This window comes from Centruroides sculpturatus, unplaced genomic scaffold (genome assembly GCF_000671375.1).
Source record: "Centruroides sculpturatus isolate CEXI.00-Female unplaced genomic scaffold, Cexi_2.0 scaffold331, whole genome shotgun sequence".
Lineage (NCBI taxonomy): Eukaryota > Metazoa > Arthropoda > Arachnida > Scorpiones > Buthidae > Centruroides > Centruroides sculpturatus.
Genome location: NW_019384523.1, coordinates 38,137 through 105,696, shown reverse-complemented (window position 1 = coordinate 105,696; position 67,560 = coordinate 38,137). Strand labels below are relative to the sequence as shown.

General features: G+C 29.4%; 4 protein-coding genes and 1 long non-coding RNA gene across 5 annotated transcripts in view; 2 read left to right on the top strand and 3 right to left on the bottom strand.

The window, feature by feature from the left end:
- Positions 1-14,482: 14,482 nt before the first annotated feature.
- LOC111622789 (glycine-rich protein 23-like) lies at positions 14,483-14,975 on the bottom strand. The gene is made up of 2 exons (XM_023365208.1): positions 14,964-14,975; positions 14,483-14,893 (listed from the first exon to the last, which is right to left on the bottom strand). Exons 1-2 carry the CDS (start codon positions 14,973-14,975, stop codon positions 14,483-14,485), a joined length of 423 nt encoding a protein of 140 aa, XP_023220976.1.
- Positions 14,976-20,340: 5,365 nt separating this feature from the next.
- Positions 20,341-20,833, bottom strand: LOC111622788 (glycine-rich protein 23-like). The gene is made up of 2 exons (XM_023365207.1): positions 20,822-20,833; positions 20,341-20,751 (listed from the first exon to the last, which is right to left on the bottom strand). Exons 1-2 carry the CDS (start codon positions 20,831-20,833, stop codon positions 20,341-20,343), a joined length of 423 nt encoding a protein of 140 aa, XP_023220975.1.
- Positions 20,834-36,554: 15,721 nt separating this feature from the next.
- LOC111622787 lies at positions 36,555-37,240 on the bottom strand. Its single transcript, XR_002756336.1, has 5 exons — positions 37,183-37,240; positions 37,073-37,109; positions 36,950-37,003; positions 36,712-36,811; positions 36,555-36,628 (listed from the first exon to the last, which is right to left on the bottom strand). It is a non-coding gene; the product is annotated as an uncharacterized LOC111622787 (long non-coding RNA).
- A 16,758-nt stretch (positions 37,241-53,998) lies between these two features.
- Positions 53,999-60,229, top strand: LOC111622782 (hydroxyacyl-thioester dehydratase type 2, mitochondrial-like). Its single transcript, XM_023365204.1, has 4 exons — positions 53,999-54,255; positions 57,586-57,668; positions 58,178-58,275; positions 60,050-60,229. The coding sequence occupies exons 1-4, from the start codon at positions 54,002-54,004 to the stop codon at positions 60,086-60,088; spliced, it is 474 nt and encodes a 157-aa protein (XP_023220972.1). The 5' UTR covers positions 53,999-54,001; the 3' UTR covers positions 60,089-60,229.
- A 3,071-nt stretch (positions 60,230-63,300) lies between these two features.
- The window catches only part of LOC111622796 (pre-mRNA-splicing factor CWC22 homolog), a 38,795-nt gene continuing 34,535 nt past the window's right edge, over positions 63,301-67,560 (top strand). The window contains exon 1 of the mRNA XM_023365213.1: positions 63,301-63,404. Within this exon, the coding sequence (XP_023220981.1) occupies positions 63,370-63,404 (35 nt within the window). The 5' untranslated portion in view covers positions 63,301-63,369. The remainder of the gene's footprint in view (positions 63,405-67,560) is intronic.

Here is a 67,560-nt window from a genome sequence, read left to right as displayed (position 1 = left end):
CAATCTGTATATGATAAAACACGTGATTGCACGATTATGTTGGATAATTTGGTCAATATTGAAATATTAAGATTTTTTCATTTGTCCAAAATTGATTACGACCGATATTTGGCCCGCTAAGTCTTCCTAATGATATAAATATTCAAGAAATTAATTAAAATTATTAATTAAAAAAAGACCCAGTATACAAAAAAAATGATACAGATACGGGTTCATTTGAATAAAAGGATTTATTCGAATAATGGTTAAGCGAGTTACTTTAATTATTTAGCAAAACAGTCACAATCGCCACCTTCTCGTTACTGAAGTCAGCCATCTTGAAAAGCGACCTCTCAACGAAAGCGTTTCTTTTTTCTGCAAAACGTGACGTCAGATCGTTCAACGGAGGGACTCAACGGAAAATTCACTGTTGAGTCAACCGTTGAATATAGAAACGTATGGTTTGTATTAATGGAATTTGACTGCATATATTTTCGGTGATTTTCAGAAAAGTCTTGATAACAGATGAATGTGTAGGGAGCACATAAAGGAATTTTCATGTTTTTTAAAATGATGAACTCAGTAAGTTTAGACAAAGAAAAATCTATTAAATGAGTTCATAATTGCAATGTAAAAATGGCATATACCCATAGCATCGTATAACTTACATCTATTTTGAAACTGCTTTTTGAGCAAAGATAATCCACAAATGATTTGCAAGAAATTACAATAATTTGATTTCAGATAATTTAGTACAGTAGAGCATCGATTATCCGACTCAATTGGGGACTGGGGTTGGTTGGATAACTGAAAAAACAGATAATCGAAAAGTATGAAAAAATACATTATTAGCATAGTATATTAGTATATCCCATGTAATTAGTATATTGCTATTAACCTACTTTGCACTGAATTTTCATTGATGTTAAGCCTAACAAAAATTTTTTGAATAATAATAGTCACTATTGTATCATTAAAAATTAAGCCTTGTTTAAATAGTGGCCTCCCTTTCATGGTCGAGACAGTGTTGCCAGCTAAAACATGCAAAATTTAACAAAAATAATATTAAAGTAGCCAAGACATAGCCAAATATTGTAGCGCCACATCACTAGTGGACATTTGAATTTGCTGACTAGAATGTGGTTGGTTAACCGATGTGACGGTTGATCGGGGGTTGGATAATCGATGCTCTACTGTAATTTATTACAACATAATTCTAAACATACCTTGACTGCTAAGATTTGTCAATGCTTCTGCAAAATTTTCAATCATTGATATTCTTTCACTACATTGCACAGTTAATATGAGTAATTCAGTTGCATATCCAGTGCAAACAGATTTTGCTAATTTTGTATCAAATTCTTCATTTCCTATTACAATAGAAATTATTTTTAGTTAAATTATAAGAAATAAGCTTGTTAAAAAATAACACTTGATAAATATAGTAAATTCTTAGTAAGTCAAACTTACTTAACTCAAATTTTATTTTTATCCCAACTTAACTAATTCCCATAGACTCAATGCATTCTGTTTCTATAAGTCAAAGTTTTGAGATCACATTTCACCAACTCAAACAAAATTTAAATTCAAAGACTATTTCATTTGTTCTTTGGAATTAAGCACAAAGTTGCTGCCGAGAACTACATATAGGAACTCTTTTTGCAATGGAAAAATTAGATTTTATTTTCCAGTTTTTATATGTGCATTTTGGGCCATATGCTCTCATCAGTCCTTCTTATGCATAATATGATAAAATTACATAAGAAATTACAGAACAAAATTAATAGTTATTTATATTTATACACATAAAACTCACAAAAAATACAAAAAATTACCTGTAAGATAACAAATGGTGACCACTGGAATAACTAAGTGTTAAAAACATAGGGTAAAACCAGTAAAACTTTTATGTTAATTTTGTGTTTTCAAAGATATGGACAATATTATCAAAGAAGTTAAAGATTGGTATTGTATAAAATTATGCCTCTGATAGCACAATATAAAATTAAAAATTTTAATGATGTAACAAACATATCTGCAATTTGACAATTTACTGAGTTATTGGCCAATCATATTTATTTGTTTATTTATGTTCATCTCCTTACTCAAAACTAAACATTCATACCGTATAAATTTTATTGTAAAGTTTGAATCACATGTTGACATTTTCACCTAATGTAGATAAAAATGGCAAATAGGAGAAAAATAAATATTTTGCTGATAACAGAAAAGTTATATGCCATAAAGACTGTAAAAGAAAGCAAGAATAATAATCTGAATATGTGAAACAATTTGATGTTCCATTAAAAAGCTTCAATGAACAACAGAATCAGACAGAGTAGAAAAGAAAGCATAAATGTGAGTATCCAGATGTTAAAAAAAAAGGTATGCTGAAGTAGTTTATACAGAATAGAGACAAGAATAGTCCTAACAATGAAAAATAAAATAATTTCTTAGAGAGAAAACTGAACAATTCAAACTATAGTTGGGACATACCAGATTTAAAGCAAGCAGTGTATGGATGGATAACTTTAAGAGGGAGGAACAGTTTCCAATAAAATCTGTGATTCTTGCTCTCTTAGTGCTCAGAGGGCAGAAAAAAACACTTTGATGAAAGAACAGAAATACAAAAGAATTACACAAAATGGTTTAAAAGTTTACCAGAAATTGATCTGTACAGATCTATAGCCCAGATGACATTTTCAATGCTGATGAAATAGTCTTATTTTTTAATTTAAAGTTAATAAAATCATACGGAGTCAACGATCTTTTACCAGACAGTTATAATTAAACTTCCTTTACTACAGACGGAAACTCAATAGAATTTGAAAAGTTTATATCCTAGAAAATGCGGAAGAAAATTGTATGGGAAAAACATTGAGTTCAGGAGAAATGTGACTCCATTGTATAACAATATTTGCTGCGTAAGTACTGGTATGAACTTACATAAAATATATCATTGGTCATACTGTATATCACTTTTAAAATAGTAAATTTATTTGTAGGAGGAAAACAAAATTATATTAATTTTTTTTAAATTTCTATAATATATTTTATATATTATTTCTATAATTTTTCGTAAAGACTAGAGGTTAAACTTTAAAACGAAATGTATATAAAGTTAAGTGTATAAATATAGTGAAAACATGTATAAAATTTGTTTATTACCAGGAAATGCTAAAACCAGAGTACATTAAATTTTATTTGACATGACAGTCATGAATATGCTATTAAAGCATAAAATTTAAACTCATAAATTCTTGAAATCTGTGAAACAAGTTTGCTTCCCCTCTGTTTTAATTCATTGTTGTTATTTAATTTAAAATTTTTAATTAATCACACCTATATAAATAGACTTAAATAAAATATAAAATGTTAAATAGACCTATAATAATAACAACAAAACAATACAATATTATATAGACCTAGGCATATAAAATACACGTTAAATTTATTCGTATATTTATATACTTTTTATTAGTTTGCATGAAGATCTGATAATAATAAAGTAAAAAGAGTATTGACATCAGTGAAATTTCTGGATCGTAAGGTTCATAAAGACATTTCTTATGTTCAGGAATAAGGAAATTCATATGTTTGTGATTTAAGATAAATTTAAATTTCGTAATTATTCTAATTTTGGCAACATTATAAATTGTATTTGACATTATTTCAAGATCGAGAGATTATACGTTATTTTTTTATATTATTTTCTTGTACAAATCGTTTCAAATGAAAAAGTAGCCTATATGCTCGATTAATCAGCAATAAATCAGAAAAAGAATAAAAATATATATATATTGCATAAAATAATAATAATAGAATGAGCTTTAAATTTTCTTAACTTTCTTCCCGTGTTGTAAACTTTAAATTTAGTAGTAGTGTTCTTTGATAACTACTAAATGAATTTAAAATTTTTTAATTTCCACCCTGTGGATACTAAGAGGACCTTTATTTAGGGCTTAATGTCCATTATGAGTAATGCCCGTAATTGGAACAATCGGGCGATGAGGTACGATGCCCGACATGTCTAGGACAGAGGGCCCATAAAAAATTTCTGGAAGTTGCTCGATCGGATTTGATCCCGGTTTCATCAGAGCGATAGATAGGGCATCCGGCTGTCAATTATAACTTTTAATATAAAATATAATACAGTAAAATTAAAATTCTATAAATAAATGATTCTTAAAATACAACACTGTTATTTTTTGCTTAATTGCTTCTACAAAAAGAAAAAAATAATACATAAATAATAAAGTTTTAATTGTTTTTTATATGAAAAATATAATTATCAGATATTTACATGTTTTTAATTTAATATCTCATTGTTTTCAGTATGACGCGTTTTGTTTTAAAGTGCATAAAAAAAATTCGCTTCATTCAAAGAGCTAAACACTTTAATTTTACATTTTCCTGCCATGGCTGAGTAACGGAGAGAAATTTAAAAAATTGTTTATATAATCAAATCTTAAAAAGGAAAAAGTCAATAAAATATAAAAACTGTTTATTTACAATATCTTTTACAATATTTCTAAGATATTTATTGTTCTTCACTCTATTCTTTAGAAATCTTCTCTTCTGCAAGAAAAATACAAAATAAATAATCTTGTTACGTAAAAATTAAATTCTTGAAAAGTGATTTATATTTACCTATTGATTAGCTAATTAATTTATCCTAATTTATATGACTTCGTAATTTTAACTATCGGAACGTAATGATATTTAATCACTGGAAAACTTTTGATGATGAAGGCTTCTTTTAATTTTAAACCACCACCTCCTCCTCCAAATCCACCGCCAAATCCACCGCCAAATCCATGACCAAAACCTCCTCCAAATCCACCACTACCACCACCAAAACCGCCTCCTAATCCACCAAGGTCTTTCACAATTATTATTTTTTTACCACCTCCTCCGCCACCTCCTCCTCCTTCTAAACCGTGACCGAATCCACCAAAACCACCGAAACTTTCTAAACCGTGACCGAATCCACCAAAACCACCTCCTCCTCCTCCGAAACCACCAATAATTCCCGAAAATGCGACGTGGAAAAGTAATCCGAAAAGAATGAAACTTGCTAGCTAAAAATGAATTAAAAATATAAGCCAATGTATATTGAATTAGAAATAACATAGCTGTGAAATTACTTACTAGACTCTTCATGTCTGCAGATGGTTCTGTTCTCCGGTGCTAGCATCTTTCCAACACTTATATAGAGAAAGTGCTCTCACTTCTGTACCCCAAGGCCATTATAGAAAGCAAGTCACGTACTGTCTGGAGTAGAAACTGATGAAGGAAAGTAGAAAATAGCAACTGATGGGAGGGTCATGTCCTGTTTTACTTTTCCTCTGTTGTCAAATTCTGTTGTTACGAACATATTGTATCTAAAATATCAGTAAGAGTTTATCGATTTATTTATCGAGTTCAAAGCTATGTCATTTTTAAAATAATTTCTTATTATTTTTGTTAGGGCCTAATTTGCATANATTAATTATGAAAGTGTAATTAATGAATTTGCTGAAATGAAAGCCAGAAAAATTCAATTAAAATAAATCTTATTAAAAATCTATTGTAATGTATTTGTTTTATTATTTTCCCAAAACCAAATAAATTAAGGGGCCTAAATGCAAATTCTTGCACAGGGCAGAGGAATGGCTAGTTACGGCTCTGGCAGAAAGTCACCACGATTTCTTGGAATGATTAAAAAAAGAAAAAAAAAATCCTTTTGATGCACCACTAAAAAGTAATCATCTAGTGTTATTATTCAACAAACAGTTTAAATCAATGCGATACAAAGTCTCATACTTAATCATTTTGTTTAAAATACTGTATATTTTACAAAACGTACTTACTCAAAATAAAACTTCTGATCTCGCAATTCTTTCAGCAGCCTTACACTTTACAGCCATATTCCAGTCGGTTTTTGTAAATTTTCTCATACAAAATCTACGTTTTCTTTTCTCTTTTTCAATTTTAACAATCAACTTGCAAACGGTACGAACATCGAAGCCATGAAAGCGTCCTCCGTTTTGGAAAAATTAGTTTAAAAAAGTTCCTCAGTGAGTCGCAATTTTCAGGTAGTGTGGAATTTAGGTAAAGTGAAATATCTTTATCTCTTTATTTTTCATTTTTTTTAAATGATGATTCGTAGCAGTTACCATGACAACTGCAATTTTCACGGTTGTTTAATATCGAAGAAAGGAAAAGAAATAGAAAATAAACAAAAAAAATAAGGAAATGTGAAACCCTAAATTAAGTTTAAAAATTTCGTGATCGTTTATCGCTTTCGGTGCAGCATTTCTATTTCCTTTTTTTCTCTCTCTCTCTTTTTTTTTCCGCGAAGGAAAAAGTGTTGTGACGATTTTGAGCTAAGTATTTTATACGTAGATTATAGATACAATATTATTTTTCGGTGTTTCTCTTAATCGACAACAGAGAGCAACTTGAGTGTTGCTCTCTGTTGTCGATTAAAAATTGTATATGTTCTATGTGGGGTTTTATTCCTTATTCAGTGACATCTCTTCAAATTAATAATTCGTAGTTTCGAAAACAATTTTTATTTTGTTTTGTTTTGAACTTTATATTTCAAAATAGATACAACTACAAACAAATGTTTTATAAAAGATTATATAATGCGAGTAAAATATGTGCCGTTCTTAAGCCAAATCGATTAACTTCGTTATATAATCGTTATATTTACATTTTTCACAGAATTAATTTTATATGTCGTTAGATAAAAGCTATGCTTGTATTAATACATTTTGTAATAATTATTTAAATTTAAATTTTAAAATAAATTTTTTAAAATGAATGTATACATTTCATCGGTTTCTCCACATTTTTTATTTTGTGGATTTAATCGATTTGGCAAATTAACGGCTCTTATAAAAAATGAGTTTTCATGTTTAGTTGAACTGCATACTATTGATACAAAGCGTACGATTGGCTTTATTTAGGCTCATATGTAAAAAATGTGAAGAGAATAGACGCGAGGACTCCTACATATAGGTTAAATAAGCCTATCTTCTACCTGGTAACAGTGAAAACTAAACTTTCTTTTCGTTCGCAATGCCAAATTTCCTGTGTTGATGATTTGTGGAACTATTTTTTCCCCCATCGATATTGCTTCCTTATGTACCGAGGAGTGGGCTTATTTCTAAAAGTTGAGTTTACTGAATAAGAATACTTTATGATAATCCTATACAGTTTTATTTATACATAACAAATTTTTAAAATTACTTTTAAAAGATTGCCTTTTTCTTAAAATAAAGCAATTGAAAAATACTGTATATAAGATTAATTTTAAAAATTTATCTTAATTAACAATAAAATGAAATGTAGCTAACTCTAAAATTTAAATAATTTTAAAACAAAGTTTATTTTTTAAATATAAATTATCGTTAATTAAAATATTTTATTACAGACAAACTTCTGAGTAATGGCCTATGACCAAAAGATTAAAAAATGGCAGTTGTTTGGAAGTAGCCGATATTGGAGGTTCGGGTGTATTGTTTTAATAAAAAAAACTTTTAAGGTAGTAAATAATAAAGTTAAGCAATAAAGTAAAATAATTAAATCTCTTTAATTATAAAAAAAGGTTAATAAATTAAGTTATAATCTATTTTAAAGAAAATACACGCTTAAATTTTTATGTATAAAATCAGCGTTTGCTGTTTATCTGATTTCATAACTTCATCTGCTTCTAAAGAAGAAACAATAAAAATTTTATTTGGGAATTTCTGTGCTATAAGGACCAGAGAAAAGTCTAGAGAAAAGTAGACGTAGAGTACCTAAAAAGTATTTTAATTTTCCTAGTAAAGGACAACGTTGTTTGACAACTGAAATCAAGGTCAGGTTTGTCAGTTGAGAGGGAAAATATATAAACACCTTCATTTAACTATTGTATACACTTCTGTCAAGTCGAATTCACTATGAAGAGTGAGGTAAGGCTTATTTTTATTAATAATATAATTTTATTATTGGATATAGTTTTAAGTATTTAAAATTTCCTCATAGATCCTTATTTTCCTCGCTATATTTATCATCTCGACCACTAAATCAAATAAAGAAAGCAATCCTCAATTAGAAGAAACTAGAAAAAATCCCGACGCAACACAAACCAAAGGACACGAAAAAGTTTTGCTCTATGATCAAAATGGATCTAGTGACGAGAAGGACGAGGAAGAAAAACAAGAAAAGCAGAAAGAAGATGGAAGAAAACCTATTATACTTTATGATATAAGTTATTTTGGAAGTGGATTTGCGAATGGGTAATGTGGATAGTTGTTTCAGAAAATAAATCAGTTATTAATTAGTAAGCATGATTAATAATCGTTTTTGCTTATGAATCATAAAAATGTGTATGTTCAAATCATAAAAAGCATTTGATTATTATTAATTATTTGTATTTTTAACTGAATAAAATATTCGTTTTTTTCCAATATTTTGAATTATAAATGAATACAAATTCATAGAAATAAAAATAAATAAAATGGGGTTAGATTTTATACTCTATAGTTTAAAGCATATTTAGGAAATATTTTCTGCTTCGGTTTAGTTTTAGTGGCGCTGGATCGCTTATGCTGTCGATCAGCATGGAAAATAAATAGTATATGAAATCTGATCAAAATTTTACAGGGCGATTCAAAAACAGAAAAAAAAAATGTGCTTCAAAATACTAATCGTTTTGATGATATACGACAACGCAACAGATAGGCGATCTGCCCACGTAGTTTATACAATGTAAACATTTTATTATCACATAAAAGTAACTATTCTCACATTTTTATAAGATTTTTTTTATTTAAACAAGTCATATGAAGTCTTTCGGACGTTAAGGTTAGCAAGTTCGATCACATGCAGGGCTATCATAACCTGTCTGACACGGATCACTTTTCAAATATTAATAGTAGACCAGTATTAAGTACTAGTCGTTGACCATCCTGTCTTCCGGGAGGAGAACAACTAGTACTTTTGGTCGAATTTACTTCAACCCCCTTCCACAAGTTCCTTCTTTCTATCGGACCATCGATATAGTGGCATTCAATTAGGAAAATTGCATAATACAAGATAGCTGGCGAACAAAAAATATGATTTAAATGGTTTTCGAAGGTGCTGAGTTTAAATATCGTGTCCGTTTTTCGTGAAAATTCATTCGTGGCCAGATTACCATTTGATATTCGACAGTGGTACAGTGGTACAGTTTCTTAGAGTTAACATTCGGATTCTGAGTGATTCTTGAACTAGGATGAGCGTCGGATTCGAAGAACATAACATTTCGATTTATTCGTCCAAAAGATCCTTTTTAACTGGTTATAAAAGTTAAGATATCGTATTTTCAATTGGTGTCTACTTGACCAATAAAATTGTGCCATTTTGTACCATCCGAGTATTGAGATAAACGTGGCAATGATAGGCTGAAATAACCAAGCTCTTTATATAGTTTTCGTTTTAATGTTTGTTATATTATAGTACTGTATTTGATTTACATAACTACAAAGATTATCTTACCTAAGGGTTTATCACATCGAATGACCAATCTAACACATTTTAAAAATTCTTTATTCTTCTACTGTACACAATTTAAAGTAGTTTTAAAATGTGTTAGATTGGGCACTCGGTGCGATAAACTCTTACGTAAGATTACCTTTATATATAAATCAAATAATATAATATAATAGAAGGGTTAAAAGTACGAAATCATTTAATAATCTTAATCTTTGCTGTTGACATTTTTTCCCGAGCAACGCTAGTATAATTATAATTTACAATATACAGTGCTGAGAATATAACTTTTATTTCTCTGATCACTTGGCAAAATTCAATACCGAAAATGAAATAAACAATGAAATAATTTGAATGATAAGTCAGTATACGCTGACAATAGGCCTATATGTTGTTAATTAAATAAAAATAATGTTTTGAACTATTTATTTATTTTTAGCAATAATGAACAATTAAATATATAAGAAGTATGGAAAAATTACTGCAAGCATTTTTACAATAATTATAAGTAATGTACCATTTTAAAGAGAATATTGGAATTTAGAAATATAAAATTGAAATTATGATTTGTTTAATTAGAAATGGTTAAATTTCGTTTTGATTAATTGATTAAAAAATAATATTTAAATTTTAATTAATTAATTAATTTTATGGGAAAATCGTATCGCATTGCCACGTCTAATATTATGTTTACTATTTTATTGATATTTAATTAAAGAAATATAATTAAGCGCATAATATATATATTTACACTGGCAAAACTTTCATTTCTTATTAAATTTATTAATTTTTTTATATTTCTAAATAAAATATAGTTAAACCTCTGAATAATGACAACTGACCACAGTAAATGACTATTGTTTGCAGGTTATTTTGTGTGCATTTTTGTTCAGAAAGAAAAAACCCCGAGAAAAATGGCCTCTATTTAGAAGTGGGCGTTATTGGAGATTCGACTGTAGGCCTATATCATAATACTTCGTACAATATAGCATGTAAAATATTTATAAAATTAAATCTATACAGTATTATAGGAAAAAGTATATCTAAATAAGTAATTTGATTAAAAAAATAATAAAGACATAATTTATAACTCTAAGGAAAAAGAGATTTAATCTATTATAAAAATTTTAATTTGTTGTAAAGAAAAATAAAAGTTCAATTTTATTAGATTCGCTAAATACGTCTATTCGTAATTTAATTAAATTTATCCTTAATCAAAAATAAACTCTTATCAATAAAAATATTCAACAATTTTATATTTAAGATTCCAAATACAGATAACTAAATATAAATGAACCATTAATAGAGTGTGGGAAATAAAAGCTCACTTATCAGTGGTATAGAATTGACGTTTTACTTTCCCGGATGTTAAAATAACATTGAAAGTATTGACCGTCCGGTTTTTTTGCATTTTTTTGACGTTTTAAGCTCCCATAATTCCAAAAAACACATAAAAAAGGAGACGTTCTGTATGTTTGTATGTGTATGTATCTTATGTGTTGGCATGTATTTTACTTTCTGAAGCTTCATGGACCAAACATTTTAAAATTTTTGACTGAAATATATTTAAATATGAAACATTGATGCTATTGCTTTTTGAATATTATAAGTCAAGGGGAAGATAGAGGAGGTAGGAGTCATATTTCGAGGAGGATTAGACTTAATTAATTTTACTCGTACGAGTTTTTAGCTTATTAAAAATAATTATTGGCATTTACGATTTTTTAAACTCGGCCCTTCTTCTAAAAATAAGACTTTTGCTTTTTATATAACTTTTAAAAATTATAATTAAAAATTTTCTAACTTCCTTCCTGGACCCCTTAACCTCCTGTTTAAGTATCGGAAAAGTCGTTGCAGAGCCCTTGCCAGCTTTTTCATGTGTAAATTAAACAAATTTTTATATATTATTTTATATTGTTCCTGTCGTTTCAATTTTTTGTTAAGGTATTTACTAAGTTTTCAATTATCACTGTTGTCTGCTTCGATACGTTCCTTATCATGTCGGGAATTTTGTTCTTCTCAAGCAAAGAAACTGTCTTTTTTTCCCTCCCTGCCTCATTGTGTAATCTTGTTTGTAAGCGTTTTGTGTACCTGTCCTTTCTCTTGATGTGACCAGGTTACTGCTGGTGTTTCCTTCTTGCTTTAATGTTTTTTCCTATCTCTTTTCCTTCCCTTCTATTCTGGACTTCTGAGTAGGCTTTTTGTCTTTCTTCAGTATCAATAGCAATATTATTTTATACTTCAAAATATCCTATTGAAACAATTAAAAGATATTTTATAATTCACACTATAATAAAATATAAAGTTAAAACATTATATATTTTTTTTTATTATTATTAGATAACTAAATTGGCTTACATTAAATTATTTTAATTTCTTTAAAAAATAATAATAATCATTCGACACACTTAAAACGCTTAATTTATTCTTTTCAATTTATGAATCAGTGGATAAAACTACTGAACAACTGGTAGTTGGTCGCGGGTTCGCTTCTCTGGCCACGTGAAGTTTCTCGAGTTTTCTTTACGTGTCTAAACCTAAATAGGAGTCAGTTTCCATAGAATTTCTTCCCAGAAAACATTCCCCCTTGGTAGATAGCCCATGTGTTACGTTACTTTTTTCATCAATTCATAAATAGATTTAAATTAATAGATATTAAATTAACTGTTTTAATAAATTATATTAAATCTTTATTCAAACAATGAATAAATCTTTGCCAAATTTAATACAAATGCTCTTTCTTTTAGCAATCAATTAAAAAATAGTTAACAGAGAATACATTACGCTTAGTTTATTATAATATAATGTAAATATTATTTGATTTATAAAGTTTCATAAAGAGTTTATATAATTTAAAGCATACAAATGCTTGAAATTACACAATTAATATTAAATTAAACATTTTTCTAATAAGATTGTATGAAGTCTTAATACATAAGGCATCTACATGGAGAAATATAAATTATAATAATTTCTGTTTGTTTTAGATATATTATTTAAATATCCAGAAAGTTAATTAATTAAATTTAAAGAATCAAACTTGAAATAGTCTTATTTTTTAATTTAAAGTTAATAAAATCATACGGAGTCAACGATCTTTTACCAGACAGTTATAATTAAACTTCCTTTACTACAGACGGAAACTCAATAGAATTTGAAAAGTTTATATCCTAGAAAATGCGGAAGAAAATTGTATGGGAAAAACATTGAGTTCAGGAGAAATGTGACTCCATTGTATAACAATATTTGCTGCGTAAGTACTGGTATGAACTTACATAAAATATATCATTGGTCATACTGTATATCACTTTTAAAATAGTAAATTTATTTGTAGGAGGAAAACAAAATTATATTAATTTTTTTTAAATTTCTATAATATATTTTATATATTATTTCTATAATTTTTCGTAAAGACTAGAGGTTAAACTTTAAAACGAAATGTATATAAAGTTAAGTGTATAAATATAGTGAAAACATGTATAAAATTTGTTTATTACCAGGAAATGCTAAAACCAGAGTACATTAAATTTTATTTGACATGACAGTCATGAATATGCTATTAAAGCATAAAATTTAAACTCATAAATTCTTGAAATCTGTGAAACAAGTTTGCTTCCCCTCTGTTTTAATTCATTGTTGTTATTTAATTTAAAATTTTTAATTAATCACACCTATATAAATAGACTTAAATAAAATATAAAATGTTAAATAGACCTATAATAATAACAACAAAACAATACAATATTATATAGACCTAGGCATATAAAATACACGTTAAATTTATTCGTATATTTATATACTTTTTATTAGTTTGCATGAAGATCTGATAATAATAAAGTAAAAAGAGTATTGACATCAGTGAAATTTCTGGATCGTAAGGTTCATAAAGACATTTCTTATGTTCAGGAATAAGGAAATTCATATGTTTGTGATTTAAGATAAATTTAAATTTCGTAATTATTCTAATTTTGGCAACATTATAAATTGTATTTGACATTATTTCAAGATCGAGAGATTATACGTTATTTTTTTATATTATTTTCTTGTACAAATCGTTTCAAATGAAAAAGTAGCCTATATGCTCGATTAATCAGCAATAAATCAGAAAAAGAATAAAAATATATATATATTGCATAAAATAATAATAATAGAATGAGCTTTAAATTTTCTTAACTTTCTTCCCGTGTTGTAAACTTTAAATTTAGTAGTAGTGTTCTTTGATAACTACTAAATGAATTTAAAATTTTTTAATTTCCACCCTGTGGATACGAAGAGGACCTTTATTTAGGGCTTAATGTCCGTTATGAGTAATGCCCGTAATTGGAACAATCGGGCGATGAGGTACGATGCCCGACATGTCTAGGACAGAGGGCCCATAAAAAATTTCTGGAAGTTGCTCGATCGGATTTGATCCCGGTTTCATCAGAGCGATAGATAGGGCATCCGGCTGTCAATTATAACTTTTAATATAAAATATAATACAGTAAAATTAAAATTCTATAAATAAATGATTCTTAAAATACAACACTGTTATTTTTTGCTTAATTGCTTCTACAAAAAGAAAAAAATAATACATAAATAATAAAGTTTTAATTGTTTTTTATATGAAAAATATAATTATCAGATATTTACATGTTTTTAATTTAATATCTCATTGTTTTCAGTATGACGCGTTTTGTTTTAAAGTGCATAAAAAAAATTCGCTTCATTCAAAGAGCTAAACACTTTAATTTTACATTTTCCTGCCATGGCTGAGTAACGGAGAGAAATTTAAAAAATTGTTTATATAATCAAATCTTAAAAAGGAAAAAGTCAATAAAATATAAAAACTGTTTATTTACAATATCTTTTACAATATTTCTAAGATATTTATTGTTCTTCACTCTATTCTTTAGAAATCTTCTCTTCTGCAAGAAAAATACAAAATAAATAATCTTGTTACGTAAAAATTAAATTCTTGAAAAGTGATTTATATTTACCTTTTGATTAGCTAATTAATTTATCCTAATTTATATGACTTCGTAATTTTAACTATCGGAACGTAATGATATTTAATCACTGGAAAACTTTTGATGATGAAGGCTTCTTTTAATTTTAAACCACCACCTCCTCCTCCAAATCCACCGCCAAATCCACCGCCAAATCCATGACCAAAACCTCCTCCAAATCCACCACTACCACCACCAAAACCGCCTCCTAATCCACCAAGGTCTTTCACAATTATTATTTTTTTACCACCTCCTCCGCCACCTCCTCCTCCTTCTAAACCGTGACCGAATCCACCAAAACCACCGAAACTTTCTAAACCGTGACCGAATCCACCAAAACCACCTCCTCCTCCTCCGAAACCACCAATAATTCCCGAAAATGCGACGTGGAAAAGTAATCCGAAAAGAATGAAACTTGCTAGCTAAAAATGAATTAAAAATATAAGCCAATGTATATTGAATTAGAAATAACATAGCTGTGAAATTACTTACTAGACTCTTCATGTCTGCAGATGGTTCTGTTCTCCGGTGCTAGCATCTTTCCAACACTTATATAGAGAAAGTGCTCTCACTTCTGTACCCCAAGGCCATTATAGAAAGCAAGTCACGTACTGTCTGGAGTAGAAACTGATGAAGGAAAGTAGAAAATAGCAACTGATGGGAGGGTCATGTCCTGTTTTACTTTTCCTCTGTTGTCAAATTCTGTTGTTACGAACATATTGTATCTAAAATATCAGTAAGAGTTTATCGATTTATTTATCGAGTTCAAAGCTATGTCATTTTTAAAATAATTTCTTATTATTTTTGTTAGGGCCTAATTTGCATATAAACCAAACAAGCAGCAGCTGAAAGACTCGCTTTATATGTCTACAGCTTAGGGCCTCACATTTTTACACGCATATGAAGGAGAAGGGTCTGTTATAAGCTTAGGAGCCACAAGTCTAAATCCAACCTTAACTTTTGTTCTATTACATATCTTATCTAATAAATCATCAGATTTATTATCAACAAAATAGCAAATAAATTAATTTTAAAAATATTAAAATATATTTATATTATAAAATTATTTTATTACAATTTAAATATTTATTTTACTAGAAATTTTATCAAATATTTATTAACATTATCGACTTACATACTAAATGCTTATTTCAGTTTAGATTTTAAGTGAAGTTTCTATTAAAAACAGATTAAAACAAATTAAATTAAATTAATTCAAAGTTTAAGGATATAGAAAAAAGAAATAGAAAGTAAATCAACGTCACGAAAAGGTCTATTTCTTTGACATAATTATCATAAAAAAAATGAAAATTTTCCTAGGTTCAGTGCACTTGTAATCTTCCAGAAAGTTTGACTAGCTCTAAACACTGTTGACATGTGAATATCTCAGAAGAAATAAAACGAAAACATTTCTGTAGTAATTTATTTTTGGATCTTTTAACTTCCCCAAAAATTTAATTTTGTAAAATTCATTATGAGGAAATAACAATAAAAAATCTTAAATTTAACTATAAATCTTTCCTGAAATTATAATTTAATACTTAAATTAGGATTTATATTCTTTATATATTTTATTGAAAGTATATAATTAAGATATTATAGACTTTCATTTACAATGTATAATCTGCATAATTTTGAAAAATATTTTAAATTTTATTGCGTTGAGTATTTAGTAGACTATATAAAATTTTGTAACATTTAATAACTATAAAATTATGTTCAGAATATAGTTTAAAGCAAAATTTATGTAATTTTTCTAAGAAAAAGAATTTATCTATCTTATTTTTCAAGAAATATAAAGGTTGAGGGTAGATTAAGACAGCTTTGACCTATTTAAGTATCCCCCAACCCCAACCTGTGATGAGATTCTCAAGAGATGGTTATCAGATTTAGCACATTTAATAGTTGTTTAAAAATAAACTATTTAATTCAAGAAATCATATTTAAATATTATTTAACTATTTGAACAACTNGATTTAATCTATTATAAAAATTTTAATTTGTTGTAAAGAAAAATAAAAGTTCAATTTTATTAGATTCGCTAAATACGTCTATTCGTAATTTAATTAAATTTATCCTTAATCAAAAATAAACTCTTATCAATAAAAATATTCAACAATTTTATATTTAAGATTCCAAATACAGATAACTAAATATAAATGAACCATTAATAGAGTGTGGGAAATAAAAGCTCACTTATCAGTGGTATAGAATTGACGTTTTACTTTCCCGGATGTTAAAATAACATTGAAAGTATTGACCGTCCGGTTTTTTTGCATTTTTTTTTGACGTTTTAAGCTCCCATAATTCCAAAAAACACATAAAAAAGGAGACGTTCTGTATGTTTGTATGTGTATGTATCTTATGTGTTGGCATGTATTTTACTTTCTGAAGCTTCATGGACCAAACATTTTAAAATTTTTGACTGAAATATATTTAAATATGAAACATTGATGCTATTGCTTTTTGAATATTATAAGTCAAGGGGAAGATAGAGGAGGTAGGAGTCATATTTCGAGGAGGATTAGACTTAATTAATTTTACTCGTACGAGTTTTTAGCTTATTAAAAATAATTATTGGCATTTACGATTTTTTAAACTCGGCCCTTCTTCTAAAAATAAGACTTTTGCTTTTTATATAACTTTTAAAAATTATAATTAAAAATTTTCTAACTTCCTTCCTGGACCCCTTAACCTCCTGTTTAAGTATCGGAAAAGTCGTTGCAGAGCCCTTGCCAGCTTTTTCATGTGTAAATTAAACAAATTTTTATATATTATTTTATATTGTTCCTGTCGTTTCAATTTTTTGTTAAGGTATTTACTAAGTTTTCAATTATCACTGTTGTCTGCTTCGATACGTTCCTTATCATGTCGGGAATTTTGTTCTTCTCAAGCAAAGAAACTGTCTTTTTTTCCCTCCCTGCCTCATTGTGTAATCTTGTTTGTAAGCGTTTTGTGTACCTGTCCTTTCTCTTGATGTGACCAGGTTACTGCTGGTGTTTCCTTCTTGCTTTAATGTTTTTTCCTATCTCTTTTCCTTCCCTTCTATTCTGGACTTCTGAGTAGGCTTTTTGTCTTTCTTCAGTATCAATAGCAATATTATTTTATACTTCAAAATATCCTATTGAAACAATTAAAAGATATTTTATAATTCACACTATAATAAAATATAAAGTTAAAACATTATATATTTTTTTTTATTATTATTAGATAACTAAATTGGCTTACATTAAATTATTTTAATTTCTTTAAAAAATAATAATAATCATTCGACACACTTAAAACGCTTAATTTATTCTTTTCAATTTATGAATCAGTGGATAAAACTACTGAACAACTGGTAGTTGGTCGCGGGTTCGCTTCTCTGGCCACGTGAAGTTTCTCGAGTTTTCTTTACGTGTCTAAACCTAAATAGGAGTCAGTTTCCATAGAATTTCTTCCCAGAAAACATTCCCCCTTGGTAGATAGCCCATGTGTTACGTTACTTTTTTCATCAATTCATAAATAGATTTAAATTAATAGATATTAAATTAACTGTTTTAATAAATTATATTAAATCTTTATTCAAACAATGAATAAATCTTTGCCAAATTTAATACAAATGCTCTTTCTTTTAGCAATCAATTAAAAAATAGTTAACAGAGAATACATTACGCTTAGTTTATTATAATATAATGTAAATATTATTTGATTTATAAAGTTTCATAAAGAGTTTATATAATTTAAAGCATACAAATGCTTGAAATTACACAATTAATATTAAATTAAACATTTTTCTAATAAGATTGTATGAAGTCTTAATACATAAGGCATCTACATGGAGAAATATAAATTATAATAATTTCTGTTTGTTTTAGATATATTATTTAAATATCCAGAAAGTTAATTAATTAAATTTAAAGAATCAAACTTGAAATAGTCTTATTTTTTAATTTAAAGTTAATAAAATCATACGGAGTCAACGATCTTTTACCAGACAGTTATAATTAAACTTCCTTTACTACAGACGGAAACTCAATAGAATTTGAAAAGTTTATATCCTAGAAAATGCGGAAGAAAATTGTATGGGAAAAACATTGAGTTCAGGAGAAATGTGACTCCATTGTATAACAATATTTGCTGCGTAAGTACTGGTATGAACTTACATAAAATATATCATTGGTCATACTGTATATCACTTTTAAAATAGTAAATTTATTTGTAGGAGGAAAACAAAATTATATTAATTTTTTTTAAATTTCTATAATATATTTTATATATTATTTCTATAATTTTTCGTAAAGACTAGAGGTTAAACTTTAAAACGAAATGTATATAAAGTTAAGTGTATAAATATAGTGAAAACATGTATAAAATTTGTTTATTACCAGGAAATGCTAAAACCAGAGTACATTAAATTTTATTTGACATGACAGTCATGAATATGCTATTAAAGCATAAAATTTAAACTCATAAATTCTTGAAATCTGTGAAACAAGTTTGCTTCCCCTCTGTTTTAATTCATTGTTGTTATTTAATTTAAAATTTTTAATTAATCACACCTATATAAATAGACTTAAATAAAATATAAAATGTTAAATAGACCTATAATAATAACAACAAAACAATACAATATTATATAGACCTAGGCATATAAAATACACGTTAAATTTATTCGTATATTTATATACTTTTTATTAGTTTGCATGAAGATCTGATAATAATAAAGTAAAAAGAGTATTGACATCAGTGAAATTTCTGGATCGTAAGGTTCATAAAGACATTTCTTATGTTCAGGAATAAGGAAATTCATATGTTTGTGATTTAAGATAAATTTAAATTTCGTAATTATTCTAATTTTGGCAACATTATAAATTGTATTTGACATTATTTCAAGATCGAGAGATTATACGTTATTTTTTTATATTATTTTCTTGTACAAATCGTTTCAAATGAAAAAGTAGCCTATATGCTCGATTAATCAGCAATAAATCAGAAAAAGAATAAAAATATATATATATTGCATAAAATAATAATAATAGAATGAGCTTTAAATTTTCTTAACTTTCTTCCCGTGTTGTAAACTTTAAATTTAGTAGTAGTGTTCTTTGATAACTACTAAATGAATTTAAAATTTTTTAATTTCCACCCTGTGGATACGAAGAGGACCTTTATTTAGGGCTTAATGTCCGTTATGAGTAATGCCCGTAATTGGAACAATCGGGCGATGAGGTACGATGCCCGACATGTCTAGGACAGAGGGCCCATAAAAAATTTCTGGAAGTTGCTCGATCGGATTTGATCCCGGTTTCATCAGAGCGATAGATAGGGCATCCGGCTGTCAATTATAACTTTTAATATAAAATATAATACAGTAAAATTAAAATTCTATAAATAAATGATTCTTAAAATACAACACTGTTATTTTTTGCTTAATTGCTTCTACAAAAAGAAAAAAATAATACATAAATAATAAAGTTTTAATTGTTTTTTATATGAAAAATATAATTATCAGATATTTACATGTTTTTAATTTAATATCTCATTGTTTTCAGTATGACGCGTTTTGTTTTAAAGTGCATAAAAAAAATTCGCTTCATTCAAAGAGCTAAACACTTTAATTTTACATTTTCCTGCCATGGCTGAGTAACGGAGAGAAATTTAAAAAATTGTTTATATAATCAAATCTTAAAAAGGAAAAAGTCAATAAAATATAAAAACTGTTTATTTACAATATCTTTTACAATATTTCTAAGATATTTATTGTTCTTCACTCTATTCTTTAGAAATCTTCTCTTCTGCAAGAAAAATACAAAATAAATAATCTTGTTACGTAAAAATTAAATTCTTGAAAAGTGATTTATATTTACCTTTTGATTAGCTAATTAATTTATCCTAATTTATATGACTTCGTAATTTTAACTATCGGAACGTAATGATATTTAATCACTGGAAAACTTTTGATGATGAAGGCTTCTTTTAATTTTAAACCACCACCTCCTCCTCCAAATCCACCGCCAAATCCACCGCCAAATCCATGACCAAAACCTCCTCCAAATCCACCACTACCACCACCAAAACCGCCTCCTAATCCACCAAGGTCTTTCACAATTATTATTTTTTTACCACCTCCTCCGCCACCTCCTCCTCCTTCTAAACCGTGACCGAATCCACCAAAACCACCGAAACTTTCTAAACCGTGACCGAATCCACCAAAACCACCTCCTCCTCCTCCGAAACCACCAATAATTCCCGAAAATGCGACGTGGAAAAGTAATCCGAAAAGAATGAAACTTGCTAGCTAAAAATGAATTAAAAATATAAGCCAATGTATATTGAATTAGAAATAACATAGCTGTGAAATTACTTACTAGACTCTTCATGTCTGCAGATGGTTCTGTTCTCCGGTGCTAGCATCTTTCCAACACTTATATAGAGAAAGTGCTCTCACTTCTGTACCCCAAGGCCATTATAGAAAGCAAGTCACGTACTGTCTGGAGTAGAAACTGATGAAGGAAAGTAGAAAATAGCAACTGATGGGAGGGTCATGTCCTGTTTTACTTTTCCTCTGTTGTCAAATTCTGTTGTTACGAACATATTGTATCTAAAATATCAGTAAGAGTTTATCGATTTATTTATCGAGTTCAAAGCTATGTCATTTTTAAAATAATTTCTTATTATTTTTGTTAGGGCCTAATTTGCATATAAACCAAACAAGCAGCAGCTGAAAGACTCGCTTTATATGTCTACAGCTTAGGGCCTCACATTTTTACACGCATATGAAGGAGAAGGGTCTGTTATAAGCTTAGGAGCCACAAGTCTAAATCCAACCTTAACTTTTGTTCTATTACATATCTTATCTAATAAATCATCAGATTTATTATCAACAAAATAGCAAATAAATTAATTTTAAAAATATTAAAATATATTTATATTATAAAATTATTTTATTACAATTTAAATATTTATTTTACTAGAAATTTTATCAAATATTTATTAACATTATCGACTTACATACTAAATGCTTATTTCAGTTTAGATTTTAAGTGAAGTTTCTATTAAAAACAGATTAAAACAAATTAAATTAAATTAATTCAAAGTTTAAGGATATAGAAAAAAGAAATAGAAAGTAAATCAACGTCACGAAAAGGTCTATTTCTTTGACATAATTATCATAAAAAAAATGAAAATTTTCCTAGGTTCAGTGCACTTGTAATCTTCCAGAAAGTTTGACTAGCTCTAAACACTGTTGACATGTGAATATCTCAGAAGAAATAAAACGAAAACATTTCTGTAGTAATTTATTTTTGGATCTTTTAACTTCCCCAAAAATTTAATTTTGTAAAATTCATTATGAGGAAATAACAATAAAAAATCTTAAATTTAACTATAAATCTTTCCTGAAATTATAATTTAATACTTAAATTAGGATTTATATTCTTTATATATTTTATTGAAAGTATATAATTAAGATATTATAGACTTTCATTTACAATGTATAATCTGCATAATTTTGAAAAATATTTCAAATTTTATTGCGTTAAGTATTTAGTAGACTATATAAAATTTTGTAACATTTAATAACTATAAAATTATGTTCAGAATATAGTTTAAAGCAAAATTTATGTAATTTTTCTAAGAAAAAGAATTTATCTATCTTATTTTTCAAGAAATATAAAGGTTGAGGGTAGATTAAGACAGCTTTGACCTATTTAAGTATCCCCCAACCCCAACCTGTGATGAGATTCTCAAGAGATGGTTATCAGATTTAGCACATTTAATAGTTGTTTAAAAATAAACTATTTAATTCAAGAAATCATATTTAAATATTATTTAATTAATTTGAGATTTATTTTTTTTTAAATATCTAAAATACTGTAATAAGCATGTTCTAAATATAGTAATTTTCGAAAAGAAAGTTTAGTTTGACCATCCTATCGAAGAAACGGGTCAATTCTAAATGTGGCAAAATAAAGAGCTATCGACCTCATAACAAAAGGAGGAGAATCGCCGGATCTATTTTTAAAATTAACTTGTTCTGGATATTATTTATAAAAAGTTTAATCATAGACGGTATAACCTTTTTTAACAGGTGCTCTCTACAAAATACCTTACAAAAATAGAATAAATTAATAAAATTTAATTAAAAAATAAATAGGTTTTCTTCCTCCAACTAATCCTGACTTAAAACTTAAATTAATTATAGATAATAAGTTTAAAATTCCTTTGCAATTTTTATAGTTTCGGCCTATTGAAATTCCTTTGCACTTTCTGTATTATTGAAATTAATATATATTATTTTAATTATATTTAGGCAATACTTTAAAGTATTAATTACTATATTGAAAGGTTTTAAAATATTTTTTAAAAAAGAAGTGCTTATTTTAAATTTAATTTTTACAGTTTATTCGCTTCAATTACAAATAATTTATTGCCTGAAAATCAAAACAATAAACTCAGATTTTATAATAAAATAACAATAATAAATTTAGAGTGCAGGAAAAAATTGTAATATTTCGTAACCTTAAACATTACTCCTATTATTTTAAAATTAGAAATTAAAAAAAAATTGATATAAATAAATTTTAATAGAGGGTGAGAAAGAATATATATTTTTATAATAATGTCAAATATTTTAATTTTTTTTACATTATTCTGAGGGAAGAAAAATCTTAATTAAATCACAAACACGTGTTTTGCTTTAAAATCTATAAAAAGATCCAGGATAATTCTCATAACTGCATAATTTAAGGAACTTATCAAATTTCAAAATTTAATCCGAAATATAAAAATAGAAAGTGAATTATTTCTTTTTAGATTAACATATTCGAATAAATATGCTTACATATTCAAGGATGCTTCAGAAGGGGCAATCGCCTCCGATCATCTCCTTAAAATAAAGCAAAACGATTTCATTTTTAATACTTACTTTCTTGTTTTTATATTATTTTACAAACATCCAGACTGACAATATACAGTAAAACCTGTCTAAAGTAAATCCTATACAAAACGGATAATAAATGTCGGAACGGAATGACTTTCCGTATAAAATATTATTCCAAGTCGAAAACTTTAATACGGAAAAGGAGAATTTTTTTAGGTTCCAATTGCGTAACATAACCCGAGTATAGGATAATTTTTCGGCGAAACGGCAGCTAAATTCTAAATCATTATGATTTCAAGGGTATTGAGGTTTTATACAGATTTTTTTCCCCTCTCCATTCACTTCATGTATATGTCTTTGAAACAAAGCAGTTCTAAATATGAGTTGTAACAATTTTTCAGCACACATTTCTGCTTTAATAATAACATAACTTTCTATAAAACGGAAACCTGCAAAAACGAAAAATTCTGATCGATATCATAGCGATCTGTTTTAAACAGATTTTACTGTTCTTATTTATAAAATGGACTTAGAAGATTAAATTTAATTATCTAGGTTTTTTTGTTTCTTAGTTGCAATTATGATGATTGCTCCATTCATAAAATTTACATATTCATCCTTGTTTATCATTAATTAATATAATATAACGTTCACGTCTTTTTAAAGTGTAGTCGCTAAAAGTAAATCTTTAATTTGATATAGTTTAGGCTTATATATAGAAACTTATCTATTGATGAAAATAAATTATTTATCAATTGGCGAATCTCTGTTAACACAAAAGATTTTAAATACTGTACAGTATAAGTAAGAATTTAGTTATTTCTATCTTTCTCTTTAATTTTACATTGTCTCTGTTTATTATATTTCTATTAATCTTTAAATTAAGCCAATCGGTGGCCGAATTTATAAGACCACTAAACACTGATAGTTGGTCGCTAGTTCGCACCTGACCAACCGGCTGGCTACGTGAAGTTTTTCGAGTTTAGTTCACCTGTCTAAATAAGTGGGCAGTTTTCCATAGAAGGTCCCCTCTAGGGAGGCATACACCCTTGGCTAGATCGCCCAAGTGTTACGTTGTCTTATCAATCAGTCAATCGAATTTTATCTTTAAGTCAGAAAAAAATTTGATTTTGATTAGAAAAACGCTAAAATTTCGTTTTATTTGTTTCATTATATCGACGAAAACTTTAAGATAACAAGAACAATGTTAGCTTTGAAACACATAATTTTTAGTATAAAAAGTACTAAAACGAATCTTTGCAATGTATAGAATTTTTGTACCGGTATTTATTTTCATAAATAAATGTGAAATACGTGACGTAGAAGATTCACGATATCCCAAGCCATGCATATTTTTTATAACCTCGAGAGTACCGTTTCGTTTTAAAAGAGGGTTTGGTTTGATAGGATGCCGTGACCCAACATGTGGGCAATCTGCCGAGGAGAGATGTCTCCCGGGATGACTTTCTATGGGAAACGGGATCCTATTTGGGCGTTAGAAACGTGAAGCAAACCCAGAAAAATTCACTTGGCCAGCCCGTTGGCAAGGCGTGAACTCACGACCAACAACTAATGTTCAGTGGTTTTATCCGCTCGACCACACCTTCGGTCAGGTACAAACCCGCGACACGCGACCACGACAAGCTGGCCCTATTCATGCGTTGAACACTTGAAGAAAACTCAGAAAACTTCACCACGCCAGCTTATTAGCGACCAACCACCAGTTTTCAGTGGTTTTAATCCAGTCGGTCATTGGTGGGCCTTTTAAAATGAGAGAAAATACTCAAAAGTAAATAAATAAATAAATAAAATTATGAATAGCCTATTTTTGAGAATATTTTTGACAGATAATGCTTTTTAACTGGACAGCGAAACCCTTCTAAAACATCACCTCTCATAAAGACCATTTTAGCTCGAAACCTTTAGTGGTCTCAAAGTACAGCTTTTGCAATATTTTTCTATGATCAATGCAATAATTCTTGAAACGCATAATAATTGATATATTGGCAACTATAGATTATTATCTTACTAGTTATTTCAGTTATTTATATTTAAACGCATATTATATTAATATTTGAATTTGTTATGATGTTTGAAAATTAGCTGAATAACTGTAAAGGAAATGTTAAAATTATTTATAATATTGGCCTATTTTATGAAGAGAATCCGGTATTTTATTTATAGTAAGAAGTACATTAACTCAATCGTCACCCACTTTACTATTATAATTATACGTTATAAAACTAGTTTAAAATCTATTGCAGATCCTAATTTAGTTTTTATTGTTATTTTAATGATTAATTAGCAGAAAATTATGTGTTAAAATATATTTAGGTATAATTGCGATTCTTCATTCTTTTCTATAACAAAACGCCGTCATTAATAATAGGCGTTATAAAATAAAAATAAAGTTATAAATTATATTAATCAAAAATAATCTGAAACGAAATGCTTAAATATTTTATTAAGTATTTTAGATTTATCGTCGAATTATTTATATTTAAAAATTAAAATTTTTTTGACTATTGGCACACTAATTTTCATGATTAAAACTACAGAAATTTTAGTAAATGATATGTAGTAAAAATTATTTATAATAATAATTCTTTAGTCAATAATTGTTGCAGATAGTAAACAGGAATGATAAGAGTAATGAATAGGTGGCTTTCGGATGACACGCTTGTTAATTACTTTTCTATTGTGTTTTACAAGTTCATGTTACATGTCATGAAAGAATGGCGTGTTGAACAAATCTCTAGGAAGTTAAACATAAGTGGAATTTCAAAATATGTATACAGTGAAGGAGATGTACGACAAAAATAATAAGAAAAGTAAAAATGAATGAAAAGTTTCTTTTAAACTCTCGGAGAATTAATTATAAATATAATATTTAATTGTTATTTTTCACCGCTGAATTTTCGTTTTTCTATGTTGAGGGACAGGAACCTACTTTGTGCTATTAAAAATCGTTCTAGATTTGGCACAATCCCTTGTCATTGGGGGGCCAGATTAATAAATGAGGTAAGCCGAAAAAGTTCTACAAACCTATAAATAATCCCGGTATTAGTCACACGAACATCTTCAACTTTATCGCTTTAATTTTTCTCTTTTCCTTGCTTAGTGTGAATGATTGTTATTAGTTTAATCTGTTAAAAGTACGTATAAACTATCTGATAATGCAAAGGACAAGTGTTGGACGTACGATAAAAACATTAAGATGTACGCAAAGAGAACAAGATTGTGACGAATGACTGGTATATTTCTATTTTCCAGCTATCATTACTACGGTCCACGTGTAAAAAAGTAACAATAGCCTAAGTTTACGCAATTGAAGCGAAAGTATATATATTATTTAATGCAATGGACATTGCAGCATTAGGTTGGAGACTATTATGTTTCAGGAGCTTAGCCTCCTCGTTGCCCTCCGTAGTTTGGCATGTTTGGCATGAGCCTCACAGAGTTTTTTTTAAAAAAACTCTTTCCTCTCTGTAGACACTAAAAAGACCTTTTTTTAGACCCATTGTGGGTTCGGTTAGGCCCATATGGAGCGCCGGATGATGAAGGACGGGGGTCGAAAAATTCCACCTGTGGTATAAATGTTAACATTAAAGGAAAATAAAATTGAACAACAAAACACTTCAAAATCAAATGGAGCGTAGAATAATTCAAACACTTGTAAATATTTTTTTCTTTTTGGTAGATTGCATTTTCAATATAATAAACTTAGCCTATTTAATTGTTAATGTGCATTTAAATTCGATTTATTTTTGAAGCAATAATGAAATGTAATTTTTGATTTGTTGAATATTGTTATATATTGTCAGTTTTATTTTTACAAAAAAAAAAGAAAAAACATTAATTTTATCGAAAATAATGAGCTAAATATTTCAAGAGATGATTATCAAATCAATTAAATTAAATTATTGTTAGATTATTTAAAAGGGTTTCAACAGTTTTAGTATTACGTAGAAGGAAAGTAATAAAGTTTAAAGACTTAATAGACTTATTGTATTTTTCGGAAAAATAATTTGATAAACACTACACAACAATTCTTCTCATAGGAGACTCACTCGTTTGAACTTACATAGTACATATATACCACTGTTCCTGCAACTCAAACTAATAGCTAACATTTATTATTCTTTATACAGAAAATCGATATTCAGCTTGCAGACAATAGAAGTAGATTACTTTAAATTATCGCTGAATGTAGATTTAAGTCTAGGTATGCACATGCGATTTTTTGTCTCGCGACATGAAATCTAAGAACGTCAGGGGGATGCGGATTGGCCAGGTCTAGGCCCATGCTAAGCTAAAGAAAGTTTATAAAATGGTGATCAAGATGTAGATCGCTTTAGTCCTGGCCAATTCGCAGCTCACCGACGTTCTTAACTTGCACCATGGTTGATTAAATATCCAGAAACGTAATATTTATTTCACAGGTTTAAAATAGATACATCGCTATCACCATCGATAATTTGACCCCAGAGGCCAAGTAGATAAAAAACTGAACTTATAGACGTGGGTTGGCGCTTCGCCAATGTGCTGGCCAGGCCGAGTTTTCCGAGTTTTATTCATGTTAAAAACACATAAATAGGGGCCGGTTTTCAATAGAAAGTCCTCCCGGAATGCATCTCTCCTCGGCATATCGTCCACGTGTCGCGTTGCCGTAAACAAATAAACCTAACCAATCGATAATTTCAATAAACTGTCTAGATTTAAACACATGGTAACCTGGCGTATGAAGCTTTTAATATAACAACCCACTTCACCTTTGCACTGGCAGTGTAGCGTTGCCAGTGAAAAGGATTTCTGACAAGAAACCGTAGACCTATATAAAAAAGCGCGTGACTTATCCAATGTTACTAGATTAGTAGACATATTATTTGAGTTTTAATAGGAATAAGTCAATGAAATTTATCAATAATAATAATTCCAGATATATTGAGACGATCTCTACTTAAAACGATAAATTTTGCTTAGTATCAACATTCAAAGTATTTAATATCCAATTTAATCAATGTTATAATTGTAATGATGTCTTCATAACTGTAAATAATAACAATTGTTAATCTATAAGTTTAAATGCCATGCTTTATTAAATGTAAAGAAATTTCTATTTCGGTATTATATTGCTTTAGGTATAGGGAATAAATGCGTTTTCTGTCGTTATCTAACGTCAGAAGTGATACTCAAGCAAAAAAAAAGTTATAAAATTCTCCATTTTCCTAAGTTTATTAGGTTAATCGCTTGTATACACATTAAAATTATAAGTCCTGGAGGCAATCGAGTATTGCGACATATTAATCGGAAAATATTTTTCTTCAAATTTTAGATAAACTTATAGATAAATTTTGCCTTTCATAACTGTATATTAATTAAAGTTTTTCATAATTTGAATAAAAAGTTTTTCCTCTAAAACCCATTTTTCTTTAATTATTTTGTTTGTTTAAACGAAATGAAACAAATTCAAACTGAAACTAATTTTAAAAAGTGTCGAAAGAACATATCACACAAGAGCAAAGTCATTTCAGTAAAAGATGAGAGCCATTGGATTGGATTAATGGAATAAAGCAACTTAACTCGTGGGTGATCGGCCATGGAGGACCTCACGGAAACTGGTTTCTATTTAGGTGTTACCACACACGAAGAAAACCTAGAAAATTTCCTTGGTCAACCCATTAGCGAGAGCCAAACCCGCGATCACCAGTGCTCAGTGATTTTATCCACTCGACCACTAGTGGTCGGTTGAGATCAAAATTTACAGTTTAAGTAAATTATTTAAAACTAAAATGAAAATAAAGAAAGAATTTTAAGAAAAGGTTAAACTATTTTAAGTACTACTTTAAACCTAGTTTTAGTATAATCAGTCATACACATGGTTGTTTCTCAACACATTATAATCATCTCTTCAATAACAAAGAAAAATATATTTTTGGTGAGAATGGTATGATTAGAAAAGTGTCGTGTTAAACGAGTTGACACAACTTTGAAGAGATAGTCCTATTGCTTGGTGCTATATGGGCAAACCTTTATTTAATGATTTTGGAGATTTTTTAAAACAAATTTCTTGCTACTCGTAGCGTTTATCTAAATAACGTGAAACTCGTTAGCAATTTCTTTGAGAGTGAAGCCTAGAAACTCTGAAATCTGTGAGCGATTTCTTTGAGAGTGAAGAACTAGAAACTCTGTATCTGAACCCGATAGAGTATGTCAAGAATGCTTGTAGAACAGGCCTGCCCAACAAGTTGATCGTGACTGACTGACTGGTCGATCGTTAAAAATACGAAAAAAAGTAATTTTAATAGGAATGTTAAATCCATATTTTTCAAAGAGAAATCTTTGAACTATTCTCTATGGGTTGGTAATTCTGCGCTCCATGAGATGGATAGGAAGAAGCGTTCTTTGTGTCGATGGTCGTTGCTAGCTAGGTAGGCAGACCTATGTCGTTATTTTAGAAATTGCTTTATTGTACACTAAGTAATTCAGTTCAATGCAAAATTAGTGCGCCGAATAGAAGTAAAACTTCTGTGACAGAAAGAAATACGATATTTTTGTTCTAGTGAAAAATAAATAGTGTCATTTAATTTATACCTTACAAGTTAGTGTCTTTACTTTACCAAAAATAGATAATCTGGAACTTTAATTACTGTGGAATACAGAAATACAACTATGTTTTGCAGTATATTTACAGTTGATTACTAAGCTTTCATGGAGTAGATCATCGGTGCTTTCGATTCGTGAAAGTCGATGGCTTCCCACTATAAGTTGACCAGGAATTCTGTTTGGTAAAGGTGAATAATGTAAATGCACCTAGAGTCTCGTTAAATTAAACTGTTTTTAAACAAGCTGCAGTATTATAGTTAAAAATTTGGTTAACCACAAGTGATCCACAGCTTGTATATTGTACTGTACATCACTGATCTAGGAAAATGCATTCTAAATTAGCATCATACTCACAGAATCCTCCTGGAACCAAGTTCTGCTTTGATGATGAATAGAATTTGTTGTCTACGAAGCTTGTGGCTAGTTTGAATTATTCTGAAAATTTTATCGTCTTGAAAAATGATACTAAACCCTATTACCTATTAATTCTGTGTACCAATGACACTCATTCACAGTTCTTGCATATGATCATAATTTTAGGTTTAAAAATTATCCTTAATTTAAAAAATAAGGATAATAATTTTAAAAACTAATATTATTGGTTTTTTAAATAAAAAATAATAATAATTGTAAAATACTGTAAAATAGTTCTGTAATTAGTCCACAGATGGCGGCACACATATTCTTTCATTACAATTTTTTAAATCATTTTCGTAAATATTTTGTCTATTAATTTTTTTTTAAAATTATAAAATTTTCCTCGAGATCAAGTAGTTATATAACAAAATACTATTTGCCGGAAAAATAGATAAGTTATTCCACAAAAGTAAATAAATAAAAAATCAAATACAGGTCGACCGTCACTAATCCGGCATTATTGGGATCTGTAGCGTTACGGATAAGTGATTTTGTCGGATTACTGATAGTTAAGTAAGAATACACTTAACCTAACAGCTAACCATCTCATCCTAAGCAGGGCTGTGGAGTCGGAGTCGTGGAGTTTTGATGTTTTAGCCGGAGTCGGAGTCGTCAAAAAATCCGCCGACTCTGACTCCTTTTTACTTCCCAACTTGTCATGTATACAAAACGGAAAAGTATTGGAATCGGGTCAAATTTGACTCTCCAACTTTTTATTTAGTTATTTATTTATTTTTGCAAATCTACACGTTTGGAGACCACCGGAACCTTTCAAAAAAGTCAATAAAAGGGGAAAAATTCGCGCGCGTGTGTTGGTGTCTAATTTGTTTAATTTCTTTATTTTCTGTTCTGAGATATTAAACAATATCTCAGAATGGGTAAAGTTTAAGAAACGAAACGTGGCACTGTAGCTTGCGTATAAAGGGGCATTAATAAATCTACTATTAAATTTTGGTTCTTAATTAAAGGTCGACAGGGTGAAGACATAAAAGGGATCACGTGTCATGTCTCTTAATGAATGTTTTACTCGTTATTAGCGTTCAAAATTAAAAAATAAAATAAAACTCGTCACTACCCTTAAAGTAAGCTTTTTTGTCATTTTATAATAGTACAGTAAAACCCGTTAAGATGTTCTCGCCTAAGATGTTAGAATGTGTATGGGGACACGATTTAGTTCAACCACTTTGACGCTTAATAATTAACTTCTGTGTTAAACCATCTGACTCCGATTTTAACCACTCTGACCACAGAAATTATTAGGCTTCAAATAGGGTGAACGAAATCATGCCCAACACATACAGTCTAACATCCACACATAACTTACAGAAAAAAACCTCGAATCTTTTGCATATCTCGAAATTTCAAGGTGTCCCGAGTCCGAAAATGTAAAAATTTGGGAGGTGTCATTTTTTGACCGAGCACTACACTTTCCCTCTGTTATATATAACATCCGGAAAAGTAAAAATTATCGAATACATATTTATATATTACTTAGAGGAGTGTTTTAGCTTTGGAATAAAAAGTTTCTACGTTCTATCTTTATTATAACTCTATGTATTGAATCTTTTATTCTGAGGTCACGTGATGACATCAGAATTTCCGTGTCTCTTTCGGTAACAAGTCCGCCCCTGGTCGGAATCGGAGTCGGTAGATTTTTACGCGACTCCATAGCCCTGATCCTAAGTTTAAAATACCCTGTAAATCAGTTCGGGTTGATTAGTAAAGAAAAAAATACATTAAATGAAAATTTTTGTCAAATTATTATGCATTTTGTCATTATCGTAATGCAAATTTGAAATTACGCTAGCCGAAATTAATGCCGGATTAGCGATGGAACCGGATTAGTGATAGTCGACCTATAATGATTTCTTTTTCACGTAATTAAATTTTAAACTTTATTAAAAAATTAAAAGAAAAATAAAATTTCAAACATAAAAAGGATGGAAATTTATTCTAAAATAAATTTCTATCCTTTAGAAATCATAAGACAAATATATAGCCTATATACAAAATTACAGCTATTTAATTATTTAATTTACTTTGTAAAAACTATAATATTGTTTTCGATGATATAAATATTCAAATTAACGAATAACATTAAAAATAATTTGCTGAAGTAAGTGAATTACAGTAAATTTACTGTAATTAAATTAAGAAAGTTGTTAGTTATAGTGAATTATTAAAGCAAATGGAAAGAGGGAAGAAGAGAGAACACTACAGCAGTGAAGTGGAAAAAAAAATATTCATTAAACTTCATTATTTATTATTCTCTTTATCGATTATGAATGAAAATTATTAATAAAATGTTTATAATATTAATTGATAATTAGTTTACCAGTAAATTAATTTAAATAAGATTCTAATGTTCTCTTTCATACGAATATATTTATATCAGATATAAATTTAAGAAAAGCTGGCAAGGGCTCTTGCTTGACTTTTCCAGCAGCAACATTTAAAACTGGACCATCAGTGGTCAAGCGGTTCCATTCCCTGAACACTAGGCATTCGGTCGTGGGTTCGCACGTGGAGTTTTTTCCACGTCTGTAACGCCTGAATAGGGGCCAGTTACCCTTAAAAAGACCCGCCGGAAGGCATTATTCTCCGCGTATAAATGAATATATATAATCACTAACTACGTCACCATCTCTCGTCACAACTTACCTAATATCTCACGGCACAAGACGAGATTTAAAGTTGCGTGTGGTGCCATCTGTTACGATATTTTATTTAAAAACTTTTTACATTATTAATTATTATAAAAAGTCGAAAAGGCCTAATTTTGAGGATAGAAATGAGTTTTTAAAAATATNGTGTGGTGCCATCTGTTACGATATTTTATTTAAAAACTTTTTACATTATTAATTATTATAAAAAGTCGAAAAGGCCTAATTTTGAGGATAGAAACGAGTTTTTAAAAATATTGTAATGCCAGTAACGGATAAAATGAAATTTAAAAAATATAATTAAATCCCACTCGAGATACGATACATGATTTCTATCTTCCCATCACCTTTAGTTCTGTACTCCAAAATTTAATAGCACCAGTGTTCCTTATATACAAGTTACAAACGCACACACAGAGAGACAGAAATAAATGTCCACAAAATTTTTCCCCTGTTTTTTATTTACTCTTTTGGGTTCATGGGTCTCAAAATTTCGAGATTTTACAATAATCCAGCGGTTGAAATTTGGCATGATTACAATACTTTCCCCTGTTATAGGCCTATTATCAATATTACAGCCTGGAAAGTATTGTTAGATCCTTGTATTAATTTCGTCCAAGTTTCTGTAGTTATGGATACTTTAACGATTGAAATAGCTATTGTAGATATTGTGTGGAAAATAATCATAATAATAATAATAAATATAACAATTCAGGGTCCAGTTGAAAGTGTATAGAATACAATAAATTTAGAATAACAGGAAAATATTCGTAGTTTGACAACGATGTGAATTGAGTTGCAAAGCAAGGTTATTGACCGGACTACTAACAGTTATCAACAAAGGTTATGAGAAAGTTATTATTGTTTTTTTAAAGAAAAGAAAGCTACAGACAATTAAAATCACAAATATAATTTAGATTTTGTTTTCCATTTATAAAAAAAGATGAATAATAAAGTGTTGTAAATAATTTTACCGAATGTTTCTTAGATAATTTTTGTGAAACTTCTCTGAGACATTGTTTATCTTTCAGTTGAACCTGATCTTTAATATTATGAACCTCAGTTTTAGAATATAATGGCGAAAATAATCCTAACTTAAAAGTTACAATATTAGGATTCAGTAGCGGTTTGTTAGAATTTTTACGAAGAATGGGATTAAGATTATTATGTAATTAATCAGAAAAGCTTGATTTACTTTTCTTTCCTATTAATTATTAATACTTTAAGACTAAACGCTGCAAATCTTGTAAGATGCGGAAAAAATTCATCCAGGAGAATACATATGGGTTTTGTTTTATTTTAATTAAACGAATTATAAAAATGTAAATCAGTTACTTATTCTAAAATTAAAAGATTCACATATATGGCTTTAAGATTAAAAGCTAGAAAAAAACGACTATAAAAATAATAGCGTTGAAACGTTAGAAAATATAAACAAAAGAAAAAAACACAACACAAAAACACAAAATATACAAGAACATCTTTCTTAAAATATTCTCTGGACTTTACTAAATTCAGCCAGGTTTGCAATTTATCCTTCTGACTCTCCTATCACGTCTTGTTGCTCAGACAACAATGTGTAATATTTGGATAGGGCACACACCCCATTCGCTTTTCTGTTTAGCGCTGTGAATTAGTGGCAAATATTAAAATTTAAAATAATATGACTAATTCTTTTAAAGAATGCACGTTTATTCTAAGCAAAACTTTTTTTTTTTTATTTGACTATACTAGACACTTGAAAGAGGCAATGCAGTGACGTCCCTCACACGAACTTTGTTCTATTTTTTAGAATTTATACCAGTAAATATCTGAATTTGTATTTTTATAACTAATCAATATAATAATATAATAAAATTTTTCTTAAACACATATATCAATCAAATAGGTTATTACTGCTTTATTTTGGTCTCTATGTTTCAGTTTGATCGAACAATATAAACACGCCTTTCTCCAGAATTTCCTGTGCCTGTCTATTCAATACTTTGTCCCATTTTTAACAACGTTTAAAGTACTATAAAGTAAAATTAAAGGCACATAAATATGAAAAGTTAAACGAAAGAAAAGATAATAATGAAGTATTTTAAAAGTAAACGTTGTATTATTCGTTGAACAGAATATTATTAGTGTTACAGTAGAGCAGTGTTTCTCAACCTCTAACGAATCGTCGCCCCCTTCAACATAGTATCGCCCCCTTCAATAAAACCGTTACCTATTATCGCCCCCTTTACTTCAAAATTCCAATGCCGAGGACCAAGACTAACGCCAAATTCGTACTGCACTGAATAGATTAGTGACTAGTATAATGTTATTTGTTTAATTATTGTACGATATAACGAATAAAATATCCAATTATTCTTAATATAGGCCTAATGTTTTACTCTATCGCCCAGAAAATTGTTTTTCGCTCCCCCAAAATATAAATTGTTACTGATCGCCCCCTCAACATGGAAAAACGCCCACATGTGGGCGATATCGCCCCCGTTGAGAAACACTGCAGTAGAGCGTCGTTTATCCGAAACGTCGGTTATCCNCCTTTTTATATTTTTAACGATTATAAAATAGCACAAAGCTTAATTTTGAGGGTAGAAATAGAGTTTTTTTTAAAATTGTAAATGCTAATAACGAGCAAAATCGCCATTAAGTCCCACTATACTGAAGATACACACGACTCCCATTATCTCCCCACCCCTCGACCTTCAATCATCGAAATTTAATAGCACTAATACCCGTAATACATAAACCTCTCTGAAAAATTTCAAAAATTTTCGACAAAAAGCACAGGAGTTATTATGCTTCAAACAGGGTAAACAAAATCGTGCCACACACAAACACACACACACACACACACTAACATCCATACATACAGACGTTTGAAAATGTCCTAAGTCCATAAATGTAAAAATCTTCGAGGGGGTCGTTTTTTGACCGATTGATATACTTTCTGTCTGTTATATATAAAAGCTAGGAAAGTAAAAATTGACCGTTCCGAATGGGGGTCTTTATTTTAGGGGTCAACTTCGAATAACATTAGGTTTTTCTTATTAATTTGTTTAGAATATTACAATGAAACAGGTCTCTCCAAGCTCACACATTAGTGTGAATGGACCTAGAATTACCTGAATAATTAGTTATTTCTTAAGCATTAAGCATATTAAGCCATTAAATGTTATAAAAATATTACTTTTTATGCAAGGAGTATTTATTTAGAATTTATAATTATAATTTTGAAAATAAAAATACTTTATAAATATTGTTTAATATTGTTTTACTATATCAACAAAAAGAATTTCTCAAACTCATCGGGGCTCACCAGTGGCCAAGCGGTTCTGTCCGCTGAACACTGGGAGAGTGGTCGAGTTTTCCGGGTTTTCTCCACGTCTGTAACGCCTAAGTAGTGGCCAGTTACCCTTAACAAGGCCTCCCGGAAGGCATCGCCCAAGTGTTGCGTTGAAGTAAATTAACAAACAAATTCATTGAAAATAAAACCTTAAATTAAAATTTGATTTTTTACGAATACAGTAATTAATTATTCAACAAATTTTAGTTTTAGTTCATTTGTTTTCATGTTGATGCAACTTCTCGTATCATTAAATCTCCTTTTCTCCCTAAAAACCAAATTTAAAAATGCAAAATTTAGAAAGAATTTATTGTGTCGAGGTATAAATTTCATTAATAATTCATAACTTACGGGATCTTGAATGGTACACAGCTTTAAGTGAGATGGAGGACTTTCATAATTGTCGATCCATATGCTCTCTTTGGTACGATGTGTCGATGTCTCTTTGGGACTGAAAGATCACGTTTCGAATTATGGTTATTTGGCTTTTTTGGTCTACAGGGGGTCGACAATACTGGGATCCTCTCATCTCTGAGCTATTTTAGAATCTTATCACTCAAATTGCAATGCGCGTATTATGTGTTCTTACCTCTTTGGAATCATGGTGAAGTTAGATGGGAATTTCTGATTTATTTTCTTTCAGCTGAAATTTAAATAGCTGTGTTTAAACGTAACAAAGTTTTTTAAAATTTGAAACAAAATCACAACTTACTTAGATGGATCCCGCATTTTTAACATGAATACTCGATCTGAAAAATATTTAAATTACTTAATTTCTTTGATTCTTCGAAGAAAATGAAATGAATCGAATGATTTGCTTACTGTTATGAAAGCAAATTCCCCATCTCCTGTTTTGGAATCAATTGAATTCAACAATAAGGCGATACAATATTGCATAATAAATGGTAATTGTTATTATTGCTTCGTTATGCATTGTCAAAAATTTAAAATATAGAAAAGTAATCAAAACATTGTAAATCAGGGGCGTATCCAATGGAGTGCTTAGGGTGCTACTACAGCACCCTAAGCACTCCATTTGATGCCGAAGCAATGTTTTGTTACTTTAACATAAAAAAATAAATATGGCAAGATTTCAATTAGATAAGGCTAGGTAAATAAAGCAATTTTAAGGTAACTAAGTAATATTGTCCGAAAAACAACAGGTGGTAAATTCCTTTATCCCCCCAATGTGCCTAGAAGAGTCAGTAGCGAAAAGTTTCCTTGAGGTCCTAGACAAAATTTTGTTATAAGATCCTTTTTGTAAAAGCCTTTTATATATTAAAAAGACAATAAAATCGTCAATTTATGAGTCATGTTACGCGCCCTGTTCTTGCCAAGGTGCGAAACGTATTCATTTTAAATGAATACGTTTCGCATAGTAAAATGATAATATGTTTCTAAAACTTTAAAACGTATTCATTTAAAATGAATACGTTTTAAAGTTTTAGAAACATATTATCATTTTACTATGTAATGTTTGAGGTACGTCGAGACGACGAGGCCCTAGGTGTGCCTATTGGGTAATTCGCCACTGCGGCTACCTCATTCGCGCTTATATCAAAACTGAATATAATCGCAGCAACAGATGACTGAAGTATAACTTCATATAACTTACATCAAAAGAAAAAGAATTAATTTCAATGTCGACTTGTTCAGATCGTCATTGTGTCGCAGCTATTATTTAGTAAAAAAACTAGTCAAAGAAAAACAATGTAACTGAAATATTCCAGCGAAATACTTTGGCTAAGGTGACCAGACTCATAAATTAGAGGAACAGTCCTAATTTTTAATATGCTATCCTGATTTTAAAACTGATTTCAAACAGTCGAAAGATCTGAACATTTTTCGACTGTTTGAAAAATGTACCGCTCTTGGACTGTTTCTTAATATTCGAAAATATCCAATATTTATTGCAAGAATTGTGAATGAAAGATAAACAGTATAGTATATAAACTTTAGAGTAAATATTTTAATATCTAATTTATAGAAACAGTAGTCAAATTGGTGATTTATTGTTCAGATTATCACCGTGTCTACCGGACAATGAGCATGTACCACGTGCGATCGTGCGAATCAGTTAACAAAAATCAGTTTTTATAATTATTTCAGTTTAAAAAAATTTTTTTAAGTAATTAATACTATTCTTTGTAACTATTTATTTATCATCAAATGAACAATAATGAATAGCGAAATGTTTCATTTTCTGGATAATACTAACGAGTAAGCAGGATGAAATCACAATCTTTTCTTTGGTTTCCTTCGATACAACGTTTCAAAAGTTTTTGAAATACTTTTAGCATTTCAAAAACTTTCAGCATTAATAGTAAAAGTGAGTGAAAAATAGGTCTAAAATGACTAAACTTATATAATTACTTTTTAAAAATTATTTATATGTTGTTCTTATAAATTGGTTATACTGCTTTAGAAGACATATAAAAATGGTTCTATTTAAAATTCTATTCTATTTTTCCGGGCTAAAAACAGGAGAAATCCAGGACTGTTCCTTACAAATCAAAACGTATGGTCACGCTAAGCATTTCCTATTTATAGGTAGTGATTAAAAAAGTGTGTAAAAGTGTTCTTCGATAGATTTCGTCGGTTATCCACTTTGTTGTTTAACACCGCGAGAATATTGTGATATGATAAACTTTTAGCCCTACACCGAATATTTCAGGTTAAGAAAACTAAAATCTGAACGATTCGGTTTAGGGTTACGTTGTCACTTCAGTAAGTTCAGCGCGTCCTAGTGTCACCCAAACAGCACTAAGTAGCGAGCTAGTGTAAGTCAGTGTGTGATATTTGAATAATGGTGTCCGCACTCAACTGCAGCCACTTAAGCTGTGGTTCAGAAATTTGGCTGGGACACCATACAGTCGCGACAGAGGTGAAAGAATTTTTGGGTGGATTTGGAACATTTTGAAACGGATGAGAAGCGAAGCTGCCACTAACTGGCTGAAGGAACTGGCGGTGGAAGTCTATGACAAAGGAATAAAAAAACTAGTGTTGCGCTGCGACAATCGTAATGGTACCTATGCAGAAAAGTAACTGATTTCGTACTAATTACTCAATAAAACTTTTTCCTATCATTACTTGTTTTTTTATATGTTTTATAGCTAAACGTTCTTTACTTGGACGCCCCTCGTAGTTCGTCATTTATCACATCCACATAACTAGTAGCGTTTTACCACTGAATTTTTTCTAAAAGATCAAACTCGCTATTTATTTAGCATCGAAAATCGCTGTCGCAAGCTATGTGAAACTGCATTAAAGACAATTATTATTTTTATCATAATTTCATTTTATTATTTAATTATGATTAATGACTTTTATTTATAAAAATAATAATATAAATGAAAAGTGATTTTTTCTGATGAGTAAAGAAGTAATTTAATGTAGGTTGCATGTAATATTCGTGTCTTAAAAGTTTCTGCGATAAATTTTATACGCCAGAATATATAGCCTATAAAGTGTATTTTATTTAGAAAATGCATAGTTGTTTCAATGTTCTTATTGTTGTTTGTATTTGAATATTCTTTATTTTTGTACCTAAATACATTTTACACACCATTTGTATGAAAATTACAGTACTTTATTTTTCAATTAAGTAGATTGGAAATGTACTAAATATTTTTTTATTATCAATAGTTTCAATAAATAGTTAATGCGATTTATAAGAAATTTGATATATCCGTATGTACACTTTAGCAGAATTTTTTATAATTTTAGAATAGAATAGAACACATACAAAACTTTAAAATAAATTTATAATTTATTATTCTGAAACAGAATCACAGAGTACATCTCACAAACTATAATAAATAAAAGAACTTAAACACCAATTGTCAAATGAAGTATAATATATGAAATATATACAGTATAAAATGAATAATGAAATAGAACAGGAGACTATCACAACGAACTTCCTATTGTTATTCACAATTTTTACGTAGAATGTTTATGCATCTTTTCTAAAATTACGAATATCATCCACGTTATCCACGTATTTTAAGGATTCGCCATTTTCATCATTATCCATTCTTCGAAATCTTCCTTGAGTACCTAACCTGAATGCACCAAATGGGCGATAAAATCCTCCAAATGGAGCTAAACCACCTCTAAATCCTCCTCCTAGAGCAAACAATGGAGAAAGCAGGCCTTGCAGAAATTGTATAATCGTTGCATTTGCTGCTGATGCTACTAACAAAATAATTAGGAAGTGCTGTAAAATATAAAACATTTATTACAAATATAACATTTTATACAAGAATTTACGTTATAGATAACACAGGGTCTTCTAAAAAGAATGTTACCATTTTGAATTATTGTAATTATGTTAATTATTATCTTAGAACATTGTAAGGTACGTTAAAAGAAATGTCCAATTTTCACATTTGCTCATTACAATTTTTCAAAGTGTGCACTTCGTGTCACAAGGCACACATCCAACCGAAAATCAAATTCTTCTAACAGTCGCTACAGTATATCCATCGTCATTCCTCTCACAGCAGCATCAATTCTACAGTTCCTGCAAATGCATAATGATCAGTGATTCCAACTTTGCGAACTGCAGAATAACGTAAAACACTTTCTCAATAGGGAGTCACCATTTTCGTATCCTACAGGTACTAGATTACGAGATGTTTGAATGCAGATTGAAGATGAAACTTGAACAGTTACTCTATCGATTGGTGTACAGTACATCCCAAACTTCTCGAAAAATAATTAACATAATTACAGTAATTTAAAATGCGAAATTCATTCTGGAAGACCCTTTATATAGTTTTAAATAAGCATTTTTTGTAATTAATAATAATTAATATTTAAAATTATTTGTAAAAGTATTGTATTGAACTAAAATTCAGATATATAAATCATTTGCATGTGGGAGAAATCATTTATTTATATTAAATATTGAACATATAATACATTTAAAGCCCAAGGAAACAGTCAATAGAAATTATATTTGTTTATAATTAAGGATATTTACGAAGTGTATACTCACCACTAGTTTCATTCTGAGCTCCTTATGATCCTTTGCTAGATATTCATTACGACTTCGACTTTATATATATATATTCACCCTATATTCCAGATACAACTACTGATTGGATTTGCAACTATTAGATATATTGTTACACTTTTTTTATAAAGTAATTCTGACATAATTTAGCATTTTTTTATTTCAAATTATGTTAATTCTTTGAACTAGTTTGTCTGCTGAAAGAAATCAAATAAACAAACTTAAGAAATCAAGCGAGTAGTATTGTTTTCAAAATAGCATATTTTAAAATAGCAATTTAAAAAAAAAAAATTATTAAATGTTGTTTAAAAAAATTTAAATTTCTAGAATTAAAAAAAAATTAATCACATTATTAAAAATAGAGAGAGACTATAAATAGATAATGTTTGATTCCGTTCTAGTTATAGAATTTATCTTCTATGATAACATTTTTGTTTTTATATATTATTACATCCAAACCTTTGAAGAACGGCAACTGAAGGGAATTTTTGTTTCTTTGTTGCCTTTGGAAATTGGAAATTGCCGTTGTTCAAAATGTCCTTTGTTTAAAGGTTATTCTGTACGCATTTTTGTTTAAAGAAACGTTCCTGGAAAAATAGATCGCCTTTAAGAGGTGGCCGTTGTTAGAGGTTTCACTGTATTTTATTTTAAATTAATATACTTTTATTGGGAATCTGTCGTTTTTATTCGTTTCTTTCTTCCTCGAAATGATTATAAAAGACAATATTAACGTAAATTGTGTCACACAACAAATATATCTCAGTTAAAAGAGTTATCTATGCAATAATAAAACTGATCACTAAAACGATAAAGTAATAAATAAGATATATAAAGATAATAATTTATATTTAAAAATATATAAAATAGACTTAAGAATTAAAAATAAAAAGTTAATAACGATAAACAATTGATCAGTGCTGATATATATTTTTGCATTAAAAAAATTTTTTTTTACAATTTTAACATTCTTAAATTAATTAAAATCTAAATTACGACAATTTTGAAAGATTTCAACGAAATAAAAATATTATGTTATGTAATAAGTTCATTCAGAGTTTGCTAACACTTGCATTTTTATAAACCTTGTCTTAAGGCATTGTTTATAACATCAGATTTATCAATATAAATAGGTCGAAGTAGTACTGTTATTTGTATACAAAAACAATTAATTCTTAAGTCAAGAAATGAATTATTTTTCACCAAGAATTTATTATGCTAATGAATTTAATTCAAGATTTAAAATTAATGCTTTGATTTGTCGGATATGAAGTAACAACGAGGTCATCGAGAGTTTGTATGGGACTTTTGAGTAGAGAGATCCCCTTTATGTAAAAATACGTAAAATGAGCAAACTTGTCTTGGGTAAATTAGGTAAAACGAATCTATTTATAAAGTCTTTATATTGAAAAATAGTTATGGTGAGTGGGACATCAAAATTGATTAAAAATCCAGAATTGAATGGCTGCTTAATTGAGCCATTAACCTAAGATAAAGAGTAAATATAAAATTATAAAATTAGCGTAAAGTTTACAGTTAACATTACAGTAGTCGCTTACAAATATTAAAAACATTAATAAATAAAATATTTTTTGTGTATAAGTAAATCAAATATAAAACTATAAGCCTTAACTTTATATTTAATATGTTCATCAACATTCCGTTCTCCAAAGTTTTTCTTTATTATAGTTATTCCGCCCACCAGTGACAGAGTGGATTAAACCACTGAACATTTAGTCGTGGGTTCGTACCTTACGGACTGGCCACTTGGAGTTTTCCGTATTTCACGTGTCTAAATGAAATACATGGCTTGATTCAATTATTCAGTTTTGGAAACAATTAATAAAACTGAAATCGTGGTAAAAACTGATTTATTTGATAATTTTATTATTGTTTATTTAGTTTACTTATTATTTGGTTAATTGAATTAAAACCTAAATATTTACTGTTATTAAATCGTGGATTTACAGTCGTAAAGCAAAAATTAAGAATTTCATTAATTTTCAATGCTCCTTTATGATAATCAAAATTAAATATTTAAAATGAAAAAAATCATGATAAATAAATTCCATTTAAAAAATAGTCTATAAATAAGCTAGTAACAATTATAGAACAAAAGTTATAATTTAAGACTTATTTTCTACTTTCTCGGTGGAGTTAAACTTATTTCTGACAAAAGATTTGAGAGTTTCAAGATTTTCACCCATTTTTATCCAAGAATGTGCCATGTTTAAATTGTCTAATAATAAAGTTTTTAATGTCATTAGACCACTCAATGTTCAGAGTCATGTCTATAAGAAAAATTTAATCAAATGTGTATTATACCAACTGTGAAGAAACGTACAGGTGGTTCGATGATGGTGTAGGGATGTATGAGCAACAAAGGAATTGGAAACTTGGTATATATTGATGATACCACGCGAAAGAATAATACTTTAAAAATTTGAGTGAAAATCTTTTTACTTCAACCATTAAACTAAGACTAGTACAAACTTTTGTTTTCCAACACGACAATACACACAGCTAAGGTAGTAAAAGAATATTTGAAATCTCAGGATGTTATCACTCTGAATTGGTGTGCTTAGTCATCAGATTTAAATTCCATTGAACGTCTGTGGGAAGAAATGGGAAAAAACTAGCCAAGAGACATCCAAAACGCAAAGACAAGTTCAAACAGATGATATAATTGGCATGGAATGAAATTGATCCTGAAGTCTGTGAAAAACTAGTCACAAGTATGCCTCGTCATTGCAAAGCAGTTATTAAACAAAAATTTGTAACATGTCAATTATTATTTGTTCCTGTGTATTACTTTGGCTGATATTATATAATCTAACTAAGTACTCTAATGATGCTTTTTTTTATTTAGTTATAATTAAATATATAAATATTAATATCCTGCATTAGAATATAGGCTTATATAGATTTTAATTTGTTGATATAGGGGAGACCGGGGCAAGATCGGCATGTTAAGCTTTACTTAAATTTTGTGTAATAAATACTGCTGTAAACTGAAAAAAAAGCTTTGCATATTGTCTATTGGAATGTTACCTTACTATAGAACTGGTTAAAATCAGTTTGGAAATAAAAATAATTAAAATAATTACAACTTTACAAGAAGAGAGAAATTGACGAAGTTGCCCCGGGTATAGGGGCAAGATCGGCAACTTCTCTCTTTTTGTAAAGTTGTAATTATTTTAATTATTTTTATTAAAGTTGCCCCTGGTATAGGGGCAACAGTAATGGGGCAAGATAGGCACGTATATAAAATTATGTTATTAACAATGTATAAGTTGGAATTCACTATTAAAACAAAGAAATACAAATCCAACACCCATTTAATATTATTACAACGAAATGCAAGTTCAAAGACATATATACATGAATAACAAATGCAAACATGTTTTCATTTATCATCTGTTTGATTTTTATCCTTTGCTTCTAATGTGGCTTTATGTTGCCGATCTTACCCCGCTAGTCATGATTTCGAAACATTAAGTACAACCCTGAGAACAGAATGCCAAGCCACGATCTGGCCACGTGAATAAGTTGAAGTTACATCCTTCTAACAGGAAAAGTAACTTTCGTTATCATGGAATTATAACAAAACCTGCCAATTCAATATAAATGGAAAAAAAATATTATATGGAATTGAACGAAAATGAAAATTTGCTTGATAATTCAACTACGCTTGTTGGAGAACAATAAAAACACTACACTCAACAAGCCACCAATAAAACTCAACTGCCTAACCTATAACCAAAGTCTCCTTTTAATTTGTTTTTAAAAAAAAGCGCTTGACAAACTTGCCCCGCATGCCGAAGTTGCCCCGGTCTCCCCTACAAAGAAAACTCAAACGTATATCAGTGTTAGTAAGAAAAAAAAACAGGACGAATTTATTTATAAATACAAACAGAAGTATTTAATTCCTAATAAAGAAAATACAGTACCCCTATTGATTTTTTCCTTTACAGAAATAATAAAAATTAAATAACTAAAAAAAATTCACGATGATATTTTAATATACAAAAACTATGTTTACAAAAATAACAAATAAAATTTTCAAATAATAAATATTTAAATTTAATAAAATTATTATAAAAATCTTTAGACACTAAGCAATCGAATGTAAATATTTAATAGAGATTCAATTTGTGGAATGTTTATTGCAAAATATTTTTGTATGTTACTTAACAGTTCAAGTAAAATTAGGCTGAATTTGGAAATAGATATAAGTTTAATGGCTGAATGGCCAAGGTGATAAGGCATCAGCCTGCCGCTCTGAGGAACTCAGATTGACTCTAAGCGAAGAATCCCAAATATTTTTATTAGTATAAGTGGTCTCCCCCCTCACAACCCACCCCGTTGTGTGACTGTACAAACTTACGATGGATATGATTTTAAAAAACCTCTATTTTCTTCTATTTGTGTTCTGTAGGCACAGAAATAGAGGAAAATACAGTTGATTTCCTAATTGGGTTAGATTGATGGAATAAGGCAACGTGAAAATAAATTGTCTCCCGGGAGGACTTTCTATGGAAAACTAGCCCCTATTTAGATGTTAGACACATGAAGGAAACTCATAAAACTCCACATCGCTAGCCCGTTGGTGAGGTACGAATCCACGACTAACTACTAGTGTTCAGTGGTTTTACGGTACAAGTGGGCTGTTTCCTAGTTAATTATTAAATCGATAAATTTATTTTATTTTTACCTTTTAATAAATATTGAAAATAATATTCTTAAATAAAAATATACTAGGACATCACGCGACTTTGTCGTATAACGATAGAATTGAAGCGGAACCGGCAGGAAAGAAGAGATCCCTGCACCTGTTAGGCACAGAAGATGCGATCCTTGTACAAGACTTGACGGATACGGACAGGTGAACTTTGCACTTGCCGCCACAAAAGAGGCTATCCTCGTACCTGTGGGCCACGGGAGATACGATCCTTGCACTGGTCGGGTACGGAGACACGATCCAAGAACAAAGCAATCGATGGCGATTGCTTTGTTATTGTTCGTTTTTCGCGCCTATTTTCCGTTAGGCGCACATACGCCTAATACTGTTTTTATTTTTGACCCACAGGCCTAAATTCCTTAGGTGCGCTCGTCGCATCACAGAGAACATTGACATTGTCACTATAATAACTATAATATCTTTGTATATCGAAAACGAAGTCAAGAACTATTTTTACTTTCATGGCTTTGTTATAGATAACAGAGAGAAAGTATAGCGATCGGTCAAAAAAATCACTCCCCACAAGACTTTTACATTTTTTGGACTTAGGAACTTCGAGAAATGCAAAAACATTCGAAATTTTTTCCATATGTATGGATGTTAATATGTTTGGCACAATTTTGTTTACCCTCTTTGAAGCTTAATAACTTCTCTGCTTTCGAAAATTTCTGAAATTTTGCAGGTAGGTTTGTCTATTAGAAAGATTCGTGCTATTAAATTTTGGTGGTTTAAGGTCGAGAGGGTGGGGAGATAAAGGGTGATCGTGTGTCGTATCTCGAGTAGGGTCGGACTTAATGATGATTTTACTCGTTATTAGTGTTTACAGTTTTTTTTTTATAAAACCCATCCTTATCCTCAAAATTAAACTTTCTGCCATTTTATAATAATGAAAAATGTAAACCGTTTTTTAATGAAATATTGTAACAGATATCGCCACCAGAATTTTAAATGNACTACAGTGTATTTTCACACACAGGGTTGGCACTACCATTTAGGCAAACTAGGCAACTGCTTAGGACACAAGCCATAAAGTGGTGCAAAATTTTAAGTGATGCTTTATTCATACTTCACTAAAATATTAAATTAAATAGTGATATATGGTTCAGGTACCAATTCTTTTCCTTATCCCTTACACATCACACTATTTTACTCTTGGTTCTTTTTAGTTCCTTACAATTTACATGAGGAACTTACTGCTATTTAAAATTCAGTTAAGATAAATATTTTAAAATGTTACGATTTTAAAATATTAAATTTCAGTATTTTATAATTTTTTTTTTTCAAAATGAATTATAACAGAGAATTTTCAAATTATTTAAAAAAATATAAATGGCTCTGTATTTAGAAGAATTACATATTGTATATTACTTTGTACATTATTAATAAAGCATGCCAAAATAACTTTTATTTTTTGTTTAAAATTTCATTTAAAAAAATATCTAACTTGTGAAATAAGAGATGTACTTATAAACTTTGCTTAGGGTGAAAAATAACCTTGGCACTGGCACTGGCACTGGCACTGGCACTGTACACACATTTACACTGATTATCAGGTTCAGGGTGGAGCAACCTTCTAAAACATTATTACAATGAATTGCTTGACTTACAAGCTAGATTTGTCCTCAAAGTTTCAGCCTTCTATCTTTATTAGAAGTGAATGAAATTTGAGTTGCAAGATTTGAATACATGATACAAAAGAAGTAAAAGTGTTTAAAAAAGATTTAAATAAAATATTAATTTTTATAGTTGGGACAATTTTTAAACAATTCTCTATAAATTACATGGTTAATGTATGATAAATTATTAAACTAAGATGATTTTGCTGAAAGTGAGAAAGTAATTTTCTACACATTTGATATTTGTAAATGTTTAGAATGCATCATGTAATATGACAAAATACTTTGAGATAAAATTACTTATAAAACCAATTAATAATGACAAAACATTTTTAATATTGCTCTTACTATTGCTTGAACATCATTCTTTTTCTCTCTCTGATCAGTTTTAATATTGCTCTTACTATTGCTTGAACATCATTCCTTTTCTCTCTCTGATCAGTTGGAATATTGGGCGATTCACATGAAATTTAGTATAATCATATACCAATTAAAATATTTAATAATAAATATTGTTGTATCTTTTAAAGATGTTTTGCATTTAAAAAAAATAGAGCACAAGACTAAATTATTTAATTTGTATATTGAAATTTTAATATTACGAGTAATTAGTTATTTTATAATATTTGGCAATTACTGTCAATTTAATAATTTTATTTTATTAATAACTATCAAAGAAATTCCAAGTGTATCGCTACTCAAGCCTTTTAAATGATGGACATGTTTTATATTGTCTCACCATTACTCCGATTTTAATATAAAAATATATAAAGGTTGCCACTTACGACTGAAACAATAGTGGGTATGTTAACCTTTGTTTATTCTTTCACAGGGAATGGGTAAGAGGAACGAATTCAAGTTATTTCGATGCAGCAAACAGGCTGCATCCAATCTTCTTTGTGATTGATTGAAAGTCTTGATGCAGCCTGCTAAACTCTTCGGCAATTTTTCGCTGACTGGGGATCCCCACCACTAAAATATCTTGAATTCGTTCCTCCTTATACAGAGCCACGTTTTACCTGTAGAAGGATGAACAGAAATCAACAAAACTCTTATTGGTTCAGGCTTATGAGACACCCTGTACACATGTTTTTCGATCGTTCAGAAATTTGTTCTTGTGAATTTGCGATAAAAATTAACTTATACATAATGAAGGTGCAGTAACATTCGTTGATCACATCATGAAAATCGCTTATGTCTTACACTCATTAACTAAATTAGTTTAATTTCTTTTTATAGTCATTAAAAGAAATAAATTTGTATTTTGAAGTAACGGTTTAGCAATGAAAACATTTTTATTTACCAAAAAAATAATAGAAAAATAATTTATGCAATTTTGGGTTATGCAATTTGACTAAACATTGAATCATTATAATTATTTATATAAAAATATTGTAATAACTTTTTGTAGATTTACGTTTGTTTCAATGCAATTATAACTACATTAAAACAATTCACGCTTCAAAAGTTGTAATATTGCGTTATTAATTATGTAATCGAATGTTCTTAACATTATGTCCTAATGCTAAATACACAAAATTGTTAGAAATTTGATTAAATTTCTTGAAACAAACTAAGATATTATTAAAAGTTTATAAAAACATTTTTAAGAATGTACTATACTGTTAAAAGTAGAAAATACTAGTATACAAGCCGTTTACTAGTTTAAATTAAGTATATTCTGCCATCTGTAGTAGAAAAAATATACTAATTTTTAAAATACACTAAATAGTTTTATTAATGAAAATTTTTATGAATATTAGAAATGTTTTCATGAATTAATAGCATTTTCAATAAATGTTTATTTATTGACGAAAAGACCGGTTTTTACGAGTTTGGAATTTTAAAATTGAATTTATTGCCGTTAGAGGCGCATTCGTTCATTCTTTTCTAGAGCCCTCAATAAACACATAGGGCTCTAGGAAGTGGTCGCTTTTTAGTAATAGGTTCGCTCTTTATCTGACAAATTCGGATAATTAAGTGTTTATTTTAAATCAGATTTTAGATCATTTCGAAATTATATTCTTTNTGAAAATTTAAATCTAATTTGAATTTAAAGTAGGTACTATTTAGTTTGCGTAACTTCACTTAACCTGGCTGAATACAGCAGCAACCTTCTTGGCCCCCGAAATGTTTGGTGAAGAAAATATGGCCCGCGGGCTATGATAAGTTGGACAGCGCTGCTCTATTGTATTACGGTCTCGAAAACGAATTGTTTTCGAGATTTCCGTAGCCTGAAAGATTTCTAGTCTTCCAGGAATCTTTAAGCTACGAGTGAAAAAACACATAACATCCGTCTTTTAAATGCATTAAAGACGATTCCATCCACATGAATTGAATCGGAAAGGGCATTTTTGGTAAATAAGAACCAGATCGAGTGATTACAGTATTGACCATCTTTGCTTTTAAAAATCTTAATACACAATATTATTGTAAATTTTTATAATATGTTTTATTTAAATATTGAACTTGAAATATTGAATTGCCTTCTAACTTAGAAGTTTGATCTAAGTTCATTTTATTCTTTAAATTTTTAAAATATATAAGATGGTGCAAAAGTAGGCATACATTTGTGTGATACGGATATTTGATGTTCCTTGTTGATTATCTTTCTGGTGTAAATGTTTAAAATATCATTAAAAAAAAAAACAAAGATAAAATTGCTACAGCTTGAAGGCTACATGCAACAAACGTAAAATTTGCATAAATGGTACAACATGAGAGTAGATCTGTACCTCAAGATTACTGTCAATTTCATCGTGTCTTTCCTTCGTTTTATTACAGTACAATAACCGGTGTGTATTATACCAATGACAATTACGAAAAAACTTTTACTTTCAAAGTTTCCCGATAGGGAAAATATGTCGCCGAACAAGACGATAGTCTTTGAAAGTTCAGAAGAGTATTTTTTTTAAGTAATTGAAGCAGAAGTGGGAGCCATTTTAATATTATTTTTGTTAAATTTTTGCGTGTTTTAGCTGGCAACACTGGCTCGACCATGAAAGGGAGACCAGTATTTAAACGAGACTTAATTTTCTAATTACGAGTGGTTGCTTGTTTTGTGAGCAATAAAATAATTTAAAAATAATTTTTAACGATACAATAGCGACGATTATTATTATTATTTTTAATTTTGTTATGCTTAACATCGATGAAAATTCAACGCGAAGTAGGTTAATAGCGATATACTAATAAACTAATTACATGGGATATACTAATATACTATACTAATAATGTATTTTTTTCATTCTTTTCGGTTATCCGATTTTTTCAGTTATCCGACCACCCGAGTCCCCAATTGAGTCGGATAATCGATGCTCTACTGCGGGGCTGTCCAACAGGCGGCCCGCGGGCCGTATACGGCCCGCCAAATAATTTTTACGGCCCCCGAGTACATTTTACTATGAATAAATTTATGTTACTAAATTATTATTATTAATATTAAAATTATTTTACTATGTGAAAATTTAAATCTAATTTGAATTTAAAGTAGGTACTATTTAGTTTGCGTAACTTCACTTAACCTGGCTGAATACAGCAGCAACCTTCTTGGCCCCCGAAATGTTTGGTGAAGAAAATATGGCCCGCGGGCTATGATAAGTTGGACAGCGCTGCTCTATTGTATTACGGTCTCGAAAACGAATTGTTTTCGAGATTTCCGTAGCCTGAAAGATTTCTAGTCTTCCAGGAATCTTTAAGCTACGAGTGAAAAAACACATAACATCCGTCTTTTAAATGCATTAAAGACGATTCCATCCACATGAATTGAATCGGAAAGGGCATTTTTGGTAAATAAGAACCAGATCGAGTGATTACAGTATTGACCATCTTTGCTTTTAAAAATCTTAATACACAATATTATTGTAAATTTTTATAATATGTTTTATTTATTTAAAAAAAACAAACAAAAATTACCCTTTAAGTTAGAAGTTTTATCTAAATTTATTTTATTTTTTAAATTTCAACTCAATTCAAAGAATTTGTTATTGTTGTATGCAGTTTCCGCCAAACTTTAATAAATTTTTTCTATTTGTGAAAATTTCTACATAATTCAAAAGTAATTTTTAATATATTTTTTACACGGCATTATGAATATGATTTTGGAAGTTGCAGAACGTATTAAATTACTTTTATTACTTTTAAAAATGAAAAATAATTATATCATTTGATTTCAAGATATTTTGTATATCTTAAAAATAATTAATTTTATCCCAGAATGCCGAGACAAGCAAAAGATCGGTAAATGAGAAACACTAGCCGAAACCGTAACAAACCTTTTACAAAGACTCAACTGTGAATGCCTGTATGAAATATAACCAAATCAATCAAGACGAACAAGTAGCTTTCGAAAATACTGTATTATGTTTCAATTGATTTGGTTTTAATTTTAATTTATTTATTAATTTTGATTATATTTCTAACTATAGTTTCAGTTTCTGTTTCGGTATAAAAGCCAGAGTTTTAATTATTAGATTATCTATATATATAAATGAGGATGTTTGTTCGCTACAGGAGAAAGCCAATACTAATTTGAGGTGGAGAGCACATATTTTAAATTAAATAAATTAAAAGTTGCAGTCCGGTATTGTGACGATGTCATAGTAAATAATTGCTTGCCATAATTATAAATTAATATGTTTTCATTAGGAAAGATTTTGATGTAAGTATCATTTGAAAGTCAAATACTTGCATGGACACAGTGTTAAACAGAAAAATGTGTGCTCTACTCTATCCAGACACTGCAGAATAGTGTCAGCTCAAATAGAATGAATGGTAAAACAAAATTGCTAGATCACTTAACGGGGCAATTAATAAATGCAAGTAAATGGATGAATTACGGACAATTTCATACCATAGACATCTGTGTATCTTATCAAATTCTGTATTTGCATAATCTGTTTTTATGTAAATTTTCAGTCTTGGATGTGAATACAGTATTTTAATTTTAATAGTAACAGTTTTCTTCCCAATCTTATCATCCCATGAGTTTTTACCAATAGTTTCAGGTAATAGTATCTGAAAGAATAGGGCTGAACATGTATGAAGTGCATATAATTCAAGTACACAAAGTGCTGATGCAGAATGAAATGTGGCTTTTAGAGTCAGATCCAAACTTCAATCTATATCAGCAAGATCCAGAATAAAAATTCAAATGAACAGTGTAACATTATATTTCTGTTGTTGCATTAGAATTATTTAAAGCAAAGATGTGATTTGAAATGTAATGATTCTAGCCATATCATTTTTGTAAACTTATAATCGGCATGTTTTGGCTACGCTGGGATTAGGAAACAGAGCTATTTGGATACGTTTTCGTAGAAGTAACAATACGAATTATTATTATTATTGAAATTTATAAATCTATTGAATCCTCCATTTCGTTTTCATTTATTAAATTTATGACAGACAATAAATGGAAGCAGCAGAAGCTAACATCAACTACGAAGTCGTCGTCATTTTACAAAACAAACTACCGAACAACAGTTCTTAGAGGTGTAGACGATTGATTCAGTAGAACTACGTTACGAGTGATATCACAAGCGACGAATTTGCCTCTGACGTCACGACGAAAGCAATTGCTTCGTTCGCTCTGGCCTTAACAACAATTGTAGTATAAATGAAATAGTTACTGATTTTAATAAAATTAATAGTTATTCACAAATTAGTAACATCAAAGTATATTATGAGCACGTATAAATAACAGAACGCGTTCCAAATGAACATTTTATCTAAAATATCATTTTTTTATTTGCTATTACGAAATTTATAACTTCAGAAATTAGTACTCTCTAAGCGGCCGGATGGTCGAGCGGTCAAGGTGGTAGCCTATCACTCTGGGGGACCCGGGCTCGAATCCGAACGGGTCGAAAAATCCCCAGGAATCTTTCGGGGATGGTCCGTTCGGATATGTCGGGCCCCGTCCTTCACCACCCGGCAGCATCATTGTGGGCCTGGCCGAACCCATAATGGGCTTGCAAAAAGAGGCCCTCTTAGTGCCCACAGGGCGGAAAGAGTTAAAAAAAAGTACTCTCTTATAAGGAGAGAAAACGACTCCGACGCTAAACGACGCCACACGAAGCAGCGCGACGTTACGTGTGGGGTAAAACGGAAAAATATCGAATTTATTTGCTACTGCGAATAAATTGCGAGTGATTAATCTTCGAATATAATAATTGGAACGAATTTTCCGATAGTTAATGATAATATATCAATTCGGAAAATTCGATTGTTTTTAATTGGCAACATGCCGAGGTGTCCATTTTAAAGATGGCGGCCTGCTTGTTTGCAGCATGTTCGGTTCGAGTCGCCAAGAAATGGTTGCATGCGACGACTTTATCATTATCCGGAAATTCTCACATTCACGAAGGAGATACTGCTGAGGAAACTCGATTATTTACAAAAGATGATGTAGAATTATTTTCTAAACTAACTGGAGATTTTAATCCAATTCATTTAAATGATAGTTATGCTCAAAAACAGAAGTTTGATGGAAGATTAGTTCACGGTGCTTTAATTAATGGGTAGAAATTTATACACTATATATTAGGAAAAACTAAATTATATCAAATGTCATTATACTTTTCTCATCTCGTAAATTAATATACAGTTAAAATTAGGAAACGTCCACAAATCGTGTAACCCAGTAGAAGGGGTTAAGTCATTGGCTATCATGGGACACTATAACTGGACAGGAGGTCTAAGTTTGTTCACTTGGCCGAATTTCTTAAAAATTGTTCCGAGTTGCAGTATAGCTATGTGTTAGAAACATGTCATGCATGTGGATAGTATTAGCAGAAGTGGGTTGCAACATGCTGAGGTGCTCAACGTGGGACAAATCGACGACAAAAGAAACTGGATTAGTTAAATTAATAAAACAAAATTAAGTGTACTAATCCGAAATAAAATTAATATTTTGGGACCGACTGAGCACTTTTCCGAATGCTTGTTGAAACTTTCATACGTTTTGGTGATTATCTGACCTAGTTTTCAGCAAAACTTGATTCAAACACATTTCTTGTTAAACTCATTAGTTTCATGACTTGAACACATGCCTACACTGTAGCTTAACTTACTTACAATTGAGTCATGCTGCCATCCACTGCTCTGGTTGTAGGAGATTATAGTCAAAACCCTCCATGGTTGCAACATTGGTACTATTAGTAATTCTCCATAAAAATTTGCCCTGGATATTTTTGATCAGCCCTTGTATATCTGCTTTTTGTATTTTTTTCCTGTTTGGGGAGTTGCAATAAAGATTTTGTTATTCTTCCATCTGGTGTTTAAATTTAAAAATAAAATAAAGGGATTTAAGGGTCTAGCTTTAGTCTGTATGGTTTTGGGGATAGAGGTCACATGTCTAGCCACAAAGAGTTATAATGAGCGAAGGGGGTCAAAATTTGCAAAATATTGGGCTATGTGAGAAAATTCTCATAAATATTATATGGTTTTTTCACAATTTGATCATGTAAAATTGATAAAAGTAATCTATTGAGAAAAGTCTTTTAGTAATAATACACATAACAAGATCATTTGAATATTTATTTAAGTCTGGATTAATTTTGTTATTTACTACATACACATTACAGATATGATCATACCCATCATATTTAGATGCATATGAATGTAGAGAGTAATTCTTCAAATTGAATTGATAGTAACTTAATAATTTTTAACAATTGTTGGCAGTTGCTTCTTACAGAACTTCAAAAATATATCTTTAAGAATTTTTTCATTTTAAAATATGCAATATTTTTAGAATCGATNTTTTATAAAAACAATTTACTCCTTTTTTTTTAAACTGTAGATAAATATTCTTAGGTAAATCATATAATAAACTTGTACACATATCTGACTTGTGAGATGAATATGTGGATTATTGTCAGAATATAATACTTTATTACATATTAAAAAATCTATAAAAATATGCTTTTTTTTGGTCATGTTTTTTGAGAATTGGTGTGGATGATGATGATGATCATGGATGGTTCCACCCCACCCTATACATCACTACAGTGTATTTTCACACACAGGGTTGGCACTACCATTTAGGCAAACTAGGCAACTGCTTAGGACACAAGCCATAAAGTGGTGCAAAATTTTAAGTGATGCTTTATTCATACTTCACTAAAATATTAAATTAAATAGTGATATATGGTTCAGGTACCAATTCTTTTCCTTATCCCTTACACATCACACTATTTTACTCTTGGTTCTTTTTAGTTCCTTACAATTTACATGAGGAACTTACTGCTATTTAAAATTCAGTTAAGATAAATATTTTAAAATGTTACGATTTTAAAATATTAAATTTCAGTATTTTATAATTTTTTTTTTTCAAAATGAATTATAACAGAGAATTTTCAAATTATTTAAAAAAATATAAATGGCTCTGTATTTAGAAGAATTACATATTGTATATTACTTTGTACATTATTAATAAAGCATGCCAAAATAACTTTTATTTTTTGTTTAAAATTTCATTTAAAAAAATATCTAACTTGTGAAATAAGAGATGTACTTATAAACTTTGCTTAGGGTGAAAAATAACCTTGGCACTGGCACTGGCACTGGCACTGGCACTGTACACACATTTACACTGATTATCAGGTTCAGGGTGGAGCAACCTTCTAAAACATTATTACAATGAATTGCTTGACTTACAAGCTAGATTTGTCCTCAAAGTTTCAGCCTTCTATCTTTATTAGAAGTGAATGAAATTTGAGTTGCAAGATTTGAATACATGATACAAAAGAAGTAAAAGTGTTTAAAAAAGATTTAAATAAAATATTAATTTTTATAGTTGGGACAATTTTTAAACAATTCTCTATAAATTACATGGTTAATGTATGATAAATTATTAAACTAAGATGATTTTGCTGAAAGTGAGAAAGTAATTTTCTACACATTTGATATTTGTAAATGTTTAGAATGCATCATGTAATATGACAAAATACTTTGAGATAAAATTACTTATAAAACCAATTAATAATGACAAAACATTTTTAATATTGCTCTTACTATTGCTTGAACATCATTCTTTTTCTCTCTCTGATCAGTTTTAATATTGCTCTTACTATTGCTTGAACATCATTCCTTTTCTCTCTCTGATCAGTTGGACCTTGACATGTTAGTCTTCCAAATTATCCTCTTTTGAGTTATATTGTTAACTGTAACTTCTTTAAATCATTCCTACCTTTAATTTTAAACTTTTTTTGGCCTATCTCTATTTTGCTTAGCTCCTTTTCTAAGTCCCTGATTTGTCTAACCAATTCATCTCTTTTAACTATATGTCCAAGCTATCTAATCTATTTTACATAAGCTTCTCTATAATATCCCTTATCTAAACTACCCCTTATATGCTCATTCCTATTCATATCAGCTAAGTTAATCTTACACATAAAAATGAGCATACTTATTTCTGCTACCTGCAACTTTTTACCTGATATTTCTTTATTCCTCAACATTCTGATCCAAACAGCATTGCACCTTTACAACTGTTTTATAATTTTTAATCTAAAATCTTTGATCCTTAAATTACTTAAATTGCTCCACTATTTTTTGTTTCCTTATAAGCGATAATTAACCTACACTTTCTCCTTATCACTGAAGTGAAATTGTACGAACTTTATTTTCTTTCTGTTAATCTTTATCCTTTGCTCTCTTCTATCCATAACTTTTTCTATCTCCTCCATCAATTCTTCCTTATCTTCACTAATATTGTCTGAACAAATCAATTAATTTTGCTTATTACTTTTTAATGCCATTTACATCAAAAATGACATTTAGTTTGATCTAAATTTTATCTAGGATTTCATTAAAGCAATGAAAAAGATTGTTTATTATCTTTCTAGATTAATTTCTTGTTTATTGGGCACCAAATTACCAGGTCCTGGCTGTGTTGTAGTTAAAGAATTATTAGAATTTCCAGCTCCATGTTAGTAAGTTTTTTTTTTTATAAAATAATTATTTATTTTGTTTTCATGTATATTGAGTATTTTATTTTAATCAAGATATAATTTTAAGATATATCTTGAACTAACATCTATATTATGTAATATTTCATTTTGAATTATTCTGCTTTAATTTTGAAATATTTTGAAAAATATGTGTTTTAATAAAATGAAATTTTATATGAAAATTAATTATAATCTGGAACAATAAATATATATATAAATAACAAAATAGCCTTATTCAAAAATGTAAGTTATAAATGGTTATAGCAAAACTAAATAAATATCATTTATTAGTATGTATGAAACATGTATCTAGAAATTGTCTTGGTAATATTGGAGTTATACATTACTAACTCATGTTGTTTTCATGATATAGTGTCTATTAAATTTTATGTAAAAAATTGATTTGTAAAAGTTCGTTAATACTTAATAAATAAAAAATGAAAGAAGTTACATTAATTGACATTTATACAGAATTTTTATTTTGCAGTGTATGTAGATGAAAAAGTGGTGGCAAAAGTTGTTATAACCTCAGTCAGAAAAACAATTGTAAAATGTTCTTTCAATTGTTGTACTGAAAATGGAAAGGTAAGTGAAGATATTTCATTTTATTATAATCTTTGAATATTTTATTTTAAATATAGAAATTAAAAATTTATATTTTTATATACAGCATGGTTCAAAAGCAATGGATAAAACTACAGGGTGATCAATTATTCAATTTACAGTAAAAAATATTAATATATTCCTGTCCAATTCCCAAAGATAACCAATGAGGTTACAGAGAAAAATCTTATTTCAAATCAGTTTACTTATTCAAATCAATTACTATTTCAACATTACCTAGTACTAACACAGTTCAGTATTTATTAGTTTAGAAATGGGTAATGTTTATTTAACACTTCAAATTTATAATTTTATTTCAAATTCATTTTCCAAACATTGAGTGTTTTTGAGCATAAAAAACATTATTGTTTGCACACTACTAACTGTAATACCAAGTGTCACCAAATATTGCAAAAACTAACACTTTTGCAAATAATTGTGACAGCAGTCAATTTATTTGTTGTTTTTCAGTGTTAACTAGACTTAAACTGTGAATGATTTAAGATTTTCTGTGTAGCTCAGTTATCTTGAGAATCAGAAAGAGTTGAGTTAACAATTTTACTGTAAATTGAATAATTTGTCACAATAACATAACACAGTAACATGATAAACAACTATCTTTCAGTATTAAAACACTTGCATAAATATATTTCATAATTATTAAAGTACTTTCAACAGTGCATTATGTCTACATCAGACAAAATTTTTATAGAATAGAATATCAAACAAAAATTTTTTAAATTAAGAGAAGTGAAAAAGTTTTTCTCTTATGTGCATAAATACTTAGCAAACCTCTAGTAATTTTTAAAATTTCAATTAAACACAAAGGAAAGCAAATTGATGTAAAACAAGCTTGTAATGGAAAAGTTATAAGATTGATAACTTTTTAAGAATTATAAAAGTTAAAATTATAATTTTAAATTTAAACTGTCTTGTAGTACCATAGGCAGAAACAAAATTTTTAGAAATTTAAAGAGTGACATCTAGAAGTCTGGGAGGTCAAGGGTTGATCCATAATCTTACGGGAGTTCATAGTTGTTATATATAAGGATTCTTAGATAAATATCGTTCTCCAGTGTCTGTGTGTAATGAGACACTGCATTTGCATTTACTTGAAAATTTGAATGTAAAATAACCATTAAAGTACTTGCATTTATATTTTAAGTTTATTAAAGGGTTTTAATGCTGAAGGACAGTTGTTTATTGTGTTACATAATTTGGCATCAAATTTGTGTTCAAATTTTAGTAATTTAACCTAAAAAAACAAATCCTGCATAATATCATAAATATAAAGGATATTTTATACTTTAATCTTTTTGTTGGGCTGCAATTTGAGAAAAATTATAGACCTATAAATTCCCACTGTCATTCATATGTTCGTCCCTAATCTCGAGAACAGAATAGATAGATGAAATCTGAGACCAGATATGAGACCTTTGTGGCAGGAGGCCCCAATTGACTATATATGAACTTCCAGTTTGCACCAGAAGTCATGTTATTCAATTTAAAAGTTTGCCCCTGAAAGCAGTTAATAGATGATCATCACGACTCTAAAGTATGATGTACAGGGGCAAGCCACTACTAATTTGAGGTGGAGAGTATATATTTTAAATTAAATTAATTAAAAATATAATTAAAAATTGCAGCCTGGCATTGTGACAATATCACAATAAATAATTGCTTGTTATATAAGAATTTTAATTTTGCTTGTTGAAAGTAAGAACATTAAAAATTTAATTGAACTTTTTTAAAATAGGAAGTGTTAAAGGGAGAAGCAAAATTATTGTTGAAGTGATTCAATTCAACTTTATACTTGTTTAATAAACATTTGAAAGCTGAAGAAACAATAAATAAATGCGTAAATCATAAGAATATAAATAAGTGAATTAAGATGTAAGATTATTTTATTATATAATTATAAAATTGTTAATATGTAAAACTGTATATAATGTTGTAAATTGTCATTTGTTTAAATTGATAATTTCTTAATCATTTTCATATTTCATAATCAAGTTTTATGTTCTTAGTAAAAACAAATTTGAAATAAATGTAGAAATAAAAATGTAAATATTGTATTGTAATAAAGAGTACCTTTTAAAATTATTTAAGTTGAAAGTTTATTATTAAAATTTTATAATACTTTCTAAAAATGAATTATTTCTTTATACCAACATAATAATCATAATCTCAATTAATTGAAATATTTTTATGATCACATCATTAGATAATGTGTAACGATATCTCTTGTTTCAATGCAATTTTCAAAAATTGTAGATTCATGAATTCCCACTGGTGTCATGTGTATGTCGGTCCATTCTTAATCTTGAGAACAGAGTTAGATAGATGACTGGCATGACTCCATTGTTAACAGGAAAAGTATGGTGTACAGGGACAAGATACTGCTAAAATTGAGAGCAGTGTGACAAAAAGTTGCAGCCCAGCATTGCAATGAATGATAATTTGAAATAAACTGAGAATTTCTGTAAGATTATATAACAGTTTTAAATTGTTAAAAGAGAAAATTATGACCAAATAACAACTGACTTAACTAGATAGCTACTGAGATATGTAACGATATCTCTTGTTAACCATAATTTTCTATAGAAAATTATGGTTAACTAGATAGCTACTGAGATTTAATATAATTTTCTATAGAAAATTATATTAAAATATATACAGTATTGATATAATTATTATTAAAAATAAAAATAACTGTTAATGTAATTATAAAATGTTTTTAATATTAAAAATTTGAATTTAAAATAATTTAGTGAAATTAATAAATAATTGATTAAATAGAAGTTAAGGAAACTAAAAAGTGACATTTTAGAGTCCATATCAATCCAAGATATAGTAAAACTGTTATATAAAACTATTTAAAAAAAAAAAATTATAAAACTGTTGAAAAAATGGTCTGTGGTGTTAAGATATGTAAGCTGCTTGACTGTTTTATCAACTGTTTATGATATAAAGAAGTAAAGAGTATTAATGTGTTAATGCACAAGTATCTGTATTTCATTTATTTGTTTATATAATTTAAGTCTCTAGTTTCTAGCAGTTCATAGTATACTATAGAAACATGGCAGGTGTATAATTAGTAGGTTAGAGGTGTGTTGATGAATTATAATTATTATATGTTACCACAATAGGTCCAAAAAAATAGTTAATCTGACAAGGATTTGGAAGCAAGGATGCCAGAAATTCAGTGGTGTACCTGTATATAATAAAATTCTTTAGATATTTCTTTTAAAACATTTTAACTCACAATTCATCCAGACAGTACTGAATCCCTTTAGAATGGATGCCTAAGCAAGACTGAACACAGATACATAGAATAAATACCCATCTTAAGTGTTAAGTCCCACAACTTAATTTTACATGTTTATTTCTTTGAATTGTGTTGACATACTAGTAACGTGCAAATGTCTGATAAAAAAAAAAAAACGTAAATTTCAAGAATGAGACAGTTGGACATGATTGTTATAAATGATGCAAAAATATTTTTACCAAAATAATGGAACTGGGGAGAAAAGACGGGTTAGCCAAGACCACAATGGGGGGTAACCAAGTGATATGGTACAAGGTCCAATATATCCAGGATAGACATTCCATGAAAAATTTGTGAGGTTTTCAACTGCTCAGTTTAAATCCCAGGTCCTCAGAAGAGTAGGCTTAACCAACTTAGCCATCCAGCTGTCAGCCTAACAAATCTAGGATGAATCACCCATGAAAAATTCCTAAGGTTTTTGACCCAAAGCAGAACCTGGGTTTCTTTGAATAACAGACTTTGACATTTAATGTCTTGTTCATCTGGCCATCTCAAATAGATCTGAAGTATCAAAATTAAAAATGCTCACACAACACAAAATTATCTTTTTCAACTCTGTCCCATAAATACAAAGAACTTTTTATTAAATAATTGATGGCCCTCCATTATGGATTTTGGTCCAGTCAAATCCATAATGCAGTAGCTGTATGGTGACAGATAGACCTTACGTATCCGAGACAGACCATTTCTCCCAAAATTCCTAGTTTTACAACTCATCGAAATTTGTTTCTGGGTCTTCCAGAGTTGTAGCTGATATCTTAACCACTCAGCCATTTGGCCATCATACACAGGTTAAAACATACATTCATTAACTCAATTTTTACTAACATAACTGGTTTGATATTTGATTTTTACATAATTTTGCTGCAATTTATATCTAAATTATAAATATTTATGCAAATATGTGTTTTTTAAAGTGACATGAGATTTTTTTAATCATTTTTTTATAATACCGTACGGTCAAACCACTATTAAACAATAATCACTAACGGGAACATTAAAAAAAAGCCATTGTTGGAAAGTATTGCAGGAACATATATACTTTATATACTCGTGTTCTCTAGTGTGCAAAGACATGTTAAAATATGTAAAAAATAGGAATAATTTTCTTTGCGCACTGTGATGACCAAAAATTTTCTTCAAATTCTTCTTGAAAAAACCTAAAACATGAAAGTCCCTTGTGTTGAAATTTTTTAAACAACACGACATAAATCGACCTTCAACATCTGTGTTTTCAGACTTTGTGGACACACGGTCGGATGGCCGAGCATCAAGGTTCCAGTCTACCCTTCCGGGGAACCTGGGATTAAATCCGGACGGGCGAAAAATCCCCAGAAGTTTTCGGGGGGGGACCGTCCGGATATGTCAGGCCTCGTCCCTCACCACCCAGCCACCTCATGTAGATCTGGCCGAACCCATAATGGGCTTGCTAAAAAAGGCCCTCTTAGTGCCCACAGGGCGGAGAGTCCAAATGAATAATAAAAACACAACGCGTCGACTATCCGACGATCACATGCTTCCCATTCAGCAACTTCAATAAATTATTTCATTTTAAAATATGCAATATTTTTAGAATCGATAATTTAAATTAAAAATCATTTTAATGAATAAAACAGAAAAATTATTATTTTTATTTAAAATAAATACGTAATTAAATTTATAATTAGTTGCGGTTTTAGAAACTTTTTGGCTATTTATTACGTTATTTGAGATTTGGCAACACTTGATGGAAATAGTTCTCTGCCATCATGAAAGATTTTACTAAATCTACGATGCATAAGACGTAAGTTGTTTTCCAATTTATAATCCTGCGTTTACAGACAAGTGATGTGTTGTATGTAAATTATAATTTTTGAATATAAATACATTAAAATTTATTAATTAATTTCTTTTATTGTTACAAACATGTATAAACTAATAACGTAATAGTTAAGCTTCCTATTCACATTTTTCGCCCTCTGGTGTTCTAAAACCCAATTATTGTATCTGGGTCATTTGTATCAAGGTCCATATCTTGATCGAAACATGGTACAGTTCCACAACCACAATGTATATGCAGTCTCTTAACTCGCAAAGGCACAGTTCCAGTTTGACCAATGGAAACATTGAGACAAAGTCGAGAACTGTAATGTGTTCTCCTCCTCATAGTTTAGTTTCTTTTAATTTATCTATAAGTTGTAAAGAATTCTTGATGCTAAAGTTGTTCCTATTAAGATGGTCTTTTAATACATTATGATTCCCGACTTTGTCTTGATGTTTTTGTCAGTCAAACTGGAATCATGTTTTTGTGAGTTAAGAGACATTTCATTTGGGATTATACCATCAATGTATACTAGAACTAGCCCACCTCCTATGCTACGCATCGTTTTTTAAATTCAATGACAATTCCTTCCTACAAAAAAGAGGAATACCAATGGGCAGCACGCTATCGCTATCCATAATATCCTAACAGTTTTTAATGACAATCTGTGTGAGCCCACAATAAAATTGGATTAACAGGAAGCAGCTCACTTCTTAGATGTACAGATACTGCTATGGGATAATGAGATGTATGCTTCTATATTACTCAAACCTTCATATGCCTCCATTTTTATTTGTGCCACATCATGTGACCTGCCTCGATACAAGATGGCAGTGTTCAGTTGGAAGAGAGCTTTTATGCATTGTTCAAACATATCTGACACCAACAAAGAGCTGAAATACATTACAGATGTTGCTAGAAGACATGGCTTTAACAAAACTCTAGTGCCTGTTTTGGCTAAATGGTTATATAACAGATGAGAAAAACAACATATGCCTTACAAACAATAGAAATTGGGCAATGCAAGAAGCAAACAGCAGGCAAATTGCAGTAGATTTCCATTCTAGTCTGATTGCTATGTACATGTACAAACAAATAATTTGTTATACCAAGCACTCGGTGGTTTTCAAACATAGCCCTATTATATTCAGACTCCTCGTGAACACAAAAGATAATTACAATATTAACAGATCACTGGGAATCTACTCTATACCACTGTGCGATGGTAGATTTAACAATAGCCTCGTGTATATATATCAATGGGGCATGGATGCAAAAATTGACCAAACATAAATATGACATTTCAAAGAGCAAGACAACTACCACTAACACAATACACGATGGAGTCTGAAGTGTGGGTACTATGGGAAGAGGCCAGATTGATTAAAAATATATTAAACTTGGATAAGTTGAGAACACTGGAGGCATGGGAAATATTTAAAAGCTTTAATAGGTAAGATGTCTAAACAATAAGGATGCTGAAATGACTTTCAATGCATGGAAAGTGCTTGTAGATCTGATACAGGGAGATATGTTTTAAGAGTTACAGTAGGTGATCGGTTAATGAACATAATCTGTTCCAAGACCATGTTTGCTATCCGAATTGTTCATTAACAATTATCAATTTACTGTCGATTTTTGTGAAAATTTGATTAATTCGTTCTGGAGACTCCAAAAACTAAATAAAAAATTATATACAGTGGAACCTCGGTATACGTCTGCTTTAGAATACGCCCAATTCGGAATACGTCCTGTTTGGACGAAACAAATTTTGCTCGGTATACGACTTTTGTTCGGTATACGACTTAATTCAATTATACGCGCCATCTATGAACAAGTAGCACTATCGGTGTACTACACTAGACTAGACGTTCGCGGTGCTACGGTTTATAACTTTGTTAAATTTCTTCTGATTTTAATTTGTAAGTAACATTTTATTATTTTTATTAATCATGAATTGCAAAAGGGCAACAGAAAAATAAAAAAATGACTAGAATCACAACGGAACTGAAAAAAGAGATTGTTGAGAAATATGAAGGTGGCACGCGTGTTCGAGATTTAACGAGATTTAACTGTTGCATTCCGTATTCCGAGAACGACGATATCGACAATCGTGAAAAATAAAGACATTATTAAATTTGCTAACGTTGCGAAAGGGGTTAAATCAATTTCTAAACAGAGATCGAAGACATTAGATCATGTCGAGAAATTGCTTTTGCTTTGGATAACTGAAAAACAGTGTGCCGGTGACAGCGTATCAGAAGAAATTATTTGCGAGAAAGTTAAAAGGATACATGCTGATCTCGTGAAAAATCAAGCAGAAACTAGCCAGGAAAGCCAGGTGTTTAAAGCCAGCCATTTTTTTTACATGAGAACGGATTAATCATTTTTACATTACTTCTTATGGAAAAGGTTGGTTTGGTATACGTCCAATTCGGTATAAGTCCAAACACCAGGAACGGATTAAGGTCGTATACCGAGGTTCCACTGTACTTTCTTACTATGTTTATTTACATGTAATGACAAACTAAAAGCAATTTTTCCATTTTTTCATGGATGACACATCTTTGTTTCTCAGATGCAATTTTCATTACTCTTTTATCTGCTTGAGTCTTTTCTTAGCTAAGATTATATCTACTGTAGACCTGTTGAAGTTATCTGCCCACTCTCTACCTTGGCTATTATCTCTTGCTTTGTTTCTATACCGAAAACAGTTCTTGACACTCCACTCTTTTTAGGTCTCATAATATTATCAGTTTTCTAAATAAAAAGTTCAGAAAAACATTTACAAAAATTCAGAAAACAGAAATTAACTAGTGCAAAAAAGGCTATGTATACAACTGTGAAAGTCTTGTTCCATAAATCATGTATAGATGCCATTAAAATATACAAATCTTAAATGCAGCCTTGCTTCTTGTGTTTGTTCTGTGAGGTGTTTTTTATCTAAACATGTGTTTGTTGTCTGAACATAAAAATCTTTCACAAAAGTGCTCATTGTCCAATTTGTTTACAGTCTGGTCTATTCATTAACCGATCACCCACTGTACATATGACAACATTTATAAGTTCCACAATATTTATTATGTTGGAGTCCTAATGTATAATTTTTCTGCAGTAATTTACAATGAGGTGTGAAAGTAGTTGTGTTTTGGTGTTACGTTTGATTATGTCATCACATAATCAAAAAAATAGATGTTCAATTAATTTAAACAGGGGCGACGCTGTCTGACTGTTGTGATTGCTGGCATGAATTTTTTTGCTCTCTTCAATCTGATTCACCTTTATTTACTTCTGGAAAAATGTCAGAGTTTTCATCTCAGAAAATAAAAACTTTTTTGCTGCTATCTCAAGACGGATTACCACAAAATGTAAGAAAATTAATTAGAAGCAAAGAAAATGTCTCAGGTGAATCAACAGAACAATTAATCTTGTCTTATATAAGTGTCGAAAAGTAGATTAACGTTCAAGAAGGAATTCAACTTTTGTTGAAACCACAAGCCTTTTCAAATAGTAAATTTAAAATACAGTGGAATCTCGGTATACGTCTACTTTAGAATACGTCCAATTCAGAATACGTCCTGTTTGGACGAAACAAATTTTGCTCAGTATACGACTTTTGTTCGGTATACGACTTAATTCAATTATAAGCGCCATCTCTGAACAAGTAGCACTATCGGTGTACTAGATCAGATTAGACGTTCGCGGTGCCACGGTTTATAACTTTGTTAAATTTCTTCTGATTTTAATTTGTAAGTAACATTTTATTATTTTTATTAATCATGAATTGCAAAAAGGCAACAGAAAAATAAAAAAATGACAATGGAACTAAAAAAGAGATTGTTGAAGGCTGCTATACACCATGGGTTAATCCTCAAAGGAGTAACCATGCATGCCTGATTTTGAGTCATTCCTGGATGTGTGGGGGGAAAATTTAACAGTTTCGGCGAACTGTACCGACCACCCGAGTAGAATCGGCCATATTCTCCAGGTTAATTCTCAAAGGAGTAATCATGCATGCCTGACCTTTATAATTTTTGGTAGTTTATGGGGGACAATTTAACAGCTTCGGCGACCTGAATCGACCACCTGAGTAGAATTGAAAAACCATTTGATTTTCCTGGCGCAGTGTCAGACTGCG

Excerpts from the sequence above, each read along its gene's own strand:
- LOC111622782 (XM_023365204.1), top strand. The coding sequence starts at position 54,002 with ATGGCGGCCTGCTTGTTTGCAGCATGTTCGGTTCGAGTCGCCAAGAAA. Across the intron at positions 54,256-57,585 it reads CACGGTGCTTTAATTAATGG|ATTAATTTCTTGTTTATTGG; the intron begins GTAGAAATTTAT and ends TTATCTTTCTAG. Across the intron at positions 57,669-58,177 it reads ATTAGAATTTCCAGCTCCAT|TGTATGTAGATGAAAAAGTG; the intron begins GTTAGTAAGTTT and ends TTTATTTTGCAG.